The sequence below is a fragment of the Hemicordylus capensis genome, chromosome 3 (assembly GCF_027244095.1).
Source record: "Hemicordylus capensis ecotype Gifberg chromosome 3, rHemCap1.1.pri, whole genome shotgun sequence".
Classification (NCBI taxonomy): domain Eukaryota; kingdom Metazoa; phylum Chordata; class Lepidosauria; order Squamata; family Cordylidae; genus Hemicordylus; species Hemicordylus capensis.
In genome coordinates this window covers 215,917,066-215,989,154 of record NC_069659.1, presented here as the reverse complement: position 1 = coordinate 215,989,154, position 72,089 = coordinate 215,917,066, and the positions used below count along the sequence as shown (strand labels likewise).

Below are 72,089 nucleotides of genomic sequence, written 5' to 3'. Positions count from 1 at the left end.
TGCATCAGGCCTTTCTAACGAGAGGAGCTCTGTCCGGGAGCTCCTCTCATTTACTCCTGCAGCCTTAGGTAAGGATTTGGGCGGTAGTGATGTGCGGTTCGGTCCGGATCCGGATCGGTTCGTCCCGAACCGGTCCGGATCCGGCGGTTCGATCCCGGACCGAATCGGGCCCTTCTGGGACCGATCCGGACCGAATCCGAGTCGGTTCGGCTCCGAACCGGCTCGGGTTTCCCGAACCGGTTCGGGAGTTCAATTGAGTCTCTGGAGTGTCCCTTTAAAGTTTGAAGTGTGTCCTCCATTTTGTGGCTCATTCCTGAAACTTTTGCTCCTAGCATCCATTTTGTGATGCTATTTTCAGGCATTGTATTGGCTGCGCTATTGATCCTTTGATTGGCCAGAATGAGTCCTTTGGTCTGGTAGGCTGCTTGGCTGTTGCACTGTTGAGAGCTGGCACCCTGTTGGCCGTGGGGGAGTGCAAAGGTGGGGGCTCCCAAAGGAGGGAATTTCAAACCTATATAAACCCAAGCCTCTTCTCTGGAAACTTCTCTTGGCTGCAGTTGTGGGATCATCTCTGAGACCTTGCTTGCTCTTTTGCTGCTGGTGTCTGCTGTGAGTCCCTGCTGACTGTGTGTCACATTAGTGTGTGTCTGTCTCTCTGCTCTCTGTGTGTGTTGTTGTGTGCCACCTTGTCCATCTGCCCTCTGTCTGTCTCTGTCCAAACCTCTTTAATACTTTCCCCTCAACTTTTTCCAACTTTTCCTGTTGTGTGTTTTCTGTTCTCTTCACCCTTTCTCTCTCAACCCTTCTTCCAAAGTTTTGGCTTTCCCTCCTTCCCCCCCCCCCACCCCCCTCTTCTGCATTGCTTTCCTGTTTTTGTGCCTTGCCTGACTTTTGTTCCACTTTTTGAGTTGCATTCAATTATTGCTTCTGTGTAAATTTATATATTTGCTGATTTTGGTTTTTAATTAATAGCTATTGTTATTGCTGGCTGCCTGTCTGAGTTGTGTTTCTGAGGATTTAGTTTATATTATTGCTGCAATTTGATTCCTTGTGTTCTGATTTTGATTGTTAATTTGTTCCCCTCTGGCCCTGCTCCTAGCTTCCCCCCTCCCTCCCTCCCTCCCACCCAGATAAGATTGTTTCCCTCCTGTGCTGCTGCCTGTTGAGCCTTGCATTCTTTGGATTTCTTTGTGGAATTAGGTTCTGGTTTTGGTTTTGCTCCCTGTGTGTGTCACCCACTCCCCCAGTCCCTCCCCCTGGTAGTTGTAAACCCCCCCCCCCGCCCTGAGACTTTCTGGCTGCCCTTTGGTTTCCTTTTTTTTACTTTGTGTATAGATTGTTTGGATTCAAATTTGATTGTTCCCCTGTGGTCCTGCTCCTAGCTTCCCCCCTCCCTCCCCTCCAGAAACCCACTCCCCCCACTGCCACCTCCTCCTCCACTCCTGCCCTGCCTGCCCCCTCCCACCCAGACTGAGTGTTGTTCCCCATCCTCCCTGGTGCTGCTGCTGCTGCCTGTTGAGTCCTGTCTTAGTTACTTTGGTTTTTTGTGTGAAATCAATTAGCTTCTTTTGGTTCTGGTTTTGCTGTGTGTGTGTCCCATTCCTCCCTGCTGGTTGTTGTTGGTTCCTCTCCCCCCCCCCCCAGACTTTCTGCCCATTGTTCCCAGGTGTTGTTTTTTTTTTTTACCCCAGGCCCCCTGCCACAGACTAGCCCCCAACCACACACACCCTCTCTGCTCCCCCCACCCCACCTCTTTTCCTCCTTGCCCCCGACTCTCTCCACTCACCCCAGGCCCCCTGCCACACACTAGCCCCAACCACACACACCCTCTCTGCTCCCCCACCCCACCTCTTTTCCTCCTTGCCCCCGACTCTCTCCACTTACCCCAGGCCCCCTGCCACACACTAGCCCCCAACCACACACACCCTCTCTGCTCCCCCCACCCCACCTCTTTTCCTCCTTGCCCCCGACTCTCTCCACTTACCCCAGGCCCCCTGCCACACACTAGCCCCCAACCACACACACCCTCTCTGCTCCCCCCACCCCACCTCTTTTCCTCCTTGCCCCTGACTCTCTCCACTTACCCCAGGCCCCCTACCACACACTAGCCCCCAACCACACACACCCTCTCTGCTCCCCCCACCCCACCTCTTTTTCTCCTTGCCCCCGACTCTCTCCACTTACCCCAGGCCCCCTGCCACACACTAGCCCCAACCACACACACCCTCTCTGCTCCCCCCACCCCACCTCTTTTCCTCCTTGCCCCCGACTCTCTCCACTTACCCCAGGCCCCCTGCCACACACTAGCCCCAACCACACACACCCTCTCTGCTCCCCCCACCCCACCTCTTTTCCTCCTTGCCCCCGACTCTCTCCACTTACCCCAGGCCCCCTGCCACACACTAGCCCCAACCACACACACCCTCTCTGCTCCCCCCACCTCTTTGGACCGCTGCTACTGCTGTGTCCTCCCCCCACACCTGAATCCCCCCTCCCTGCTGCGCTGCGCTTCTCCTCTCTCCTCTTTCTCTCTATCATCTCTCTTTCTCCTCTCTCTCTCTTTTCTCTCTCTCTCCTCTCTTTCTCTTTGTCCCTGCCCCCCCTCTCTTTTCTCTCTCTCTTAGTCTTTTCTCTCTCTGCTCCCCTTCACTTTCCACCTCCTCTCCCACAGCTGCAGCCACACACAGTAGCCTACCCACCTGGCGGCTGCCATCGGTTTTTTTTTCTTTTTATAGTTTTTGGTTGATTTTGTCTCTGCTTGGGGGTGAGTTGAGCGACACAAACAGTGTTGTCTCCTCACTTCTGCCCCTCCATCGTTGTTGAACTACCCCGGTTGCCTGTGTGCCTCGTGCGGCCGCCCTGCTGTGTCTCAGCCCAGGGTGGCTGGCTGGCGGCGGCGAATCCATGACCAGCAGTGAGCGGCAGGAGAAGGACCGGAAGAAGAGGGGTTAGTGCGTGTGCGATTGTGCACCTTTTGTTGCCCCTTTCTCTCCCTAGCTGGCGGTTTTAAATAGGGACACCCCTATTCTGAAATGCATTTGGGTGTGGGGAGGAGGGAGGGAACCTTGGAGAGGAGATGTACTGTTGTAAAACTTGTGTCTTCATGCCCATGCCCAGTAAAGAAATTGCTGCTGTGTGTTGCGTTGCATTGCATGCGTCTTGCAGGTGGTTTTTGAACAGGTGCCTTCCAGAGTGCTTCCTTGCCTCTGGGGCAGTCTGAGTGGGGTCCAGGGTTCTGATGCGATGCTGCCACTGCTGGGCCCATGCCATGCCAGAGTGCTTCCTTGCCTCTGGGGCAGTCTGAGTGGGGTCCTGGCTGGTCTCTGATGCTGCCACTACATGCTGGGCCCATGCCATGCCAGAGTGCTTCCTTGCCTCTGGGGCAGTCTGAGTGGGGTCCTGGCTGGGCTCTGATGCTGCCACTACATGCTGGGCCAATACACACGCATGATGATGATCATGATGTTCAATCCATGAGGCTGCCATCAAGTGTTTGCTGCTGCTTGCTTGCCATGGCATTGGGCAGGCAGAGTCACAGAGTGGGTGGGTTCAACCTCTGTGTTGGTGTGACTGGGTTCTGGTTTTGGTTGTGTGCAATTTAGAGTCACTAAATAGGCTGCATTGAGTTTGAACCACCCCCCAGAACCCACACTTTGTGTTCCAGTTCACTAAATAAGGGTTTCCTCCTTTGATCTGCAGGTTCCCAAGCGTTGACTGCATCCCTCCCCCACCCCCGGTAGGTGCTGTGCCCTCCCCCCATCCACTCCCCCCCCAAAAAAAGCTAAAAACTTGCCACCCACACCACAACTACTCCACCCAACTGCCCGTGCCACCCTCCCACACCGGGGTTCCACCCTTTAACCCCCTATTTTTCTAAAAAAAAACCCTCCCAGACCCATCTCCCCAATTGGCTTGGTGGTTGACTCCCAAATTCAAAAAGGACACCCTCCCCCTCACTTCGATTGGCTTCCCCCCCCATATCAAAAAGTCTTCCTTTCCCCCCCATTGGCTTCCTTTTTTCAAAACAAACTTCCCCCCCGCCGCCTCCAAATCAGCTGCCTTTTTTTTGGCCCCTAAGCCCCTCCAAATTATTTTTTTGACCCTGTCTGGCCTTCCTCCTAAAGTCTCCCTCCTTCTGACCTAGCAGCATGTCTGAGCGCCGTGTGGCGGGCAGGGCTCGCTCAAGGCTGGCAGGCAGAGGTGGGAGAGGCCAGGTGCGGGGTGCGCCTGCGGCACGGGGAGGGAGAGGACGCGGGGAGCCTGAGGACACCCCAGTTCTCCCCATTGGAGAATTCTTTGCTCCGGCCCCATCTTTGGTGCGCAGGATTCAGTTCCCCACGCCTGCTGCCGCCAATCGCGGCAGAGGCAGAGGCACTGTTAGGGCTGTGGCGGGTCCCTCCTCGCCGGCGGCACCAGGTGCTGCTGAGCTACCGCCAGTTGTTGAGGTGGAGGAGACTGTGGAGTTGGAAGAGCAGGTAGAGGGCGGTGAGGACCGTGCGGCTGGCAGCGATGCAGCCAGGTTCTCCCTCCCTCTGGGGCCCCTTCCCCCTATCCTTTCGCCGCTCAGTGGGGCCCCCCCTCGTGAAGCCCGACACTCTGGTGGGGAGCGGTCTGGCGAGGTGGTGGAGGAGAGGCCTGCCTCTCCGATGCCAGTTCAGCCGGGCCCTTCCTCCGCTGTGGAGGGCGGAAGGGGCGGGTTGGGTGGCAGCAGTGGGCAGGCAGCGGCGGCCGCCCCCCCCCTAGGACTGCAGCCACCCTGCGAGAAACGGCCTAGGACGGCGCCCAGGGCGCAGGAGGCCAAGGGCAGTGGTGCATGGGTGCATTTTGAGGTTCCTCAAGATGACCCATTCCACGCCCGCTGTGTCCACTGCAGGATGCTTGTCAGCCGTGGAAGGGACCCTGCGCACCTGGGTACGACGCCTATGTGGAGACACCTAGAGCGTCACCACCCAGGTCTCAGGGGACAGGCTGGCAGCGCTAGTGCGCCTTGTGCATCTGCCACTAGGGCGGGCAGCGGCAGTGTGCCAGCCAGCAGGCAGGCTACACTGCCCGTCCAGCGGTGGACGCAGTCCTCGGGCAGCCAGCGTATTGTTCGCGTGGACCATCATCACCTCACCCGCCTCATAGGGGAGATGATTTCCACCGATGACCAGCCGTTTCAGGTGGTCGAGAACAACGGCTTCCGCCGTATTCTCCAATACCTGGCTCCCGAATACGTCATCCCCTCAAGGACGACGTTCAGCCGGAACGTGGTCCCCTCCCTGTACCGCCGGTGCAGGGAGCTCGTGTCGGCCGAGCTGCGTGCAGCTCCGGCCGGGACAAGCGTGCATTTCACGACTGACCTCTGGACCAGTGTCAGTGGGATGCACGCTTCTTTCCTGGCCCTCACTGCCCACTGGTGGGGACCGGAGAGTGAGGGGACCTCCGCGGGCGATGCTTCCGGGTCCGGCGCGGCTCCCGATGCACTACGGCACAGGTGGGCCGTCCTGCACGTGGAGACGATGGACACGAGGCACACCGCGGAGGAGGTGGCGGCCGTACTCGACCGCCAGATAGAGGAGTGGATTGGCGGGTGTCCACACCTCTCCCGCGGCTTCATTGTCACCGACAATGGAGCCAACGTTACCGCCGCTGTCGAGACAGTCATGGACTGTGTGAACATACGGTGTATGGCACACACGCTCCATCTGACCGTCAGGGACGCCCTTGGCCTTAAGGAGCTGAGGGCGTCCCAGGAGAAGGGGGCCCGCCCCATCCCAGCTGCTGTTGCTGCCACGGCCACGCTTGTGGATAAGTCCCGCAAGCTGGCCGCCCACTTCCACCGCAGCGAGAAGTCCAGGAGACTGCTTCGCCAGAAGCAGGATGACCTTGGCCTTCCTCGCCATCTCATCCCTACGGATGTGGAGACGCGGTGGAACTCCACCTTCCTCCTGTTCCAGCGCCTGTTGGAGCAGGAGAGAGCCCTTGTCGCCCTGGCGAGGGACGAGTCCTTGGATGTCTGCGACTTCTCGAACGCAGAGTGGAAGCAGATGTCCGAGGCGGTGTCGGCACTCGAGCCCTTCCAGCTTGCCACGAAGGGCTTGTGTGGCGACACCACTCCCTTGAGCCAGGCGCTGCCCACAGCTGTTGGTCTCGAGAAGCTGATGGGTGGACTCCATATCTCTCTGACCACGCCAGAGGGTCGTGCTCTGGCTGGGAGGCTGAGGTCTGGGGTTGACAAGCGGCTCGTTGATGTGCTGGGAGACAGGGAGGAGTATGTCCTCGCTTGTCTCTGTCACCCAGCCCTCAAGGGCAATGCCGTGAGTGCCGACGACTTGCCCAGGTGGAAGGGCATCCTGGTCGAGAAGGTTAGGGAGGAGGAGGCCGCTAGGGCCCGCAGAGACCAGGGTGTTGGTAGTGGTGCGGGGGCAGCCCTCGCGGCCCAACCCGCACCCAGCAGCAGCATGGGCGGCCAGCCGGCGTCAGCTTCCCCTTCCCCTCCCTCTTCCCAGTCCAGCAGCGCGGCATCCCAGGCGGCGCCATCGCAGCAGCCATTTGCTACCGACTCGAGATCCGCCCAGTGGTTTCAGCGGTTCTGCTATGGCGCCATGCCTGGTATGCGGGAGGCTCGACCTGCCAGGCCCCCCTCCAGTGCTGAGCAATGCGTTGCGCAGTACTTGGAGGAGCCTGTGGAGGGAGACGGCGTGGACTGCGCACAGTTCTGGGCGAGCCGCCGCCAAGTCTGGCCGGACCTGGCGGTGGTGGCTGTGCGCCTCCTCTCCTGCCCCCCAACCAGTGTCCAGAGCGAGCGGGTGTTTTCACGTGCCGGGGACGTGGTGACACCCTCTCGCTCCCGCTTGGACCCTGGTCTGGTGGAGCAGCTGGTCTTCCTTAAGGTGAACCTCCCCTTGTTGGGCTACCCCAAGCTTGAGTTTGAGACGGGCGAGTGATTACCGTGGGTTGCCCCATGGTTGGTCACCTGCCTGGCTCGACCTCTGCTTATCCCTACCCTCCCCCCTTCCACCTCTAGCTGAGCTGACGTGACAGATGCTGAGCCGTGCCAGCCAGTCGCAGCGTGTAGTGTGCCCACACAGAGATGCAGTTGTAGTAGTAGTTGTAGTGCTGCGACTGGCCAGATGTTTACAATGCCCACGCCCACCTAAAAAGAAACCCAATGCTGACCAGCACAGGCCCTTTATCTATCCACCTGTCAGCATTTGGGGACCTGGCGTGGGCACGGCACACCCCCCCAAAGTAGCACAGCCCACGGAGTACTAGACTTAGCGGCAGCGGCGGGTATACGTTCAAAAATGCAGTGTAGATATGTAAATACTGTATGTAAATAAACATGTAAATAATTTTTTCTTTAAAAACCCCATGTCAAAATCAAGCCTCAAAATTATGCAAAAGAAAGAAAAAAAGGTGACAAAGGGAGAACAAAATGATGAATGCCAAATGAATTGATTTTATTGAAAATGTCACCAGAAATCATGTGTGGGGGGCTTGGTTTACATGGAGAAAATGATTGGGTGATTTTTTGAAATGAAACGAATGAATTATTATCATCTTATGTTCATCTTGATTGTGGTCACTGTTGATGTTGGCTGATGGCAAAAAACCCAAAACCATCAGAATAGCAATGAACTGGCTGCCAACACAACATATTGATTGATAACTGTGCAGGGGGGGAATTGGGTCTGTGTGTGTGTGTGTGTGTGGTGCAGGCTCAGTCTGTCTCTTCCTGTTGTGTGTCTGTCTGTCTGTCTGTCTGTGTGAATGGATGCCTAGCACTGTCTCTGTGTGTGGATGCTTTCTGTGTGTAGTGTGGTGTGTGTCTGTCTACATGTTTTTTTCCTCCCCCCTCCAACTCCCTCCATCCTTCCCCTCTCATCCTCTCCCCTTCCTCTTCACCACCTTCCATCCTCCCTCCCTTCCAGCCCACCACCGCCTCAACTGCCCCCAACCCCGGTCTGGCAGATGATGAGAGTCTGGTCTCTCCCACCGAAGCACACACGTGAGCACGTGTGTGCACAAATATGTGGCTGACCAACTCTGAGCCGGACCCTCCCCCCTTCAATCCCCTCTACATCCCTCTCCCCCTCCCCTTTCCTCCCCCCTGCCTCCCAGCCTCCCTCCCTGCCTCCCTCCCCCCTCCTAGCTAGCAGCGCACACATACACACACAAAACACCTGTGGTGGCAAACACCACCAGCACACATGCACTCACACTGGTGCCACCACCTCTGCCTTGGGCCTCTGTGTCCTTGAGCAGATATGTGGTGGTGGACCAGAGAAGCATTTCTTTCCAGCAAGGCAAAAGGCATGCACTCACTGCACACACACACACACACACACACACGAAGAGGTGAAGACGAGAAGAGGCAACTTCTAGAACCAGCAGCAGCAGGTGAGTGTCGTGTAATTGTGTTGCTTCCCAAGGCCACTGCCCATGCTCAATGCTCAGTCTGCTGAAACTAAAGAACTAGCTACAGTCACCCTTCCTCACATGCAGCTCAGCTCAGCTCAGCTCAGCTGCACAGCACACTGACTAACTAGACACTACAGCTGGTGGTAGAAAAAACAGAAGTCTAGATTCTAGAAGATGTCCTGGTGGATTTTAAACTTTCAAATCTGTGCTAGGATTGCCTCGCCCGCCTCCTCCTCCTCCTCCTCCTCCTCCTGCCTGTAATTGTGCCCTCTCCCCTTGCAGTTGCGCCGTCGTGATGGGTTGGTGATGTGCGTGCGCCGTCTACTTGTTAGCTCTCTCCTCCTCATGTTGGCTGGGCTTGCCAGGCACTGGCTGGCAGCAGCTGTTGGCTGTGTGCTAGGCTCAGGCTGTGGCGCGCGTGACTGGACTGGGAATGTTATTGTAGCGGCAACACTGGCTGTGGTGGTAGCAGTAGTAGCTGTTGTTGTTGCTGGGCTGGTGGCTGCTGGCCTGTGCTGACTCTGCGCACTTGGTCTGGTCTGGTCTGGTCATTGGGATGCAGATGTAGGGTGTGTGTGCATCATCCATGGGGAGCATCAGAGCAGAGCAGAGCAGGTTGGCTGGCTTCTGTCTGTCGGGCCTAGTCAGTGGCAGGCACTGAGTGAGGCGGTGGTTCCTTTGGGCATCACGTCACCCATCATGCGGAGCAGCAGGTCTGCTGCTCTGCTGCTCCGCCTCCTGCTTCTTCTCTGTGTGTGCTGCTCTTGTGCTTAGTGTGCTGCTCCGCTGCTGCTGCTGTGCTGGCAGGCAGCACAGCTGTGGCCTTTTTGTTAGATCAGAGAGTGGGTGTTGTCTCTCTGAGTGTCCTCCTCTTACTTGCTTGGATAGGAGTGGTGGTAGTAGGTAGGCATTAAGATGGACTGACTAGGTGTTACGTGTTAGGGCGCCCAGAGAGAGGCGCCAAAAAGATGGGGTGGCAATTGTTGGGTTGCTCCTAGTATTATTGGTGAATTTCTGAAGAAAAATTTTTTTTCCATTGGCTAGAATGGGGGTTCGGGGCTGCCCCAGACCCGCCTCTGTGGGGTGGCAGCACCCCCAAAGTGGGTCCGGGGCCATGGCAAAAATGCCCTCAGTCCCTCCCAGCAATCCCCGTAGAGATAGGAGTGATGGTTCTGTTGTTTTTCTGAGGTGTTCTGAGTGAGTGTGGATTCTGTGATAGCAAATGAGAGTGGATTCATGGTGTCTCATTGGAAATCTCATAAGCTATCATAGAATCTACACTCAGAATACCTCAGAAAAACAACAGAACCATCACTCCTATCTCTACGGGGATTGCTGGGAGGGACTGAGGGCATTTTTGCCATGGCCCCGGACCCACTTTGGGGGTGCTGCCACCCCACAGAGGTGGGTCTGGGGCAGACCCGAACCCCCATTCTAGCCAATGGAAAAAAAATTTTTCTTCAGAAATTCACCAATAATACTAGGAGCCACCAATTGCCTTGGGATTTTTGGGGTGGAGGACACCCATGGGTGGCTACCACCCACCCCAGCTTTTTTGCCCCTAAGGGCTCCACATTGTGAGTTATGGGCAAAAATTTATTTTTTGAAAAAAATTTGTAAAAAATCAGAGGAAGGTCCAATCGACTTGAAATTTGGGTGGCAGGTAGAACACAATGTCCCCTTCAAAACCAGCCACTTTTTGTGATCCGAACCGGTTCGGTTCGGATCCGAACCGGTTCGAAACCGAACCGGACCGGGGGGGTGGTCTGGCAAAACCAAAACCGAACCACCCCGGTCCGGTCCGGACCCGGTTCGGACCCGAACCGAACCGGGAGAACCGGTTTTATGCACATCCCTATTGGGCGGGCGGGCAGCTGGGAGGGAGGGAGGGCGGGCGGGCGGGCGTCGGTGGCGGCAGGGGTATGGGCACCTTTCTATGTGGATCTGCTGGGGGGGCGGGGGCGGCGGGGGCAGCTGGTTTCCAGTGCCCCGTTATTTGGTTAAATACGGGCGCTGGAGTGGGTGAAGAGGCGGGAGGGGTAAGAAAGCCCTCCCGCCCTAAAAGAAAGGGCCCCCCTTCGGTGCCGGTCCGGACTGGTCCGGACCGTGCACATGTCTATTCCTCCAGACCTTCTTGTCTGTTATTAGGAGCTACCCAGAACACTGCTGGTTCTCCAGACTCCACACATTCACCCTTCAAGTTCCACCCCCACCCCCAAACAATCTTTCCTGTTCAGAAAACACTAACCGATCTCTCAACCTTCAACTCAAACTACCTCCTACTCCTATGCAACTAACACCAACTCTCCTCCTCCTCTCTGTCTGTCTCAACTGCCTTTTTAAAAATCCCCCCACCTGAACTTTCTGTTCCTGGTTACTAGGGTAACTCACACACTCATTCACCGGCTCCTATATACATTCCACCACAAAGCCTATGTAAGCTTCATGATAAAGATGTGTTATCTGAACTTTAACAAGGATGCTCCTTTATGAGTAATTCCTCTTGTTGGATCAGGACAAACATGTCTAGTATCAGGATGTTTAGCATATTGACTTTAATAAAACATGAAATCCTGGTCTTCATCTTAGCTGGATTGGTGATCAGCTGGCCTATGTATTTAGAAGCCAGTTACTAACAAACTAGCAGAGCAAATATTTTAAAAGGCAAATTTCAACTATGTTTACATATACATAGGTCTGTTGACCTAGTGTTAGAAAATAAGGATGGAACAAGCTAACTCCATTTGAGGGTATCCTTTTATACTGTGCTGTGTTTTGTATTACTGCTGCTTTTCAATGCCTTGGTTAGATTTATTTATTTTGCTTTTAGGTGATGTACAAGTCAAACCTGTGACAAACATGTTGCATCATATCTGAAATCTCAATCTACACTGGTGAGGAAAGGACATAATATTGCTGTGCTACCAGCCTCTTGCTGGAGATGAGGGCTTTGCCTTTAGAAAGTGCACAAGACAGTGGGATGGAGTTAGGGCTAATACTCCGTGATAGGGCAGGCTTCACCTGTCTGTTGACGTCCCTCACACTCTGCTTCTCATTCAGCATGATCTGCACATTCCTCCTCCCTCCCTGTAAACAGAATGATGTTGCTGGTTACTCTGTTCGGGGATGAGTAAGAATGGTTTGCTTGCTGATAGATTGGCCAAGTTGGAAGGGTTTATTTTTATTTTGTTGTTTGTTTTTTGCTTACTCCATTCTGGCTCATTTTTAGATCATTCCAAATACTGATTTTTAAAGTTCACCAAACTCCACAACTGTCCAGTTCCATGCAGACAGAGGATAGTATCAGGGATGACATCATCAGTGAGAACCCTTGAGCATGTTTGATAAAGTGGGGAGTGGTTAATCAATCCTGCAAGGTTTTCCAATGCAAAAGGGAAGGACTGGAATTTCTCTCTACTTCAGCAGCACCACCAACCTGAGGCTGGAATGGCTCTTCAGAAGAAGATTGGAATGAAAATCATACTAATACTACTAATAATAGCCAAAGATTGGTGGGACCATACAATTGAAAAAGTTGTAGAAAATGAAGATGTAAAAATATTATGGGACTTCCGACTACAAACAGACAAACATCTGCCACACAATACACCAGATATAACTGTAGTCGAGAAGAAAGAAAAACAAGTCAAAATAATCGACATAGCAATACCAGGGGACAGGAGAATAGGAAAAAAAGAAATAGAAAAAACCACAAAATACAAAAATCTACAAATTGAAATTGAAAGGCTGTGGCAGAAGAAGACCAAAATAATCCCAGTGGTAATTGGCACCCTAGGTGCAATTCGAAAACAACTTGAAGAGCACCTCAACACCATAGGGGCCACAGAAATCACTATCAGCCAATTACAAAAAGCAACTTTACTGGGAACAGCCTATATTCTACGATGATATCTATAATAATAACACCAATGATACCGATAATAAAATTCAGTCATCCCAGGTCCTTGGGAAGGACTCAATGTCTGGATAAAACAAACCAGTCAATAGCACCTGTCTGACTGTGATAATAATGATGATGAGGAGGAGGATGATGAGGATGAGGATGATAATAATAATTATAATAATAATTATTATCATTATCATTATCATTATTATTAATAGAGGCAGGAGTATCCACCAATATTTGGTTCCAAATACTGATTTTTAAAGTCCACCAAACTTTTCCATTCTTTGTCTGTAACAAAATTTCAATCCACTTTTTGCCACTTAATTCACAGCAGGCATTTCTGCTTGAAATGATTTATGATCTTTAACAATAGGTGCTGAGACTCCATTGAAAAAATTGGAAAAGGAAAGAGTCATTCTTCCCTTTCACCCAAATGCAGTTTGTATTCCAATAACACTGTATGACATACTTTCTCCCCCATTTGTGTTAATCTTGTGCAATGTAAGGAACTGTCGATAGGGAGTTCAGTTCATTTTAAATTTTTTGTTCAGTTTTGCAGCCAAAAAGACAATTGTCCCACCTTTTCCATTATTCTAAAGGGTAGGGGACAGATCTAGTGCCTTATTTCATGCCCCCCAGTGGAATTTTGTTCAGGACTCACAATTGAATGCTCATAACACCTGCTTTCAGGGCCTTAGTGTTTTACTCATCAGTTATGAAAAGGGTATTTCTCTAAGGATATGCAAATATAAGCCTTTCCCCTACCCTCGCCCAAGTGACTATCTCAATAAGGTACCTGAAAGGAAGGGCCTGATAATTTTTTTTAATGTTCTTTATAAAAATACAGCATTCATGTGCGAAGCAGCTCAATCAGAATTTCCTGTTCTTAACAATCTAGAGGACAGTTTCCCCTGCCAAAAAGAGAGAGACCCAAATGATATGGAGGAAGAAGCCTCATGCTCTTGGAACACAATAAGCTCTGATTATATTAAATATTCAGCCACATTTCCACAAATGTCAAAGTCTATGTTAGATCACAAAGGATAAGATGGGAGGGGGGGGAGGAAGAGTATAAGGTGAAGAGTACAGTTCTAGCCGTAAGACAGCCATTGATGTGCAATATCAGGTGACAAGGAGCTGTAAGGCTATTTCACCTGCCTGAAGGGACAAGGAGCTGTAAGGCTATTCCATCTGCCTGCAGGGACTTACCAACTGGTTCCTTTGCCTCCTGTGGAGCTTCCAGCCCAGATGGGGAGCAGCCTACTTGTCTGCTGCCAAGTTCCAGCTGGCTGATTGCCAGCCCCCAGACTGTTGAGGAGAACCACCTGCAACTTGCTCTGGGAGCTACACATGAGAGGTGTGGCTTTCAGGGCTTGTTAGCTTAAAAGCAGGGAGGCTCGCCAAAGGCATAGCCATGGGCCTCCTGTAGGCAGCCACTGGAGCTGGCTGTCAATGGGGGCTGGGCCCTTGGGGTTGGGGGGTTGGGCTGTACCAGGCCTTTTTCAAATATGTGTTTGGGCTCTCTTGAGGGGGATGGTCCTGGGAGTGCTCCCAGCATTTCTGGGGCAGCTATTACTGTTGTGTTGGGGAATAAAAGAATTGGCACTGGCAGGGCAGCTGGCCATTATAGGGGAAGGGAAATTAGTAATTTAGTAACTGTTTCCACTTCCAACTGCTCTGTCAACTCTCTGGCCTTGGGGAGCAGCCCCAACGACCCACAGAGTCTGGACTTGCTCCTCTGTAATGCCAGCTCAGTTCAGAATAAGAACAAAATTGTCCATGATTTGATCATGGATGAGGGAGCTGACCTGGCACGTATAACCGAGACCTGGTTGGGGGAAGTGAGTGATCCTGTGTGGGCTCAGCTTCTCCCACCAGGTTATTCTGTTGTGGAGCAGGCTAGAGGATGTGGGGTGTGTGTGTGGAGTGGCTGTGGTCTATAAGAATACCATTTCCCTTACCAGGGCCCCTGTGAGACAGCTGACTTATATTGAGTGCATATCTTTGTGGCTGGGAACTAGAGATAGATTGGGGATTCTGTAGGTGTACCGTCCACCCCGCTGCACAACCAACTCCTTAACTGAGCTGATGGAGCTGGTCGTGGAGTTGGAGTTGGAGTCGGAGTCTCCTAGACTTTTAGTGCTGGGGGACTTCAATGTCCACTTCGGGACTGGCTTGTCTGGTGCGGCTCAGGAGTTCATAGCGGCCATGACAACTATGGGCCTATCCCAATTAGTTTCTGAACCAACTCACATTGCTGGCCACACGCTTGATTTGGTCTTTCACTCTGATCAGGGTGGTGTTCTGTGGGTGGGGGATCCTGTCGTTTCCCCATTGTCATGGACGGACAACTACCTGGTTAAAGTTAGTCTCACAGCCACAGTCCACCCCTGCAGGGGTGGTGGACCTATTAGGATGGTCCGTCCGAAAAGGCTGCTGGACCCAGTTGGATTTTAAAAGGCCTTGGAGGATTTTGACGTTGGTGCAGCCGGTGATTCTGTCAATGCCCTGGTGGAAACCTGGAACAGGGGACTCATCAGGGCAGTAGACATGATTGCTCCTAAGCGTCCCTTCTGACCTGCTTCAAAAATGGCCCCTTGGTATAATGAGGAGTTGCGGGGGCTGAAGCAGTTGGGTAGGCAACTAGAGCACAAGTGGAGGAGAACTCGGTACAGATCTGACAGGATACAGCATGTGAACCATTTGAAGAGTTATGCGGCTGCGGTGCATGCGGCAAAATGAGCTTTTGGTCTGCTCACATTGCGACTGCAGGTTCGCGCTCAGCTCTTGTGAAGAGTTTGATTTCTGCTCCTTCTACTTCATATCAGTCCGCAGGGTCGTTCTGCTGTGATGCCTTTAATGAGTTTTTTGCAAACAAGATCTCCTTGGACTTGGACTCCACTGTTTTTGCAGGGTCTATGGAGGAGGTGTCCAGCAATCCCTCTTGCAGTATTAGATTGGATCAGTTTCAATCAGGGTGGATTTGATTTAAATCAAACTGATTTAAATCACGATTTAAATCACGATTTAAATCACTAGCAGGGTGGATAAAAATCAATGATTTTTTTAAAAAAATCAAAAAAATCCAATTTAAATTTTTTAAAAATCTGATTTTTTTGATTTTTTTTTTAAAAAAAATCATTGATTTTTATCCACCCTGCTAGTGATTTAAATTGTGATTTAAATTGTGATTTAAATCAGTTTGATTTAAATCAAATCCACCCTGGTTTCAATCTGTGACTCCTGAGGATGTGGACAAGCTGCTTAGGGTGGTGAGGTCTACCATCTGTTCTCTGGATCCTTGCCCGACTTGGCTGCTTCAATCTACCAGGGAGATAGTTGAATATGGCCTAGTTAATATCATAAATGCATCACTGAGGGAGGGTAGGGTGCCCCCTTGTTTGAAGGAGGCCTTGATTAGACCACTCCTAAAGGCGCCTTCTCTGGATCCCTTAGTGATGGACAGTTACAGGCCAATCTCCAATCTCTCTTGGTTGGGCAAGGTGATTGAGAGGGTGGTGGCCGACCAGCTCCAGGCAGTCTTGGAGGAAAGTGATTATCTAGATCCATTTCAAACTGGTTTTAGGGATGGCTATGGGGTTGAGACAGCCTTGGTCGGCCTGATAGATAGCCTTTACCGGGAAATCGACAGAGGGAGTGTGACTCTGATGGTTCTTTGGGATCTCTTGACGGGGTTCAATACCATCGACCATGGTATCCTTCTGGATCGCCTGGGGGAGTTGGGGATAGGGGGCACTGCTTTGCAGTGGTTCTGCTCCTATCTCTTGGGTAGATTCCAGATGGTGGACTTGGTGGCAGTTGCTCCTCAAAATGGAAACTGCTATATGCAGCTGCTATATCCCCCAGGGCTCCATTCTGTCACCCATGCTTTTCAATATCTACATGAAACCGCTGGGTGGGGTCATCAGGAGATTTGGTGCAGGGTGTTATCAGTATGCTGATGACACCCAAATCTACTTCTCTTTTTCATCTTCAGGAAATGGCATTCATTCTCTAAATGCCTGCCTACAGGCAGTAATGGGTTGGATGAGGGAGAACATATTGAAGCTGAATCCAAGCAAGACGGAGGTGCTCATTGTGGGGGCTCAGAATCTGAGGGATGAGTCAGATCTTCCTGTGCTGGATGGGGTTACACTCCCCCAAAAGGAGCAGGTGCACAACTTGGGAGTATTCCTGGCCCCAGGCCTCACCCTGGTATCTCAGGTGGAGGCCATGGCCAGAAGTGCTTTCTATCAGCTTCGGCTGATTCGACAGCTGCACCCATTCCTTGGAGAGGATGACCTCAAAACAGTGGTGCATCAGCTGGTAACCTCCCAGCGTGACTACTGCAATGCTCTCTACGTGGGGCTGCCTTTGTACGTTGTCTGGAAACTTCAGTTAGTTCAGAATGCAGCAGCCAGGTTGGTCTCTGGGGCAACCCGGAGAGACAATATGATGCCTGTTTTGAAACAGCTACACTGGCTGCTGATATGTTTCCGGGCAAAATACAAAGTGCTGGTTATTACCTTTAAAGCCCTGAAAGGCTTAGGTCCAAGTTATCTAAGAGAGTGCCTTCTTTTACATGATCCCCACCGCACATTAAGATCATCTGAGAAGGTCCATCTCCAGTTGCCACTGGTTTGTCTGGTGACTCAGAGGTGGGCCTTCTCTTTAGCTGCTCCTGGGCTGTGGAATGCACTCCTGGCAGAAATTCGTAATGTGAGATCCTTGCTGTCCTTCAGGAGAGCCCTTAAAACCTACCTATTTGGCCTGGCCTTCCAGGGTTTTAAATGATTAACTGTTTTTAAATTGTTTTAAATTGTTGCCCTGATTTTCAGGGCTTTTAGCTGTTTTATTGGTGTTTTAATTGTTTGATTTTAATTGTTAATTTGTTTTAATTGTTTTTATCATGCTGTGAACCACCCTGAGCCATTCTGGAAAGGCGGTATATAAATCTAATAAATAAATGAATAAATAAATATTCTTCATCTAAATCAAGACAACTAAAATTAGTTTATATTGCATTTATTCTGTTTGGTTATTTTATTCTCTCTTCTTTCATATCCCTCCTTAAAATGCAACTTTTCTTTAAAGGCTGTGACTTAGCCTTTATCCCCAACAGAGTTCCAACAACATTTTGAGAGAATTAAAAAATCACTTTAACTCTCAAATTCTGTCCATTTTTTTCAGAATTCAAAATTAGACTTTGAAATTCTACCATTATTGCTTTTTTCATCTATTCAAGGAAGGTTTGCCAATTGGTTAAATGGATAAAATTAGAACAATAGCCAGCAGGCAGCATACTATTAAGAGATCAAATAATTATACTTTTATTAGGATCAAACTAAATGACACAAATAATGAGACACAAGCTTTTCGAATTCTCCAGAACTCTTCATCAGACTAGATATTAAGCAAAGCAAAAAAGAGAATGAGGGGTAGCTGGAGCGCAGCTGTCTGCAGGTGATAAAGTAAAGTTGTGCCTTCAAGTTGGTGTCGACTCCTGGTGTCCACAGACCCATGTGGTTTTCTTTGGTTTACCAGGAGGGGTTTACCATTGCCATCTCCCTTGCAGTATGAGATGATCCCTTTCAGCATCTTCCTATAGGTGTTTCCTATAGTCTGGGAAACATTATTATTAATACATACCAGTGGGGATTCTAACTGGCATCCTCTTGCTTGCTAGGCAAGTTATTTCCCCACTGCGTCATTAGGAGGCTGTCAAAAATAAGAACATAAGATCAGCCCTGCTGGATCAGGGCCACGGCCCATCTAGTCCAGTATCCTGTTTCACATGGTGGCCTACCAGAAGCCTATGAGAAGCCCACAGGCAAGAGGTCAGGTCATGCCTTCTCTCTTGCTGTTGCTCCTCTGCAACTGGTATTTAGCAACATCATCATCATCATCATCATCATCATCATCATCAATAATTCAGTTTCTATACTGCCCTGCCCTTCTAATGGCAGTTTACACAGAGAAATAATAAATAAAGAAGATGGATCCCTGTCCTCAAAGGGCTCACAATCGAAAAAGAGACATAAGATAGACACCAGCAACAGGCACTGAATGTACTGTCCTGGGGGTGGATAGAGCATCTTGCCTCTCAGCTAGAGGTGGCCTATAGCCACCAGACTAGTAGCCATTGATAGACCTGTCCTCCATGATTCTGTCTAAACCCCTTTTAAAGCCATCCAAGCTGGTGGCCAACACCACATCCCCTGGCAAATAATTCCATTGATTAATTATGTGCTGTGTGAAAAAGTACTTCCTCTTGTCAGTCCTAAATTTCTCGACTTTCCATTTCATGGGATGATCCCTGGTTCTTGTGTTGTTTGTGTGTGAGAGAAATTTCTCTCTCTCTCCACCCTCTCCACTCCATGAATAATTTTATATAGCTCGATGGTGCCTCTCCTTAGTCGCCTCTTTTTCAAGGTTAAAAATAGACCTAGGAAGCTGCCATTTACTACTACTACTACTACTACTACTACTACTACTTATATACCACTTTCTAATAAAATTTCAAAAGTGGTTTACATAGATAAAGAATAAATAAATAACATGGTTCCCTGCCCCCAAAGGACACACAATCTAAAAAAGAAACATAAAGTAAATGCCAACAACCACTGGAGGAATGCCGTGCTGGGGCTGAATAGGGCCAGTTGCTCTCCCCCTGTTAAATATAAGAGAATCACCACTATGAGGCTGTTTTTGCAAGCAGCCAAGCCCAGAATCAAGCAGACAAGTCTGGGCTTGGCTGTCCATGAGAACTGTTGAGCTCCATGCCAGGATCCAAGTTGGGGAGGGAATGGTGGTTGGCAGGAGCCAGCTGCCAGAAAAAATGTCCAGCTCTTTAAGCAGTGTTGCAGCAGCTGCTGCTGCAGTAAAAATAAAATAAGAGTTCCACACTGCTATTGCTGCCAAAATAAAATAATAAACAATATAATAATAATAATAATAATAATAATAATAACCTAATCAGCTGTTGTAAAAAGATCGCACAGACTGACTACAAACAAAGGCATGACAAAGTAGCAGGGATGATACACTGGAACATCTGCCAAAAATACAAGCTACCTGTAGCCAAAAATTGGTGGGACCATAAAATTCAAAAAGTTGAAGAAAATGAAGATGTAAAAATATTATGGGACTTCTGACTACAAACAGACAAACATCTGCCACACAATACACCAGACATAACTGTAGTGGAGAAGAAAGAAAAACAAGTGAAAATAATCGACATAGCAATACCAGGGGATAGCAGAATAGCAGGAAAAGAAATACAAAGATCTACAAATTGAAATTGAAAGGCTGTGGCAGAAAAAGACCAAAATAATCCTAGTGGTAATTGGCGCCCTGGGTGCAGTTCCAAAAGACTTGAAGAGCACCTCAACACCATAGGGGCCACAGAAATCACCACCAGCCACTTACAAAAAGCAGCTTTACTGGGAACAGCCTATATTCTGCGACGATATCTATAACAATTGACAATAAAATTCTGGCATCCCAGGTCCTTGGGAAGGACTCAATGTCAGGATAAAACAAACCAGTCAATAACACCTGTCTGACTCTGTAAACAAATAATAATAATAATAATAATTGCAGCAAGGCCTCCATTCCCCTCATATAATTTAAATTTTGCTCTTGGCCCTGAAAACACCACTGAAAGCTATCCCCACATCTTTGCTTGTGACTAGGGTGGCAAAACTAGGGGTAATAGTTCAGATCAGCCCTAAAATTTGTACTAGTCTTGTATTGGAACCAAGAAATACAAAACACTCTGACTACAGCCAAATTATCTGGTAAATCTGGAAATAAAGAAAGGGTTTTTTATGACCCAAGAACATCCAAGCCTTACTCATCCAAGTAAACCAACTGCACAGAGGTGATTCCCATGTACCTGGAAAGAGAGAATATAATAACAGTCACTTTCCCACATGTATATCCTCAAACGCCAACTAAGAATTATGCTAGAAGAAGTCGCTCAAAGGCAGAACATTTCATTGGGATACAGCTGAGAACATTTTAATAGTCAATTTCCTGGGGACATTCCAAGGAGGATGACGAAGCAAGATGCCTTAGCCATTTGAGCTTGGGGCTTTTTAATTTAGGGGGGAAATAGATTGTGGGGAGGAAAATGATGGAAGTCTGTTGAATTTTGTGTGTAGAGAAACCCTTTTTATTCTTCCATAATTCTGGAAACATTAACTGAAAAATGACTGGCAGTACTTAGCATGTAGAAAAATGATGATGGCTTGTCGCTCTGCTGGCATGAAAGCACAGAATTGGACAAACTTGTGGGGAACAAGCCTCACAAAGACTATTAGCAATGGGGGTAAATACAACCTCCATCTTCTGAAATCTGCTGGAGCATTTGGTTAGCCACTGTCAGAGACAGAATGCTGGGTTTGAAAGACTCTTCACTTGATCCGGATTAGGCTGCACTTATGCCTCATGGTTGCACGAATGGTGAAGGGCAGAAGCTTGTATTTGTTTTGTTTGGGAGAGAGGAGCCACTGCTAATTGCACATGCTGAGTAACTTAAAAAACTATCAAGCCAACCTGATTTTTTCTCCAGTTCACATAGCAGATGACATGAGAAATTGGTCTGGGGCAGAGGAGCACCCTGGCAGCACTTGGCTTTGTCAAAATAAGTAATTTTTTTTGGTGTGAAATCTAATGCAGGAAGCTTTCAGCTACTGCAAAGCAAATCTTACAGTTGGGAGTCATTTACAAAAAAGATTTTTCCACCTATGTTTGGAGGCAATTTCAAAAATAGTAATTTTTCCTTTCAAAGAAGGAATAGGAATAAAATGAACTCAAGAACAAAAATAGTTCTGAACTTGATTTCACAGGCTCATTCAAAGTAGAGGTGGGCATCTCTCAGGACGACAGTTTATTTCATTCTCATAGTGGCTTCTTACCTTTCTCCAAGAGGCTCAGGGTAATGATAATAATACTTAGTGGCCAACACCCTCACTAAGCATGTGGAGATGCTACATGCAAAGCGCCTCCACAGCATTTAGTAATTCAGAGTCCTGCTGTGTAGAGCCAGCGTGGTGTAGTGGTTAGGGTGCTGGACTAGGACCGGAGAGACCCGAGTTCAAATCCCCATTCAGCCATGAAACTAGCTGTGAAACTAGCTGGGTGACTCTGGGCAGTCATTCCTCTCTGAGCCTAACCTACTTCACAGGGTTGTTGTAAAGGAGAAACTCAAGTATGTAGCACACCGTTCTGGGCTTCTTGGAGGAAGAGCGGGATATAAATGTAAAATATTATTAATAATAATAATAATAATAATAATAATAATAATAGGCAGGAGACAATTTCCAACTCCCTCCCCCCGGGAAACACTCATTAGCACATCAAAAGATATCCTGAGGGCTGCATGACCTTCAGAAACATACCTTTGTATGTTAAAGAGCACTCCTAGGGGGGTTGATGGAAATGCCACGGACACCCCTCTTCCTGCGCAGTGGGACTCTGGCTTACTAAACACTGTAAAGGTACTTTGCATGCAGAGCCTCCACCCAGGTAGCGGGGATGTCAGCTAGTATTTATATAGATCCTTTCAGTGTAAATGCATCAGCCTCTCTTAAATTATCTTATGTCCTTTCAATAACCCTATGCAAGAGCGTTGTGGTGTATTACAGATGGGTAGCTGATGCTGAGAGATAATTAGCATTTGTATGCTGCTTTTGAGTATTCAAAGCATTTCACATGAGTCATCTTACTATCATCATATCTACTATGTAAGATTATACTGGCATCCTCACATAGCAGATGAGGCTGAGGCTGTGGATTGCCTAAGGCCACCTAGTGACAGAGTTCATGACAGAGGTGAGATTTGGACCAGGGAATTATTGACTTGTAGTTCAGCTCATTAACTGCTACAACAGTTCTCAAAGATGAGAAGCATGGGGTTGTGTGTCTCTCGCAACCCCATCCCAAGCTGCTTTTAAGGCCCTTCTTAAGACCTACCTGTTTCACGAGGAATTTGCCCTTTAATTTTTTTAAAAAAATTTATTGGTATTGTTGTTGTCCACTGCCTAGAGTTTTTGGAGGAGGCGGTATATAAGAAAATCCTAATAAATAAATAAATAAATAAATGTAGGCAAAGCTGGGAGAAAGTGACTTGCCCAATACCTCCCAGTAAGGTATTACCTCATGACAATACCTCATGACTATGTAGGGAGCTGAACCCACATCTTCCTGGTTGCTAGTCCAGCAGTCTACATCACACTAGTGTTGAGGGCACCCCAACATTAGACCCAGAGGTACCAACCCAGAAGTATGTGGAATTCAGGCCTGTGTCTGGTTCCATTTTATCAAGAAATGAATTAATGCCTGGACTCAGGGTGAACTGGCACCCAGGTCTCATGAACTGTTCTGTGAAGGAAGAGGCGATCCAGCATTGTATTGTGAAATGGGTACTCAAAGAAGCACAAAAGCCAGGCCAGAACAATCCAAATGTTAAAATCTAACCCATTATCAGATAATGTCTGGAAGAAGTGAGAAGCTGAGCTCTCACTTCCTCCTGCAAGGTCTATGTTAATCTTTGTCAATGATTGCTCTGCTATGCCCAAAGGGGATACTCAGTTGCTGTCTATAGAAAGCCCACTCTAGGAAAACACCTGTAGATTTAATCCTTGTACTAACTCCTTTTAACACCTTCTGGGACCAGGCTGGGAAATCTGGGGACAAAAGAAGATGCCCATTTGCAGCTCAGAGATGCAGATTTGCTTTGGTCCTCCTCAAGATAGCAGCTAACAGAAGAAGAGTTTAAGATCTCCTTGGACTGGGCTAATATCCTGAATAATTAAAAGACATTATCCAGAAGGTAACAGCAAACTGTCACCTTTTGGGGCCCCAGGAAGAATGAGGATATTTTGAGTAGACTCTATGGGGATCAAAGGAAGATACAACTATAAAGAATGAGGCTTTCTGGACAGAGAGCTAGCAGTCTTTTGCCTACAAGCAATCTTGCCTAACAAGCATACTTGCTCAAGAGCCATCCCAGAGTTTGCTGCTAAGCCACGGGACAACAAGCAGGAACTCTGTCCATGGACAGGAACTGTCTGTAACTTCTACAGCGCAGTGAGAAGTCAAGACTTCCTCAGCCATGGTGCTCTCACTCTTAGCCTCGCTCTGAGCAAACTGCTGGCTTAATCACCGCTCTCAAAGCTCCTGTCTCCAGCCATAGCCTCTCTCCTTCAGCTGAAGGCCCCCACCGCTCTCAAGCCTTTGACCCTGGTAATATGCTGCTCCACAAGCCTTGGATCCCCCCATCTCCTCCCCCCCTTCTTCCCTCTACTAATTCCTGATCTCCCCGACCCATGCCAGGCCTCAACCTTCCTTACCCCCCCCCCCCCGCTTTTTCCATCTATATCTGAATTCTATTAGGCTCTAGGAAGATTTAATACACACACATATGTTAGTTAGGAACACTGGGTGAATATTGTTGCTGGCTAGGGTTGAAATATTGTTAGTATACTGATAGAATGTTCTGCTTTCTGCTCAGTTAGATTGATGTTGTTATTTTTTTATACTCAATAAAGCCCATTTAATCATTTAGGATTGCTATGATCTCCTTTCTTCCTTGCGCCCAGATCCTACATGGTCACCAATATAAAAGATCTGGTCACTTGGTGACACTGATGAAATAGGCCTAATATTGTATGCTAGCTCATAAGCAGATTTAGTATACAAATCAGGCCTGGTTCACAACACTAGCTGTAGTAGTAGTTGTTGTTATAATTATTATTACATTTTATATCCCACTCTTCCTCCAAGGAGTCCAGAGCAGTGTACTACATACTTAAGTTTCTCCTCACAACAACCCTGTGGAGAAGGTTAGGCTGAGAGAGAAGTGACTGGCCCAGAGTCACCAAGCAAGTATCATGGCTGAATGGGGATTTGAACTCGGGTCTCCCCGGTCCTAGTCCAGCACGCTAACCGCTACACCACGCTGTCTCTCTTTTCACTGTTATAACAGTGAAACCTGCACTGTCCACTGCACCACAGTGACTCTGTTCTTAATACAGAACCATGTGTTTTGTAGCTGGTTCTCCTCTTTCATTGAAACTGACAAGGCCAGGTTGATAGTAAAAGGATTATTTCCTTGTTATGTAGCATCAAATCTCAAAGCCTTATTCCATCTATGATTTGAGGAAATGGCTGAACAAAGCATGATTTCTGGGATTGTTACAATGCTAATGGATGCCAAGCAAGAGACTACGACATTGTTCTCCTGACTAAATAGATGGGGCTTTGTCCTCGGTATTTATTCAGAATCCTCGGAACATGACTGATGAAACTTGCAGGTTATTATTCTGTTGGGTGAATTACTGGAGCAGTTTGACGATAATGTCTTCTGCTTTGTAAAATGACACAAACAAACCTACCTGTTTAATGCGACCAAGTCAATGAAAACAGAATGCCAACAGACCATATAATGACAATAAGTGACATTAGTAATTTAAAAAAACCTGACCTTGGTTTTTAAATCAGAAAAAAAAGCACACACTCACTCTCTTCTGCAGATTTATTTCTACATTGTGTTACTGGAATAGATTTAATTATGTGCAAAATTTTAGTAGAAAGACTGGCTGATATCCTAACTTACTCAAGGAAGTCCTATTGAAAGGAGATGTTAGGCATGCTTAATGGAACTTGTCCTTTTAATTTCAGTGGGACTTCCTCAAGTAAATATAGTCAGGAAGGATGTCAGCTACTGCAACTAAAATCTTAGGACACCTTCAGCTGCGAACATGATGTTACAGCTCCATTGTGAGGGACAGATTATCCAGAAGAGCAATTGGTACAACTGGAGAAAATTTTATGTATGTGTTTATGGAGTAAAAGCAGCTACAGATGTGAACCACTTTAAAATCCAGTACTGACCATTGCCCAGCTGAGGGGGATGTGGTGGGGTAGAAGAGAGATGTGGAACCTTTGCCCCCAGACCCCCAGATGAAGACAGGACACACATGTATGGGATAAACTAGGGCCACACTTTATTATCTGTCATAAAGGATATGCAGCAAGCATTAGTAATTAACAAGAGTACAGGTGACTCCATCCCCTCAGGGGGCACTCAGCCTCCTATCGAGAACTGTCTGCCCCCATAACTGCCCCCATAACTGTTAGAGCAAATCAGCCAGTCCTGAACGATGCCAGCAGCAACTGCTGCATAGCTTCATCCAGCCACACAATTTACTGTGCTGGAGGTGGCAACCACCCAGGTCATGCCTCCCCGCCTTGAGCCCCCCCAAACTCTGAGTGGGTGAGCCAAGCAGCCACCTAAAAGTGGTCAATTCCCAGCCAGCAAGGGCCACAAAACCCTGAGGTGCTGTTTCATGGAGCCACCATTCACACAACACAGGTGCCCCCGGTTGAACACTAATGAATACTTACTTTACCCTGCCCACACACTTGCTCATGTGACCAACTTCCTAGCAAACAATTCCCAACACTAATTCCCTGAAATCAAGCACAGTGAAGAGTAGGCGAAAAATTCCACATCCTGTGCCAGTCTGGGTGAAGACAAAAATTCCTACTCAGCCCCAAAGCAACCAGCTAAGCTCTCACCATGTAATCGGGAGGGTGGGTGGGAGCCAGCAGCCTGGTTAAGACTAAGGGGAGGAGGGAGCCGAGCCACATATCCAAAAGTGGCTCCTGCTCCCTCATTGGCCACAGCAAGCACACAGCTCCCCCTTGCACAGGGAGAGAGTGCAGATGCTCACGTCTGTCCTGTGTCCCCAGGGTCCGGGCGCAAACTCTGCCCCACCCAACAGCCTTTTGGTGTTGGGCAGAGTAGCAAAATAGTAATTATTCTCAGATTATGTGATAGGACACACTAAGTTGTCACAAGAGCAGCTGAAGTGTGCCTTAAAAAATAAGCTGCCATATTGGTGGCATCCACCATGCTATGTTTCTTGAAGCAGAGATACTCAATTGAATTCTCCCTCTCTCTGCTGATATATAGGCAATGACATCATCCCGAGGAAGGGAAAGATACAGTGGAATCTCTGATGCAATCCATTCTGAAAATTGAGGGGGAATCCCAAAAACATTGCTATTGCTCAGAAAGCATAGTTTCATTCCTGAGCCATTACTAACCAGACAAAGAAAGGTGAGATACTGGGTGGCAATATTCATTGGGCTGTTCCACAGTTGCAAGGAGATTGTCTGCCGATTGTACTGGGAGCTGATCAATAAGAAATAAATGTATTATTTGAGTGTAACATAAAATATGCCTCTGATTTCAGACCTGGAAAAAACTGTGTCCCCAAATCAAAACAGTTGGGAACACTGATAGAAAGGTTTAGGACCCACAAACTATCATCTTGATGGGGCTATTGAGAACCCACAATGAACTACCTTTAATCAGAATGCTCTGGGTTAATAAATAAATAACAACAACAATAAATAAATAAACAAACAAACAAACAAACAAACAAATAAACTTTATTTGTTAGCCACCCCATAACAAATTGTTCTGGGTGGCAATATTCATTGGGCTGTTCCACAGTTGCAAGGAGACTGCCTTCCCATTGTACTGGGAGCTGATCAATAAGAGATATATGTATTGTTTGAGAAAACACAAGATGAGTGAGAGTTTTTTATTTTTATTTGTTTAAAATATTTATATCCCACATTTCTATTAATATTGGCATTCAAGGCAGTTTAAACAAATTATTATACCTGCCATTACAATAAAAACACAAATGCACCAAAGTCTTTTTAGCATGTAAGAGGACTGAGCATCCTTTTGTTCCCTGCCACCAGCTTGTCTCAACAAAGACTTTCACAGAACTCATTCTGGCAGACTCTTTAAACATTTAGCTTTTTAAAACCCCTCCCTCTGTAATGCTCAAAGAAGTAATGCTAAATTGAGAGAGGAAAAACAGTGTTTACCAGATTTTGGTTAGGATTCCAGAGAATTTTCATTTTCCATTTAACAAGAAGTCTGTCATGTTGCTATGGGAAGCGTAAAATTGCTAAGGAAATGGATCTTTCATGTTGTGGTGGAAAGCTATGACAACAATATGTGACGACAAAATGTGTGTGAGTTCAGAACCTCCCTTTCTTACACTTTCAAATCATATGATATATCCATTCATGTCATGATTTTGCTTCATCCCCAGATGACTGCTTGTGAGGAAGTCTTACCAACAACCCTCTACTAGGTCAGGAATTAAAATACCACTCAAACCAGAGACAATCTGAGAGCTGTTTGCAAATGCTTGCTTACTCAGCACTTGAAGACCCGTAGCAAATTGTGTGAACTGGCTACACTGAAAAGTATTGTGCTTGAGGCAATATGAAATATCTGTCAGTGGTGTAGAACATGACTCCTTCATACATGCCAGTCATTAATGAACATTACCGTGAAGTGATGAACTAGCTAAAGGAGTCACAGCTTGTGGAGTGTGACTACAAAAGCGCACATCTATCAGCATCCATGAGACAACTTACACAGTTGGAGTGTTTTATTTTAATGATATATGAAGAGATCACTCAAATCCACTGTAATGCTCTACTTGCCCAGGTTACAATGATACACTCGCTGTCAAGGCTGAACAGGCACAAAGTTGTGCATTCTCTGTTTTGCTCTCAAAAGCTTTGGTAACAACTTTCAGGATATAATCTGGGACTCTTAAATGAAGCCTTATAAAATACTTCATTGGCTATCCTGAAGGCTTAAAAAAATCAAAAGGGTAAATGTAATAAACACTAGTCAAAGAAAACTCCTCCTCTAATAGTTTTTCAACTGAGCATTATTATTAACAGACAAATTCAAGAACTGAAAACTTGACCATCATGTCAATGCAATAAATAAATGTCAAATTATGGCCAAAGATTCTCTATTATTCTAAGGTATAAGAAAAAAAGTTCTGTTAAACTTCCCTCTACTAGCATAAAAAATAAATATACTTCATTAGCTGAAACAGAGGCTAGTACTGTCCTACACCTCCTTTTATGCCCTACAGATGTCTGTGATAGGTTTAACAAGGCTCATCTGACTGTGAAATTCACATTCTTAACCCTTTTGTGTCTGGCTCGGAACACCTTCTTGGCAGATTTTTCAAACCCAGGGTTGCACTTGCCCTATAATGTGACCATAGTTGAGCAGCATAGAGCTGTTAGACCTTTAAGAGGTGAGCAGAAGAGTGCTGCTTCATGCACTGAAAAATTGACCAGGAGTGAGAAAAGCCATACCTGTTAAAATTCTGCCTTGTATACAAGTAGGCAAAATCCTGTCCTCTTTTTCATTTGGTCACCAAATCCCCGGATCATTCTCAGTGTTAGCATCTATCCACAGGTACCTCTATTGCTAAAACCACAGCTTGCTGGAAAGGTGTGCAGGTAGGTATGCATGGTTTGTGGGAAGACCAAGCTGACATCCTGATGTTTAAGGGAATGGTGTTTGATGCCGATCTCCATCACCTTGTGTAGATGAGTGTCCTAGAAAAGAGGTGGCAGAAGCAACTAAAATATTTGTATTGTTATAAAGTCGTCATGCCTAATGCTCAAGGTGCTTGATATCGAAGAATGTGGTTAACTGTATTGTGGTGCAATGAATGGTAGGACATCTGTATTTTAACATTTGTGTAGAAGAGGAAATTTTAGAAGATGCAGCTTTTCTCACCCTGCATAAAGATAAGCTGACCAGAAAATGTTGCTGTTTGGGTTTTACAAAATAGTGGTTCAGATTCCATTCTTGTTCAGGAGCACAAATGACTGGTTTCATGCTTGGTATGATTGCCATCCAGGGATAGTATCAGGGGTCAGCTACATCATGCAATGGCCAGGGGTTCACATGCATCAGAGTGCCCACCTATTTGTGCCAACCCCTGAACCCCCAGTGTATGGTGGCACTAATAGTACAAGCTTCTTAGATGACTCACACCACTGCAGTTTTGCCTGCCACCCCCAACTACAAATGGAATCATTGTTGGGCCTCTAGGAGGTGTTCCCATTGGCCAGTGGGGAGGACGGGAGAAGGAGAAGCTGCTGCTTGGGTTTCTTGGCCACAAGACTTGTGCGGTAGCTCCTCCTTCTCTTGCCCAACCCACTGGCCAATAGGCTTCCTCCCAAATACTCCTGTAATGATGCGGGGGACTTTGGGAGAAAGACTATTGGAAAAAGAAAATTTATTATTATTAATTATTATTATTATTATTATTATTATTATTAGCCAGTGAAGAGAGTGAAAAAAGGGAGAGCTGCCACTGCCAAGGGGACTGACTGTAGTGGCAGCTTGTTTTCTTCTCAACCTCCATCCCCATCAGTGTATGGGGGTGAGATACAACAGGGACTCCTCTTTCTTCTACTTCCCGAGATTGGGGGGGGGGGAGAGAACTGCCACCATAAATGCTGCAAAATCTGTCCTGCACTCGCCATTGGGGAATATGGGAGGAGTTGTTGCCCACTAGCAAACTTGGGTAGGCAACACATCATAGGGGAGCAGGCATGGCCCAACTTTCCCTGAGGGGCCTGGTGCAGGGATTTGCATTAGACCTCTCCACACTAGTGCAACACGGTTCCCTTCCTGTGAGTACAATGGAAGCGGGTGAACAGCAGCCACCGGCTCAGACTGTATTAGGCCTGGCTGAAAAGTTGTCATGAGCATACAAAAAACCAAATCTGACCTTTTGAATACTGACCTGTGAACTCTAAGACTAATTAAAGGACTATGAAACCTGCCCTTGTAGTTTTCTTTACCTGCTGGTGATGTTGCCATAGCACTGGTGATCTCAAACTTTGTACATAATAGACATAAGGAAGGAACTTTGACCAGTGAGCAATCTTGCCTCAAAGACATTTTCGTAACCTTTGCTACAAAAAGCAAATGCCATCTCTTAAGCCTAAGAATGCTGACATTATCAATGACTGAATCAGCCCCAGCTTCATCATAAAGGGGAAGGTTTTCTGTTGATACATAAATATCTCTTTAATTAGTCGTCATAGGTGAACAAGGCCAGAAACATTTGTGTCAGTTAAATGGAGAGTTTGAGGAAATATGATGTTTAAAAAATGGAACTCAGTCTGGCAAGAAGTCTTTAAGAAGGATCGCAGTATCTTTAGAAGGTGCATATCAAGCAGCTGTGGGCTTTTTATTTAATTTATTTTAACCAGCTTGGAATCTTCAAACTGATTCACAGCCATCATTTGAACATTTTGTGACAGGAGCAATACATATGTTTCTCCTGTCAGCATGCCTCATCATTAGCACAATTTGTGGTATAGGCAGAAGCAAATATTATATATGTGGACTCACACAATATTCTTTGGGCAGATGTAATTAGAGTCGATATGGAGTAACTGTAAACATTTTAAGACTGTTAGTGGCTAGTTTGGATGATTGTTCACCGGCACTCATGATAACTTTGAGGCCTCACCGAGAGAGTGCTCGCCCTGAGGTGACTGGCAGTAGTCCTAACAGGCATGCTATCAGAACATCCTTTAGTCATGTGAGAGGGGTGTTCATCTGAATACCCCTCTACACATCCTCCAAAACCCTGGATTACAATATAGGCCTGGGGACTGTTTATAGTATGAGACCTTGAGCTGAAGGAGATAGGCTAGATCAGGGTTTCTTAACCTTGGGCCCCCAGATGTTTATGGACTACAACTCCCATCATCCCCAGAAACAATAACATGGCTGGGGATGATGGGAGTTGTAGTCCATCAACATCTGGGGGCCCAAGGTTAAGAAACCCTAGGGTAAATGGAAAGAGTGTGGTATAGGTGTGCCTGTGGACTGATAGTATACCCGTTTTATTCTGGAAACTCAGTGCCTGTGCCTTTCAAGAAGACCATACACCTGAAAGGAAGTTGTTGCTGGCAGGGGTTCAAAAACCTTAAAGAGGACCTAAGAAGGAACTTCTGGCAACCTTCAGTTGAAAAAACCATTCAAAGCCTGGAGAGTCTGTTTTCAGCTGCTAAGAATCAACTTTCTCTTACAGCAGTAGAGAGGCCTGGAGGTCTTAAAGGGAAAGTTCATCCATACGATGTCCGGTGTGATTTCCACTAGAGAAGAGCAACCAGAGAAATTGGTTATAGGCACTTGAACTATCCTTCACCATTCCCATAGTAAAGCAACCCCTGCTGTAAATATGCAGCAATGCCATATTTATTTAAAACTCCTTTATGTAAGAAGTAACTGTAACACCATAGACTACATTTCAAAAAAAATCATAACTATATATTTTTTCTAACCCTTAAGTCTTTGAGTTTTGGTTTTCCCATGCTTTAAGCCTTAATCACCTACTAAATTGAGGAAGGGATGAAGATGTTTAATTGGAACAGAGACTGGTGGCATTTGGGTATGTTGGAAGTGATGGAATTAAAATAGTAGAAGAGAGAACATATCCCCTTGCTGAGTAACTCGCTTGGATTTCAAAGCAGGATTTTTCTGCCAATAGTTCATTTATGTTTTAACAAATTGAAGTAGATAGGTAATCAGACCAGCAGATAAGAGAATAATGATGGATGCATAAATTCAATGGCTTCAGTCTGGTCATCAATGAGAACTGCAAACTAGGTTGAGGAGTGAAGTGAGGAAAAGACCAGAAGTATTTCTGACTGTTTTCTCCACATCATGGGGAGGGCAGTGAGGTAGCAATTCTATATTTGGTATTTCTGAGCTTTACCTGGTGGTCATTTTTTTACCCACTTCTGGCTTTATCTGGCAGGTATTTTAGCAACACCTACCTTTTCTACTTTTAAACAGCCAAACTTTAGCTTCACCCTTAATGGTGCTTTCCAGTCCTGGGGACCTCTCCCCTAGATCTGGGCTCCTATCCTTTCATGCAATGCAGATGCACCTCTCCATTCCAGACAGATTTCCATCCCTCTCTGTCATGGCTGCAGAAAGTGTGGCTATGTGCAAGGGAACAGAACATGTAATTTTCTTACCTGATATGTCTTCTGATAGGTGTTAGAAGGTGCTACCACCCTGCCTTTGAGATGGTGGCTGAGAAGGAAGAGGTTGTGAAGAAACCCCCAAAGCAGGAGTCGAGATTCTTGGCTGAACCTGAAGGTAAGGGAATCTGGATAGTCCCATAACATGGCTCTACAACTCCCATAGTTCCTGCCTTTGGCCACTGTTATTGGGGATGATGGAAGCTGCACTCCAATGAATGAATGAACCAAAACAAAACTGAAGGGCCAAAGCTGTCTTTCATATCCTCCTGACACTCCTTTTAAGGGCAAATTGGGCTTCCTGGGATGAGCAATAAGTGAGTGACCACTGAGTCTGTATGGGGATTGGAAGTTGGGTCTCTTCATTCATAGAGCCCAAGTGCCAATTGGAGTCACAGATAGCAGAAGCAGGGATGAAAATGGAGATCTGGTCCATCTCTAACACACATCCTTACCTGGGTTTCCAACCCAGTACATCATAGTGCATTACTGCTCATCAACTGCAATTCAGTGCATCTGCTCATGAGGGGGTGTGAGGAGAAACATTAAAATCCTCACCCAGAAGAATATGCCCTGTAAGTAAAGTTTAGTCCAAGAGATTATCTAGAGACAGTAGGTTGAGTTCAAAAAACAAAGATTTATTATGAAACTAAAACATCACATACTGAGAGAGACACTAGACAACGTACCCAAATAGGCCTTCAGCAACTGAATAGTTCTGAAGTTTAACTGACCAGGACAGACCTATTAATATAGAGCCCCTGGTGGCACAGTGGTAAAACTGCTGCCCTGTAACCAGAAGGTTACAAGTTTGATCCTGACCAGGGGCTCAAGGTTGACTCAGCCTTCCATCCTTCCGAGGTCAGTAAAATGAGTACCCAGAATGTTGGGGGCAATATGCTAAATCATTGTAAACCGCTTAGAGAGTTCCGGCTATAAAGCGGTATATAAATGTAAGTGCTATTGCTATTGCTAATATCTTATGACTCTAGTGGCCGGAAGAGGTTACTGCAGTGCTAAGAGCAATAGAATTCTAATTGCTCGAGTACTGATCAATAACTTGTATAATCTCTCGCACTGCAAGAAAATGATCTCTTGGCAATGGCTTTGTGAGTAAGTCTGCTAAAACCATTTGAGCAGTATTTCAATTCCACGAGACCCTTTTTCTTGTGCATCACATGCATAATGGCATTTTGTCTTGATATGCTTTGTTCTGGATTTTGTCTTCTCCATTTGTGATTGTGAAATACAACTTTGATTTTCCTCAAATAATTCAGTTGGTTTTGGTTCATTAGCTCCTAAGTATTGCAACAATTTGTGTATCCATGCAATTTCCGGGCAAGTCTGAATGGCTTGAGCTCTACCTTTAAGGTACCTACCCTTTTAACTGCAATCCAATGATTTTTGGTGGGTGTACTAACTTTGCTACTTAAAATTCCAACAGCTGAGGTGATGTCTGGTGTGTGTGTGTGTGTGTGTGTGTGTGTGTGTGTGTGTGTGTGGACACACACACTACTGTGGGAATATATAGAGGTATTCCAATTGCTTTGCTTTCCTATATTGCCCATTTTCTGGAAGAAGTTCACTGTTTGCATCTTGCTTCAAAAAGTTAGCTTCCATTGAAGTGCTGACTCCCTTAGCAACTGTAAGACCTAGACATTCTAACAAGTGTTTTATCTTTTGTTTCAGATTAGGAAGATAACCTCCATCTTTTTTCTCATTCTGTTTGTATTCAGAGATAATCGGAACTGTTCCCCAGTTGCTTTACTTCTATTTTTTTGTTTACATTCTCTACAATTTCACCACTATCTTCTCTGTTTTGATAACAAAACAAAAAAATCACCAACATATTAGTATACAAGTCCATCTATTATTTCTAAATCTTGAATATAGACAAGAGTCAGCTTTTCCTTGAATAGACCCTTGTTTAACTAGCAATTTAACTTTGAATTCCAAGATCTTGCTGCTTGCTTTAGACCGTAAAGGCTTTTTTTGAGCTTACACATGTCCCTCCTTACCAGGTTCCTCAAACCCTGGTGGCTGCTCCATGTAAATGTCCTCAGATGTGTAAAAATGCAGTTTTGACATCTAAATGGTCTACGTACATTTTCCTTGCTGCTGCAATCCAAATGAACATTCTTATAAAAGAATGTTTTACTACTGGGGCAAAAGTTTCATCATAATCCTCATCATATTTCTGAGACTATCCTTTTGCTACTAGACTTTCTTTATAGCACTGGACATCTCCTTCTGCATCATGCTTCACTTTGAAAATCCACTTTCAACCTGTTGCAGTGTAATTACTTATCGAGGATAAGTAATTGAACAGGTAGCAACTTTAATTAAGAAACAAGAGTTTGATACTTACTACTAACTAAAACAAAGGCTAAGAAAACAATAAGCAAACTGTCTCTTATGCAGGAGTGGGGGAGAACCTCTCAGTTTGAATTCAAGGTAACAAGTAAGGAGCAGATAAACAAACCATGACTCCACCCCCAAGCCAGTACATAGAGACATTCACATAGAGAAGCATGCCTCATATAAAGAACTGAGACAATCAATGAGGGTATGCACAAGACCGGAGATGGAGAAGGTGGGTGAGTTGGGAAGGCTGTGCTAAACTTACCTTTCCCTCAGACTATCCCAGAACAGTGGTGGGGAGCACCAGAGGCACTCTTAGGCTCATGCCATGGGGCGCTGGCCCATTCCACCGCCACAGTGGGGCCTGTGAATGCTCCGCCACACGCCCTGCATCACACACGCGGGCGGCCACCAGAAAGAAAAAATGGCTGTGCTGTGCCCTGCTACCCATATGCTTTGCTGCCCAGTGGCAGCGGGTCTCCAAAATATCCCCGGCGGGCCGCACAATGGCCAGTGGGCCTCAGCATGTTGTAGGGGGGGGGATTTCCGTTGCCTTAAAAAGGCAAGACCAGCTGCACCTGTGCACACCCTCTCTCTTCTGTCTGAGCGAGGGCAGGTCAGCGCCTGCCTGCCTCGTGCACCGTGAGCAGGAGTTAGCAGGCAGGCGGGAAGCTAGGCAGCGGCAATGGTGCCCCCCCCCAAAAAAAAACTTTGAAGAAGGAGACAAGGGGTAGTGGGATTGAGAAGGGAGGGAGCTGGTTGGGGTTAGCAGCGGCCAGAAATGACAACCCACCCAACAATCAGCGACGTCAGTGAAGTACCAGTATGTCTACTAATTACTAATACTAGTCTAGTTCTTCAGAGTCCAGACTCCTCTCCTTTCTGTTATGCTGTTGTGTGGGCTGCCTGTGTGGTTTGGGGTCTTAGAAGGTGAGGGGAGGGCTGGTGGGGAGACTCCTCTCCTCTGCTGTTGTGAGGGCTTCCTGTTTAAATCTTTACATTCCTGTGAGTTCAGTTGCTGTTTGTGCCATCAGGAATTCACATGTTTAAAAATGTGTGCACCAAGGTGTGTGTGTGTGTGTGTGTATGTGTATATATATATATATATATATATATATATATATATATATATATATATATGGGACGATGATACTTAATGCAGCGGGGGGGGGGGCGCATCCAAAGGCCTTTAGGTCCAGACTCCAAAATCATCTAGGTGCGTCCCTGGAAAGCACAAACCACACTCCCACATGATTCATACTGCTGCATGCAGCACAGATCTTCAGAAATCAAGATGATGTGTTCCGACTCCACGTATCCCACAATTCAGCATGCAATGAGTGCAGTGCATTGGAGGATGCCCTGTGGAATGGGCACTCTAGGCACCCATCTCTGTATCCATTCAGGCTGCAAGCATCCCAAGCAGTCACACGACCTCGGAACCAGGGTTAAGGGTGCACTCACACCCTTAAACTCAATAAAAGGTGGGTTAGGTGCCATGGCAGTGCCGGGATCTGCCTCGATCTCGGGGCTGCACACAATCAACCTTTTCCAGGCTGGGCTGCAGGCTGCTCATGAGAACAGCCTTAATATCTGTGACAAAATCCCAACACATCCTACAGTTTTTCTTCCCATAGGCAGCTTTGTAAGTCTCCAAGTATTTTTATGTAGAGACTGGATATCTTCTTCTGCAGCTTTTCTCCAGTTTTAACATGCCAGCTGACCATACTTATTAATATCCTTCCATGCACATTTTCTTCTCTAGTAATATATGAGAACCATTTTGCTGGAGCACCTTTGTTGGTTCTTCCTGAGCACCTTATCTTGGAGATGAGGGCATGCCCCCACTTCCTGCTGTTGCTTGCCTGCAATTGGTTTGCAGAGCCATCCTGCCTTTGAGCCTAGAAGTAACCTATAGCCATCAAGGCTAGTAGCTATTGATAGGCCTGTCCTCCATGAATTTGTCTAAGCCCTGCTTAAAGCCATCCAAGCTGGTGGCCATCACATGCTCCATGGCAGAGAATTCCATAAATTATGTGCTGTGTGAAAAAATACTTCTTTTTGTCATTCCTAAATTTCTTGACAATCAGTTTCGTGGGATGACTCCTGGTTCTAGTACTGTGTGAGAGAAAACTGTCCCTATGCACTCTCTCCACATCTTCTTTATATATATATTTATCCTAGGCATACCCATCGCTAACCCCATGTGTGGCAGCTCTCGCGAGAATTCAAGCAGCTGCCGGATAGCGACAGGGATGGGTGGGAGGGAAGAAAATGGTGGTGGCAGGCAGCCAACTGGCCGGGAAACAAAACGGCAGCTGGTGGTGGTGGCGGCTGGCTGGCTGGCCAGTGGGTGGGCAGGTGGGGGAAGAGAGCAGCTGGCCAGTCGGCCAGGAAGAAAGTGGCAGCAGCAAGCGGGTGGGGGGGGGAAGTAGTGGTTGGCCAGTCAATGGGCAGGGGAAGCTCTAGGTTGGGGGTGGGAATGATGGCAGATGGAGGATGGTTGGCACATGGCAGTGGTGGCGAACTAGAGGTGCAGATGCTCTGCATCCAGTTCAGCTAGTAATTTTATAAACCTCTAACATCTCCCCACTTAGTTACCTTTTTTCTAAAACTAAAAAGCCCCAGATGCTGTAGTCTTTTCTCATAAGAAAGGTGTGCCAGACCCCCGATCATCTTGGTTGTCCTCTTCTGCATCTTTTCCAGTTCTATAACATCCTTTTTGAGATACAGTGACCCAAACTGTACACAGTACTCCAAATGTGGCTGCACCATAGATTTGTTCAAGGGTATTATAACATTAGATGTTTTATGCTTAATCCCCTTCCTAATGACCCCGAGCATGGAATTTGCCATTTTCACAGCTGCTGCACACTGAGTCAACACTTTCAATGGGTTGCCCACCACCCATTGTTCAGTCTCCTGATCAGTCCCCAACAGTTCAGACCACAACAGTGTTTATATGAATCTGGGTTTTTTTGCCCCAGTGTGCATCACTTTGCACTTACATTGAATCATATTTGCCATTTTGTTGCCCGCTCCTCCAGTTAGGAGAGATCCTTTTGGAGCTCCTCACAATCTGTTTTGGATTTCCCCACCCTAAATAGTTTTGTGTTGTTTTCAAATTTGTCCACCTTGCTGCTTACCCCAACTTTTAAATCATTTATGAATAAATTGCAAAGCACTACTCCCCATGAAAATCCACTCCCTCTGCAAAGTAGAAAATCCAACCCGTGGAAGGGTGCCATGGTTCTGCCCAGCTAATGCACATTGTGTCTTACTTCTATTATTTCTTCCTTTACAGAGCCCAGATGCCAGTTGAGGCCGCAGGTAGTGTAAACAGGGACGCAAACAGAGTCCTCATCCACCTCTGAGACTCCTCTATATATGAGTTTCCAGTGCTGTATGTTGTAGTGCATTACTGCTCATGAATTAATGCAACTGCTCATGATGAATGAACTGTCCCAACACAAAGCCTCAGGAGTCTCTTTTTATCCTCTGATGGTGCACCCTTTTGTGGGAGTGGGACTGGAGACAACCGATTTCCCTTCTTCTGCTCTCTGTGCACTCAGGAGCACAGACAGAGCAGTATCCCATCTCTGGTCTGGCCCCTTACACTCCACCATAAACCCAGAGGTGGTAGGGCAGTTTGTTTAGATCCTGATGGGGACCCTTCCCAGTATTTCACAGTGTTTCTCCCTGCTTCTTGGAGCATGGATGATGGTGGGAAACTCTGACAGGACAGCTGAGAATTCCCTTTCCTCAGTTGCTTGCTTCTGTCTTTTTCTTCTCCTGCAGGTGAGGAGCTGGAGAAGATGGTTCATACGGTGATATAGCACAATACGGTGATGTCTGCCCAAGAGAAGGCCTTCTCAAACAAGTTTGCTATGCTAGAAGAGGATGTTGCCTGCACAATTTCTCTCTGGTCTGTGGCAACAAAGATGCGTCTACAGGCACTGGAGAATGATGTGAAGTTCATGAAGTGGATTAGTGGAATGTAAACAATGGGGTGAGCAACATTTAAAGGATCAAGATTGTAGTACAACATCTATAGGAGGACCAAAGTTGTGCATCCCTTGTTTTCCAGTATAGTTGGAAAAATTTTAAATATTAGAAATTTCAAAAAATTGAATTTTTGAAATTTTCTTTATATACAGCAGGGAAGAATTGTTAGGAGAACATGAGGCTTTTCACACAACTGAAAACTGGGTAGGGCAGTGCTGTCTTACCCAGCTTTTCCTCCTACCTTGATTCCACACAATCACTTCTCCCTCTTCCTACCTCCCCCCACCCCACAAAAACACAAGTGAAAATTGGGAGCACACACAGTTCCCAAACCTGGGTAGGGCATTGGCCTACCCACTTTTCGGTTGTGTGAATAAACTCCATATCTCACAGTAATTCTCATCTGTTGAATTTTGACAGTCAGAAGAACCTCAAATTTGTATTCTCTTAAGGCACAAAGCTGTTTCTGTGCTGTACCTATGCAAGCATCATTTCAAATCTAAAAGGTTATCTTCGCCTGCAACACAATTTGCAAATCAATAGAAAGTTGATTAGCAGCTATTAGCACCAGCGGATGGCTTGTGCAGATTTAACTCCCTACACCTTATTCCTCCCTCACTCCTATGCATGTTGAAAGGTTGTCACTACCAGGACACAGCAGCTGCCCTCCAACTCTGGTCCTGTGGTGTGCTCTGATTTGTCAAGCAGAGGGTGTTATGGGGCCCAGGTGAGTTGGTGGCGGTGGCGCAACTGCTGTGACAGGAGGGAAAAGTTGATCTTCCACAGCTAAATATGAGGCATCACTTCATAGGAGAATCTACAGATAGCTCTTGGCCTGCGGCCCGCAACAGCTAAAGGCAGTCTTTACTATATAGATGTATTTCTTATGAAATATATATCCTTCCCTTCCTCCCAGGAGCTCGGGACAGTGTATGTGCTTCTCTTTCTCCACTTTTATCCTCACAATAATTCTGTGAGGTAGGTTAGACTGAAGAGAATAACCGGCCTAAAGTCACCCAGTGAATTTCATGGCTACCGTTGGACTCCCCTGCTCTGACACTAATACATGTGTGTTACGTGAAGATGGGGATTTAATTAAGACTGGTAATTAATAGTTAGCTACTGGAAAGATTCACCAGCACAACTGCACAATTTCAGTCCTCCAGCTGATTTTGGACTACAACTGCCATCTCCAGCTATAGTGACCAACAGTCAGGTATGATGGGAGGAGTTAAAGGTTATCACCTTTTGAAGTCCTTAATGGTTTGGGTCCTGGATATCTGAAGGACCACCTATTCCCAAAGGTTTCTGCCTGCCCAGAAAGCTCATTGGAGGGGGCTCAGCTCCACATGCTGATATTGAGGGAGGCTTGGTTATCATGCACGTGAGACATCTTCTCTGTTGTTGCCCACAGACTTTGACATTTTTTAAAATTTATTTATGTAAAATATTTCTATACCACCCCAAACTTGCATCTCTGGCGGTTTACCATTTTTGTAAGAGAAATGCTCTCTCCATGGGAGGTACATTATCTGACATCTGTGGCTGCTTCTTAAAAGACAACTAAATACTTTATTTGCTCAGGCTTTTACCCTTTAGGGGTTGCTGGTCTCTCTACCCTCCTGCTTTTGGTTATTTTATGGATGCTGCTTTTTGTGGTTCTCTTGTTTTTAATCAATTTTAATATTTTTTTAGGGATTTTATTGTATTAACTTTTGTAAACCACTTTGGGATGAGTGTTAATGAAAGGTGGTATAGAAATTGAACTATAAATGTCAGGCTTACACCATATTGGAGAAGCACGAGGAGGACCAGCAAGGTGGCATATTTACTACATGTGCTTGGTTTTAATCAAATGAAAAACTGGTTTGATAACCCTGTAATAGGAGTGGAAAGATATTATACTATCTCTCTGATATTGTCCTTTTCAACAAAAAATCCTCAAAATGATTTACATGGCACAACGTATGGGGAAATCACTCCCTGTCTCCAGAAGGGCTCACAATCTAAACACACACATGTGCGTGTGTGCACACATGTGCATACAATAACAGCCACTGGAGATATGCTATGCTGAACTGAAGAGGTACTGTTGCTCTCTCCTGCTAAATATAAGTTCCCTCAGTTTAAAAGGTATCCCCCACTCCGAGTTATTAGAGATGTTCAGAACTGGTTCGAATCGAACTGACCCAGTTCAAACTCAAACTGAACCAGCCTCCAAAAAAAGGCATCTGGTCCGAGTTCAAAATGGGCTTGGTCTGTTTACAGACTGGTTTGAGGAGCTATGCTTGTAAATGGGACTCAAGTGAGGATTCCCCTTTACAAGCAAAGAGGAATCCTGCCTTTAAAAGGCTTCTAAGGAGGTGGGGGTGGGGGGGAGAGGGCACCTTACCAGCACTGGCTCCTCTAAACCTCAGTGCTACCCCCAGCAGTGCAGTCTGTGCTACTGGGAGGGAGCCCTGGGAGTCAGAGGAGCCACTGGTAAGGTGCCCCCTTGGCCCTCCCCCTGGCCACCCTTAGAAGCAAGATTTTCCCTTTGCTTGTAAAGGGAAATCCTCACCAGAGTCCCCTTTACAATCATAGCCCTTCAAACCGGATCAAACCGATCTGACCTGGTTCGATTGAACAGACCGAATCACCGATGGGTTTGACTGAACTGGTTTACAGAATGACAATTTTGTTTGAATTTGGTTCAAATGGACCACAAAAAATGGGCCCATACACACCCCTACCAGTTAGTAGGGGTTATATGTACTTCTAATACATATAAAATGGCTGTGGGGTAGGTTAGGTTGCGATAGGAACTTGTCCCAAGGCTACCTGGTGAGCTTCACCATAATATTTGAATCTGGGTCTCTGCAGTCCAAGCTCAACATTGATTCATCTATGAAGACATCAGGTGGGACAGCAAAATACTGGTTGAGGGACCAGAAGTGTATCTAGAAAATGACAGTCCTCAACAATGGCTATCTTTGTGCTAAATTATTGGCTTAAAGAATTTGTGGGTGAGGGGAGGCTAAATCCCTTTTGTTGTTGTTGTTGTTTGAAGTTGGAACGCATGGAGAATCAGTAGAGGCTGAGACAGAGAAGAAGGGATGATGGCAGGGAAGGTTGTGGCTTTTTGAGCATGTGTTTGAGCATATATTTTTGAGCATATGTTGCAGGTGGCAGCCTTTGGAACATTGTCCTTTCTCCTCCCAGTGCTCAAGATTATGAACATCAAAGCTATGGTTCCATTTGTACTGATGGCGATGTTCCCTTATTGTGCCTATGCAATTGCATTAGAACAAGAAGGCAGCATGCAGAGGATTAATTCCTTGAGGCACTGGGATGAACCTGTAGGAGAGGTCATTTGATTTGGCAGAGAAATGGAGCACATCTCCAGAGCCTGGAGTAAGGAACAGAATTCCCACAAGGTGCAGTCGAATGAGGCTCTGCTTACAACTGAGCCAGCAAGAAAAGTGCCCAGCAGCACTTGCACTTTTGTCTTCCTCACAAGCTTAAAAACATGGCAGAGGGACCATTACTCTGACAGATTATTCATATTAATACAAAGCATTGCCAAATTATTTATATGCCAAAAACTCAAGTCTAGAGAAGGCAGACAGTGGAAACCAAAGAGCAGAATCAGTGGAAATAAAGAGTATACATTCAAGCTCCACAACAGAGCCACGGTTCATATAATTTCCCAAACTGTCTGTGTTTGAAAAGATCAAGTCTTAGTTTGGCCCTTGGTCCCCAAGGATCTACATTTTAAATCAAGCTGGTTTTAGGGCTATTGGTCTTGGATTTTACTTGCTGAATAGTAGTAACAGGCGATGGCATCAACAGAAGTCTCCCTCTTGGGGCAAAGAGCAGTGGAGAGGGCTGATCTAGACTGGGACCGCTTGCCTGCCAATAGGTCCCTATTTTCCAATTCAGGTAAAAGGGGACATGTTGGTAGATATAGGACCATGGTGAGGAGAAAGGGGTAATGTCCACTGCCCCATACAGCGGTCTCAATTCAGATCAGGCCTTCCTGAAACTGTTGTTTGCTGAGTAAAAGATAAGTTCATCAGCCTTAATAATGAGCTCAACAAAACCTGTAGTAGGGGGTGTGTAGGGAACTGGTTTGGCTAGTTTGGTTTGAATCCAGACTGCATTCGAATCGGCCCGGCCTGCTTCCAGCCGAACCTGGCTGAACCAGTTTATGGGCCAGTTCAGGGATATACTTACAAAAGGGCATTTCCTATCCTAAGGCCCAGGGGGAGGCGGGTGAGAGAAAGGGTACTTTGTACCTTATCTGAGGTGGCAACAGCAGGGCTTCTTCCAAGCCCCCTTCCAGCCTACTGAAGGACAGTCAGGGCTGGCTGTGGCCTGGTTTGGGCCTCCACACAGGCGTGGAAGCCATTTTGTGACCTCTGCGCATGAGCAGAGGCCATTTGCATCACCATGCAGATCATGTAGTGATGCAAATGACCTCTGCGCATGTGCAGAGGTCTGAACCATGCCACAACCCACCTGGCCTATCCTTCAGGAGGCCGGCAGGGGGCTGGGAGGATCCGCTGCAGGTCCAGTTTAAACTTGGTCCAGCTGAACCAAGTTCTGGCTCGCACATCTCTAATGTGTAATTTGACTTAGAGGGACTTCTACATCACTTTTGAATCTCAGCCTAAGATGGGAAACTGCATGTATATTTCCCTGCATTGGGAGAAAGTATATGTCTCCACAGGGGGACCCTGCTACCTTGTCAAAGAGGCACCTTTAAAGTGCTGGCTCTCATATTTAGCAGGGGGTAAGCCGCTGTCCCTATTCAATCCCAGCACAGTGTTGTTCCAGTGGCTGTTGCTGGTGTATCCTTTTGGATTTTCAGCCCCTTACATAAAGGGAACCATTTTTTGCTATATAAACTTCTTTGAGAATATTTTTGGTTGAAAAGTGGAATATAAATATTAATTAAACATAGATACATCTGTTCCTCTCTTTGTCGACAAAGCATAAATGTGGTAAGGGGAAGGACAACTCCGACAGGTTTCCTTCCTTTGAGAGTGTCTGAAGAAGCTCTGGGCTGTTCTAACATTAGACCTGGTAGTAAAGCAAGTTTCAGGACTCTCCCAGATATCACGGGTCCAATAAAACCTGGAGCTGGGCCAGACCTTGAATCCCTTTTAAATTAAGGAAGTTTAGCCACAGCCCATATCAAGTAATTGTGTGCACAAAGCATCTGAGTGTGCACAAAACATCATCTATCACTGCGTAATTACAAGTAATCAGCCTTTTATACCCACGGAGAAGATAGATGAGAAGAGGACACTGACTCTGTACTGTGCGTTTGAGGGACTTGTAGCCAGGTTTATATTTTTAAATGAATACGTGTACAATCATTCAAAAGCGTACATGTGTAGAGACACCTGGAGGTGTGTAGAACATAATGTATACATAGACAGAAGTTCCTGGACCTTGTGCAGGGATTAGATTCTAAAGTCTTGCCTAGGACACAAATAGTTTGTGACCACACCAGTGAAAATGGAAGATTTAGATTGGAGGAAAGGGTCACAACTGTATTCAATTAACAGCCAAATCAAAACAACCACAAAAGGATTGGCTCTCCATGCTCCTACAGGACAGGAAATAATGCCACCTTCAGTGCAATGTTGGTTAGGGACTTGCCACCTTCAGTGCGAGTCCCTAACGAACATCGCATTGGGGAATTACACTTCAGTTCAGAGCAGCATCTTATCTGTCTGTCTATTTTTACATTTATATCCTGCTGTTCCTCCAAAGAGTCCAGAGCAGGGTACATGGTTATGTTTACCCTCACAACATCAATCATGGCCTGGTGCCAAAGGGGTCAGGCCTCTGCAGGAAGCATCCTTCCACCCCAAGTCCCTAAATGGAATCTGGACATTTAGGGAAGGAAAACACAGAGAAGGGATTGGGACTAGTATCTGTGAGTGGGCAGTGCCTCTCCTCCCCTGCTTCCCAGTGAGCCTGAGCTTGGGAAGCTCCATTTTAGTCATCAAGCACAGCTTTTCCCCAGTCTCGTTGTCTCCAATTATATTTATATAGGCCAGTGAGGCGAGGATCCATGCACAATATTAGGAGCCTTGTACACAAACAGCTTAATTTCAGCACAATTCCAGCGCTACATCTTGGTGTACATCAACTTGGCTTGTACAGGAGTTGTTATTTGCTAGCAATTCTCCAGCCGGCAAGAATATAGCTTGTCATTCAGGTCCCAGTTGAGACTGGCAGGCCAGGCACTTATGAAATATATCTCTTTCCTTGTAAAACGAAAGAAGTCGTTGAGATATAATAAATATGGATCTTCATATTACCATTTCCACAACACCACTCTCCAGAGCAGGTCTGTAATTTGCACGTCATTTTGAAGCTTGTATCGGAGGCAGCTTTGCTGCATATTTCTGACTTTTTGAATCTTAAAGAATGTGCCATTTAAAGTGCTCACCCAGTGACTTGTGATTCAGGCTGTTATAAGCCTCTGGAGAGGTAGATTATGCTTCCCACTGATCAGTAGTGTCTAGTTAAATCCGATACAGCCTAACAAAGGCATGAGGCTCTTTCCTGTTTTAGTTTTCTTTTTTTAAAAAAAATCTAGATCACAAATGGTCAGCTTGCAGCCTATGGACTGAATGGAGCTCTGAAATTATGTTTTTCTAGCTCCCAGTGATCCTAAATTTTAATCAAGGTGCAGTAAATGTTTTCTCAGTTTCACTTGTAAGGGAAACAAGCACCCAATATCTTTATACATTTCAAATATATGCATAAATATATACTGTAGTGTCTATCTCATACACTTACGAGAAAGAAAAATGAAAATTGCCAAGCTTCCTCCTAGGCAAATCTTAGTACCATAGCATTTTAGAGTTGGAAGGGACCTTGGCGGTCTACATCATTTCTCACTTTTCCTCCTGCCTCATATCAACAACTCTGCACTGTCTGAATACATATGTTCCATATTTATGAAGACTTTACTATTTATCAAGTGGTAACTTGGAACCCCTTTGCATGCACTTGTGAACCACCTACATGATTGCTTTCTGCCAATCTGGATGCGGTTGAAATGATAACACATGTAGTTTGTTGATTGTATATGCTGAATGAATTTATGAATTATTATTATTTTTATTTATTTTACACAGTCAGACAGGTGTTATTGACTGGTTTGTTTTATCCAGACATCGAGTCCTTCCCAAGGACCTGGGATGCCAGAATTTTATTGTCAATGTTGTTGCTGTTATAGATATTGTCGCATAATATAGGCGGTTCCCAGTAAAGTTCCTTTTGTAATTGGCTGGTGGTGATTTCTGTGGCCCCTATGGTGTTGAGATGCTCTTCAAGGTCTTTTGGAACTGCACCCAGGGCACCAATTACCACTGGGATTATTTTGGTCTTTTTCTGCCACAGCCTTTCAATTTCAATTTGTAGATCTTTGTATTTGGTGATTTTTTTTCTATTTCTTTTCCTGCTATTCTGCTATCCCTTGGTATTGCTATGTCGATTATTTTGACTTGTTTTTCTTTCTTCACGACTACAGTTATATCTGGTGTATTGTGTGGCAGATGTTTGTCTGTTTGTAGTCGGAAGTCCCATAATATTTTTGCATCTTCATTTTCTTCAACTTTTTCAATTTTATGGTCCCACCAATTTTTGGTTACAGGTAGCTTGTATTTTTTGCAGATGTTCCAGTGTATCATCCCTGCTACCTTGTCATGCCTTTGTTTGTAGTCAGTCTGTGCCATCTTTTTACAACAGCTGGTTAGATTATCCACTGTTTCATCTGCTTCTTTACAAAGGCGGCACTTGCTGTTTGTGGTGGATTTTTCAACTTTTGCTCTTATTGCATTTGTTCTTAGTGCCTGTTCTTTTGCAGCCAGTATTAAACCCTCTGTTTCTTTCTTCAAGTTACCATTCATAAGCCATTGCCAGGTCTTGGTGATGTCTGATTTTCCAGTTATATTGTGCAAATATTGACCATGCAGTGGCTTATTTTTCCATTTTTCTGCTGGGTTCTTGACTTGTTCTTTCTTGTAGGCCTGCTTTGTTTCATTGGTGTTGAATAGTTTCGCATTATTGACCATTTGAAGTGCATCTTCTTCACTGTCCTTTATATATTCTTCAAGGCCTCTTTTCTCCTCATCTCCTGTTTGATGGACTTGCAGCATTCCTCTTCCACCTGAGCTGCGAGGGAGGTAGAGCCTATCTACATCACTGCGGGGGTGCAGAGCATGATTGATGGTCATTATTTTCCTGGTCTTACGATCCAGCGTCTCTAGCTCTGCCTGGGTCCAGTCTATTATTCCTGCAGTGTATCTGATAACAGGTATAGCCCAGGTGTTTATGGCTTGTATGGTGTTCCCGCCATTGAGTTTGGACTTGAGGATTTTTCTAATTCTCCTGATGTATTCACTTCCAATTTTTCTATTAACTTCAATGTGTGCGATGTTATCAGCCTGGAGAATGCCCAAGTATTTGTAATGTTCTTCCTCTTCAAGGTTGTTGATCTTGCTTCCATTGGGCAGTTCTCTTCCTTCTGTTTTTGTTATTTTTCCTCTGTTCTTTATAAATGCAGCACACTTGTCTAGTCCAAACTCCATTGCTATATCGCTACTGAATATACGGACAGTGTTTAGCAGTGATTCAATTTCTGATTGGGACCTTCCATACAACTTCAGATCGTCCATGTACAGCAGATGGTTGATTTTACTGGATGTTTTAGATGTTTGGTATCCGAGGCCTGTTTTGTTAAGTATTTCTGAAAGTGGGGTCATGGCGATTACAAACAACAGAGGGGATAGTGAGTCCCCTTGGAAAATGCCTCTTCTAATGCTAACCTGTCCAAGTGTCTCGCCATTGATTGTTAACTGTGTACTCCACATGGTCATTGCTTTTTTTTAAAAAATATCTGGATGTTTTTGCTGACACCAGTTGCTTCTAAACATTTTAGTATCCATGTGTGAGGCAATGAATCGAAGGCTTTCTTGTAGTCAATGCATGCAACACTTAGATTGGTTTTTCTTCTCTTGCAATTTTCTAAAATCATTTTATCAATCAGCAGCTGGTCTTTTGTGCCTCTGGTGTTCGGACAGTTTCCTTTCTGTTCAACTGGAAGCTGTTTGTTAGTTAATAAGTGTTGCATCACTTCATCTGCTATTATTCCAGTTAATAATTTGAACATGGTTGGCAGGCAGGTTATCGGTCTATAATGACTTGGAACTGCACCTTTTGCTGAGTCTTTCATTATGATATGAGTTTTTCCAGTTGTTAGCCATTGTTCAATATCACCTCCTTGCAAAATGTGATTGAACTGTTTTGATAGTTCTTTATGAACGCTTGTTAGGTGTTTAAGCCAAAAGCCATGCAGTTCATCGTTGCCTGGAGCTGTTCAATTTTTAATTTTCTTTTCTCTTTCACTTATTAATTCTTGTGTTATGATTAGATCTTGCATTTGTTGGTTACAGTTTTTGACCACTTTCATCCAGCCTGCTTTTTTATTAAAATATATTCGATTGTCCCATAATTCCCCCAGAATTGCACTGTTTCTTCTTTATTTTCTGTTTCTTCTTTATTATTTCTCTTTATTTGGTGTTTCTTTGTTTCTTGCAGTTTCTCCTTCTATGCTTTGGTAGAAACATCTCTGATTCGACTGGAATTGGAGATTCTGCCTGTGTTGTGTGATTCTGGCTTCATATCTGCTAATCTTCTTTGACACTGCTGTTATTTGCTGCTTTATTATTTCCAGGACTTCTCTAATTTTCCTTGAATCTAGGTGGTATTTTTGGATCAGATACTGTTTGGTGTTTTCATTCTTCAGCTTCTTGTCTTTCATATCTTTCAATTTACTAGCATCTGATCTAAGCCTGGAGATTTTATTTTCTAATTGAATCTTCCATTTAGGTGATGTATTGCTTTCTTTTTTTACAGGTCCATTGATCTTATATCCGAGCTCTTGTGTTGTTATTGTTGCTGCACTGTACATTAGTTGGTTTGTTTCTTGCAAATTATTGGTTGTTATTTCTGCAAGTGCAGCATTGACATCTTTTAATGCCTTTGCAAGTTGTTTTTTGGCAAGTGTTTTTAGAGCTGAAAGTCGAACCCTGGTGGTTATTTGGTTCATGTGCTCAGTTGTTTTTTGCTTCAGTTCTTGTTGCTTTTCTGTCAAATGGCATTTTGGTTTTTGAGGTGAAGGCAAAGGGGAGGGTGCCCCCAATAATAATAATAATAATAATAATAATAATAATTATTATTATTATTATTATTATTATTATGTTTTATATCCCACTCTTCCTCCAAGGAGCCCAGAGTGGTGTACTACATACTTAGGTTTCTCCTCACAACAATCATGTGAAGTAGGTTAGGCTGAGAGAGAAGTGACTGGCCCAGAGTCACCCAGCAATCACCATGGCTGAATGGGGATTTGAACTCGGGTCTCCCTGATCCTAGTCCAGCACTCTAACCACTACACCACGCTGGCTCTATTAACCAGTTATGAGACTGAATATATGTGTTTATGCCCCCCAATGGTTATGTAAATAAGCTGTTATGATGAATGATGTTCTCATGCATTTGATATGTCTGTTTGTAGCTGGACAATAGCTGATGGGTGGACCCTACATGTAAAGTTCCTTGACAATGGGGTCAGGCCTTGCAGAATGAGCAGGCAGGACATCTGACGAGAGACACAACTTGTAGTATAGTCAGTAGTAGTTTAAAAGGAGGTTATCAAATTCAAAAATATCTAGCTGATGGACAGAGACATTGCACCTTGACGCATGATCATTTGAGGCTAGGCAGAAGCCTAACCTAATGCTCTGGCTGGTCACACGAGCAGAGCCTCATTCAGGCTCTGCAACCCACTCACCCACCGCCACACACACTATGATGTCAGGAGCCAGCGGGACACATGGAAGTCCACTCGGGAATTGGGGGGAGTTTCTCACTATGTCCCAGGCTGCCAGGAGAATGCATACAGCTCAGCATGTTATACCTATGATGTGATTGGTCATGCAGGAGCAGGAGGCAGGGCAAGCCCCATTCATAACAGTACAAGCCACCGACCACAGAGAGGGCTGTGCAGAGTGGCACATTCCCTGCTCCTGGCCCTGGTAGATGCTGTCCTCTCTGAAAAATATTGTGGGCAGCTGCCAAAACTTTGATCCCCAACCCCAGGCTCTGGTAACTTTGCTGTGCACTATCCTGGGTTAAGACCCAGGTTTATTTTCAGGGTTAGTGGCCTAAGGCCTTTGGCTAGCTGGGGTTTGGGAGCTTGTCCCACATCTACGTGACCAGATAACCCAGGCTAGTCATGTTTTGGGGCTCATTGGCAACTGTGGGTTTTTCCTCTAAAGCAAACTTGTTCTTAGTGACAGTTAAGCTCAGTTTCAGGAGCTGTCAACTAATGATTTAAATATATCTGCTAGATTCAAAGACCTTGTGCAATTCCCTACTCATTTTAATTCTAGTCCAGCCTGCGAAAACAAATATTGAGATTTTACTGGCAAATGTAGACATCATAGAAAAGGTAGCCTCTCTTGAGTTGGAAACTGAAAGATCTGTTGGAGCTCGGACCCTGGCAGTGTCAGCTCTCCACAGCAATGTCTCATAGTGACCATGGATGGGTGGGGGGGGGGGGGTGGCTAGGTTCATGGATAAAAGTGCTGGACTCTTCCCCTCTTTGCTTTTCCAGCTCTTCCATTTTGTCTTCTCCAGAGACGGCTGTTTGTTCAGTCTCTCTCCCATTTCACCCTTAAGCTCAGCTTTCCTATCCTTTTGTAACTTCGAAATAAATCCTTGTTCTTCATACTTAAAGAACTGTCTCCAGACCTCTTGCTTGGCTGAATTTTCACCAAACTGGCTTTGCTCTGCTAATGGGAGTTAAATTGCCATTCTTCCTCTACAAAGAGTTATTGGCCCAGAAGCCAGAAAATAAAAGAGAAAACCCTAGAGAGTTAAACAGAAAGCAAAGCAAAGAGAAAAGCTTTGAAAATGTAGACAGCACAAGGATTCCAGATGATTGCAAAGTTGCAGGGTCCCGAGTACAAGCTCTGGTCTTTCAAGATGGAGATGCTCCTCAAGCATTGGCAGTGTTTTGCACACCCAGCATCCTGCAGATGTTGGGAAGGAGCAGAAAGAATGGGACAAAGCAGATGAAAAGGCTTCAGGAATGATTTGCTTAGTGGTGAGTGATCTAATCTTAGTGCATCTAAGAAACAAAGAAAATGCAAATGATATGTGGGAAACTCTGAATGGATTATATAAAAAGAAGTCTGTATTTTCCAAAGTCCATCTAGTAAGAAAATTGAGCAATAAAAGACTTAGAGAAGGAGAAAGTCTTTTCAAGCACATAGATGAAATGCTGGAGATATCTAAGCAACTGCAAGCTCAAAGAGTGGTCATGCCTGATGCAGTTTTGATAGGATTGCTGTCGAATAGTTTTCCGCATTACTTTGCTAGTGTGATAGTGCCTTAGAAGTCATGGAAGATGCAGATTTACAATCTTGATAGATAATTCACTAAGGCATACCCTTGGCTAATCCCATGTGTGGCAGCTCTTGTGAGAGTTCAGAGAGTCACCAGATAGCAATGGTGGCAGCCATCCAGCTGGTGGGCTGGGAAATAATGGCACTAGCAGGTGTGAGGAGAAGGATAGGACATATATATTTGGCAGATGGAAAAGTGATGTACGCAGAAGGGAAAGGATCTGCACAGTTGATCTGCAAACTGGAGATAGGAGAAACGACTGGATTAACAATTAAAGAAGCTTTGTACGTGCCTACTCTAGAAACAAGTCTGATGTCTGTAAAATCTGCTACAGAAAGGGGTTACAAGTAAAATTTAAAGGAAGGCACTGTTTCATTATGCATAAACAGGAATTGCTTATGAAAGCAGTTTTACAAGAGAATGGGGCTATTCTCATGATCAACAAAAATCGGGCTAGGAGAGCCTAGCCCGATTTTTGTTGACTGTGTAAACCACCAGGCTCACCTGCGGGTCACCTGCTTACAAGCGGGTCACCTGCTTTGGTAGCCCTCCCAAAAGCCCGGGTTTGCGGAGCGAGTGCTACACAAACCCAGGCTTTCTGATCGTGAGTTGCTACAGCACAGATCTGTGCCGCAGCTACTCATGAGGAGGCCCCCGGAGTGGAGGCAAAAAGCCACCTCCTGGCTCCGGGGGTCTCGCCAGCATGCCCTGCGCACTTGCGCAGGGCCTGCTGGAGCTTGCGGGGGCCAATCATCCCCCGCTCCCCCCAGCTCCCGCTGGCTCCTTCACGGAGCTGGCAATCATGTGGGCGGCCGATCCGGCCACCCAGGGCTCCCTCCCCACTCACTGCCCCAAACCGGGTCTCAATGATCGTGAGACCCGGCTCAATGGGTTGTTTGAAGTAGAATGTGTGACTGAAAAGTCCAAAACTGTGAAGGAATGCACACACAAAGGATGACTTGATTTGCGGCACAGAAGGTTAGGTCATAGAGATGCCAAAATCAGGCTGAAAAGTTGGATTTGGTAAAGAGTCTAAAAATAGGCCCCTGCAGCACGGAATCAAAGTGTACATTCTGCGTAAGAGCAAAGGCAACACGGCCTGCTTTTCTTCCACGCAAAGAAAGAGAAACACAACATCCTTTGGATCTGATTTATAGTGATGTCTGTGGACCTATGCAAGTTAATACATAAGGAGGGAATAAATATGTTCTTACTTTCATTGATGACTATTCTAGATACACACATACATACCTGTTAAGTGAAAATGGACAAGTACTAAAAGACTAAAATAATTTGTTGCAAGAGTGAGCAACAAGTTTGGGACAAAGCCACAGATCCTCTGCACTGACAATGGTTGTGAGTACACTGGGAATGATGTCATAAGATTCCTAAAGGAGGAGGGCATTTAACACCAAAAGACTGTTCCTTAGACTCCAGAGCAAATGGCCTGGCATGACCTAAGCCACACAGAGGACTATTGCGCGGGCATGGCGGCCTCCTAAATGGCCACCTCACTGAGGGAGAAAGGCTGAAAAGCAGCCAAAGAATGGCCGATTTCTGAAGTAAGGGAGGCTGGTGGGGGAAGGGGGAGCCTTCGCAGACACAGACACCCCTCGCTGCCACAGACAACTCGAGGGGGTAGGTTTTAAAAAAAACTTCCTGAACCCCTGGCAGGGCGTTGGTCCAGGGTCAGACCAAACGGGGTGGTTCAGTTCAACCCCAAACAGTCAAACCGAACCGGTTCACTATAAAAAATGTTTGACGTCAAACCTGTTTGCACATTCCTAATCAGGACAGCATTTATGAACACTCATGTGGCTATTTTAAGGATATCTGACCTTTTACATTATTTGACATTCATTTTGTTTACCAGTTGGTCTTCAGTTAGTCCCTGCATGTCTGTTTCATTGCAATTGTACATTTGGTTTTTTACAATCTCAGTTACATTATGGTCAAGACAATATAGCTATTGTTTACAAATCTGTGTTCTCTGGAATAAATCCATATGGGCACAATCCATCTCCATGCTTGGTGATGGGTCAGAAAAAGGTTCAATGGAGCCTTATTCACTTTCTTCCTTACTGATCTTGGTATGCCCATACACCATAGCATTTTGACCACTGCACATGTCTACAGGTGCATGTACAATTGCTTATACTCATCCAGCTGTTACTCTTTTCTTCAAGGCCCCAGTTTGCAAGCTACTTAACCTCCTTCCTAAATATTGGAACACAGTTTTGAACTTAGTGCCATACACAGTCAGTCCATATGCTTTTATATTTCCAGAGAGAAAAGGACATTGGTGCAACTTTGGAATACTTAATGTAACTGAGATCTTGAGGCTATTCACATGATGGAGGAAAACTGGGCTAACAGAGTCCAGCCCAGTTTTCCTCCATCGTGAGAACCACCAGGCTCGGAGGTAAGCCTGGTGGTTCAACGGCAGCTGTATCCTGCCAAAGTAGCCCTCCGCTTAAATGAGGTTAGCGGACAGAGCGCTCTAACATCATTTTTTAAAATTGTCTGTTGCCACAGTGCAGCTCCGCACCATGGTGACTCACGAGGAGACCCCTAACCAGGAGGCTACAACAAGCCTCCCGGTGTCGAGGGAATTTCCCCATGCACTTGCAAGGGGCATTCTGGGACTTCCAAGAGCCGAGCAGCCCCCAATCCCCACCACCCCAATTGGCTCCATGGGGTGGCAGGAATTGGATGGTAATCATGTGGACAAATGATCCAGCTGCCCAGGGATGGCTTGGCAATGATTTGTGGGGGGGAGGGGTAAGTTAGTTAACCCACTCTCCCTGCAGACCCACCTGAAGCTCTTCTAACAGTTTGTGTAAGAGCTTCCTTCTCTACAGTATGTACTGCTGTAGATTAGAACTGTTCAAGGAAATGCTTTAGTGGTAAGGTGATGTATAGAGCTGAAATAATCTTTAGTCAAAAACTCAGTGGCCCCAATTCAGAAGCAGTAATGGAGATGTGGTCTCATGTAACAGCTGGTAGACTTATATACAGGTCCATATCCCTGTGCACTTAAAAGACATGTTCACTGGGGCTCATATCAGTTTCATGATGTGCATTCAGATGTGTATTCAGAACTGTACCCTCATTTGTGTCAGAAATGTCTGTGTATTGATTGATTGATTGATTGATTTAACATGTTTTTATAACACTCAAAACTTATGTCTCTGGGCGGTGCACAACCAGATAAAAACAAAGCTGCTTATTCTTATGGAACGAGCCAAGTAAGTTTTGTGCGTTTGTGCATGTTTGTATTGGAGACATATGGAAATTGTTTTTCAAAAGGAACTTACTTTGTGCTAAAACTCAGATTTTGACAACAGATTTTGTCATTGGAAACTGATCATTGCTAAATCCACTACACCAAAAGCAGAAAATCAACTCACAACTTTCACACAAAGAAAAAGAAAACATAGAATTATTTGATTTAAAGCTTTGAATTCAGGTTGAGATTTTTCAAATGTCCGTGGCATTCTATTATATGTTTCCCTGCAATTTGTGAGCCAAATGGGATACATGAAAACATTTGATTACAGACTATCTATATCCTTGTGAAGAGGGTAATCTATGAGGCGATTCTAAGGGAGCCTAGCCCACTTTTTGGTGATTGTGTGCTGCCACGAGAGCCGCTGAGGGCATCCTGGAACTTCTGGAGGCTGTGCAGCCCCCGATCCCCGCAGCCCCCACTGGCTCCATTATGGAGCTTGCAGTTGTGTGGACTGCAGGCTTGCTCATCTGCGGGGAGAGCGGGCTCAGCCCGCTCTCTCCGCCTAACTCCTTTTGGCGAGTCTCACTGATCATGAGACTCGCCTCTTTATGTTTTCCCTATCTGCTAGTCAGGTCTTCAGAAGCCAATGGAAATATTACTATTGCCTTCAGTGGGCCAGATTTTCACTCTGTCTCCAACTGATCAACCTCTTTCTTCTTCTTCCTGGAAATATTTAAGCAATTAAATCAAACCAAGATCAGCATTTGTTATGTTCCTGCTATGCTTTTTTTTTTTTTTTTTACAACAGCTACGCTAGCAACCATATTCAGCCAACCATAAAAGTGTTTATGATGTTGCTTCATTTAGTGGATAGATTTACTATATGATGCTAAGATAGCTAAAATGTAGATGATAACATTTTTTAAAAAGATATATTTGAAAGGGGACAAAATCAAATGTATTTGTGTTTTGCAACAACCTGTGGTATTAGGAGCTAAAAACATCCCCAACTCCAGATCTGTACTGGGATCAGTACTTTTAAAGGAATTCATAAATGATCTAGAAGTTGGGGTAAGTAGCAAGGTGGCCAAATTTGCAGATGACACCAAACTATTTAGGGTAGTGAAATCCAAAACAGATTGTGAGGCACTCCAAAAGGATCTCTCCAGATTGGGGGAGTAGACAACATAATGGCAGATACAGTTCAACGTAAGCAAGTCTAAAGTGATGCAAACTGGGGCAAAAAAACCATATACACTGATGGGGTCTGAGCTGCCAGTGACTGACCAGGAGGACTGAGATCTTGGGGTCATGGTGGAGAGCTCCTTGAAAGTGTTGACACAATGTGCGGCAGCTATGAAAAAGGCCAATTCCTTGCTTGGAATCATTAGGAAAGAGATTGAAAATAAAACTGCTAATATCATATTCCCCTTATACAAATCTATGGTGAAGTCTATGGAGTACTGTGTACAGTTCTGGTCACCATACTTCAAAAAGGACATTATACAACTGGAGAAGGTGCAGAAGAAGGCAATTAAGATTATCAGGGGCCTAGATCAACTTTCTTTTGAGGTAAGGCTACAACATCTGGGGCTTTTTAGTTTAGAAAAAATATAACTGAGGGGTGACATGACAGAGGTCCATAAATATATGCATGGTATGGAGGGAGTGGATAGAGAGAAATTTTTCTCCCTTTTGCATAACTCTAGAACCAGGGGTCACCCCATGAAATGGATTGCCAAGAAATTTAGGACCGAAAAAGGAGGGTTTTCCCCACACACAATGAATACTTAACCTATGGAATTCTCTGCCACAAGATGTGGTGACAGCCACCAGCCTGGATGGCTTTAAGATGGGCTTAGATAAATTCCTGGAGGACATCAATCAATGGCCACTAGTCTGAGGGTTATAGGCCACCTCCAACCTAAGAGGCAAGATGCCTCTAAATACCAGTTTCAGAGGAGCAAAAGCAGGTGAGAGGGCATGCCCTCAGTTCTTGCCTGTGGACTTCCCAGAGGCATCTAGTGGGCTGTTGTTTCAAACAGTATGCTGGACTAGATAGGCCTTGGACCTGATCCAACAGGGCTGTTCTAACATTACACCAATATTGTTTGGTAGTCAGGAGACTTTCACATATCCCAGAGTCATAGGAACTTAGGAAGCTGCCTTATACCAAGTCCATCTGGCTCAGTATTGTCTACACTGACTGACAGCAGTTCTCCAAGGTTTCAGGCAGGAGCTTTTCCCAGCCCTTCCTGGAGATGCCAGGGACTGAAACTCAGACCTTCTGCATGTGAGGCAGATGCTCTGCCACTGAGCAACAGTGCCATCCCCAAAGAACACTTAGACTAGTTCATTTCCTATGGAACAATTCTATCATTAACTTTTTCAGTGGGCATTGCCAAGAGGCAGCTTAACTGAAATTGCCTTTGTTGAGAAATGGGCCGTGTTATAATATAAATGAATGACCAATATCACAATCGCAACACTGAACATTGTCATGTTAATATTTGTGTTTTGGAGGGGCCATCTCTTAAAGAGAGAGATGGCCAGTGATGAATTATCTCCTCTGTGCTCAGCTAGCCAACTGGGCTTCTTCTGGACCCTAAGCCTTTGCTTTTCAAATTATGAGAACTGCCACAGAATTTCACCTAACTAAAACTGAAAGGCAACTTGAAGGTTCCTGCTTGAAGAAGCATCTGAGAAAGTTCTTAAGGGAAGCTGGGGGGTGGGTGGGGGGGAGGAAGAATAGAAGAGTATCAGGATCTGCACATCCCAAAGTTGCTGCTAAGTTTTGCTTGTGAAATTCTAAGGGTAACAAAAAAGTTTTTATAATACTGGTGAAATTTCTTCAGGAGGTTCCTCAGCTCCTTTAAAATGGCTGGGTAATGGGAGGGAATTTTAAATATGTATGATACAGACTAAACATGCCATGTATGAAGCACACACGCACACCAGTATGTGAATTTAATTCACCAAAATGTCTACCCTTGCTAGTACTGTGGTCTCCTCAGCCAGTGGAACTGAGCTATAATTAATAATCCAATAAATTGTTTCTTCGGTGAAAGGCAGGCAGGCAGGCATTTACACTCCTGTAAAAAATGGGACTGTGGTATCGTTCTTAGCAGTGGTTAATGAACTCTCCCTGGTTATTATTTCCCAATCTAGTGATTAGTGTCTATGAAAAACATGCAAAGAGTATGGCTCTGCAGGCTTTCAAGCACAGAAGAGCAGGTGTCACCATGGAACCTGCCTCCTATGTGGCAACTTCAATATTAATAAAGGAATCATTTGGAAACATTTAATTTTGATTGGTAATAATTACGACTTAGAACTAAAATCATTTCCAGGTTTCAAAGATACTCCATTCAAAGTTAATTATGGCACATTGATTTTCCATTACAGTTGCTGCTGATTATGCTTTAACTAGTAGGTATAGCTTGTTTTACTTTGAATGCCACGGAAGACAAATAGCAAATGGTCTAAAAACACTAATATATTTGGGTCTCTTTGTAAGTTGCTGAATGTAGCACAGTGAGGCCTCTTGTCTTCCTGCATAACTTAGGTAAAACAACATGAAAATCAAGAAGAGAAGAAAGCATTTGTTTCCATAATGAAGAAATGTGATTCTAATCTATTAAACAATTTCCTTGGTGATTTCTCTGAAGGGAGCCAGCTATCATTTGCCTCTTGCACATTTTAGTTAGATTATGCCTGCATTGCAGCTTGATCCTGGAAACCTTGCTGTTTTTAAAGCTGGATGATTGTGGCATAAGAAGGAGAGGAACTATTATCTCTGGTCCACCTGAAATGAGGGGTAGACTGTTCTATCCGGGGCAGACAAAGCTATTTCTGTTGTCTAGGATGTCAGGTCAGTCATCAAACATTCACAGGGTGCAGAGGAAGAGAAGGAAACTTTAAAATGTTAGTGGAGAGGTAATGGCCTGTAAAGCCTAAGTGAGTTGAGGAATAGATGCAAAAATAAAATAGGGGCCTGTTTGGGACACTGGAGCCAACCCATCAGCCTGCCATATGTCTTGACTCATAGCAAATTCAGTGGTGGTGCACTGGGACAAGATTCTAACATCTACTATAAATATTAATAATAGTCATGTGGTACAATTCCACAGAACTTGCAGCCCCCCAAGTTCAACAGAACTTGCAGCCTCCCCACTGTGGTACGGGCTGGTTAGATTCTATCCAGTTATCTTTTGTATTTAGTTGTTTGGATGTTTGTCCCAGTGGGGAACCTGTTGAGAGTGTGGGAGAGGAGTCAGGGAGGAAAAGGGATGGAATGGAGAAGGAGAAAATGGAGTTGTTGCTGAATAAACCTTTAGTTAAATCTACACAAGATTTCTTTGTGTGTATGAGGGAAGCAGTTTTTCTTTTTTTAAAAGTATCAAAATCATGATAAGGGCTATTGTAAGTACTGGGAGTTTTCAATGTGGGGAAATATTCAAAACAGTCAAATATGTGGTCTCCCACCTGCAGTCTGACGTGGCACAGTTGTAACAGTGCTGTCACAGTGGTCCATTGTTGTTTGATCCCCTTGCAAGGTGCCATGTCAGTCTCTGAATTTTGAGCATTTATATCTGGTGATGGGCTTTGAGATGGGACTAGAATTCTGTTAGCGTACTGCTCACTTATCTGCCCAACAGCCTCCCTTCCATCCTGAGCTGACAGAGGTGGTCTCTAGGCTGATTGTTCTGGGTGATTTCAGTGTCCACACCAAGACCTCTTCAAATGGAGCAGCTCAGGATTTTAGGTGCTGTGTGGCAACCATGAGTCTGTTTCAGTGAATAACTGGTTATACACTCACATTGGAAGGCACATACTGGATTTGGTGTTTTCTGCTGTGTAGGATAGGGGTGATCTGGAAATGGAGGAGTTTAAGATAATTCCCTTGTATTGCTCAGATCACTACCTCATTGGGTTTAGATTCACTGAAGTCTCTAATCTCTGCAGGGGTGGAGGATATCTTAAGACAATCTACTTTGAGAGGCTGATGGATCCAGATGGATTCTTTGATAGTTTTGAAGGATTTTCTGATTGCAAGGTCAGGTTGTTCTGTCACAATCCTGCTTAGTCTCTAGAATAAGGAAAAGACCAGAGCAGTTGACACAATCACAAAATTACTAGGATGGATGTCCAAATGGGTAGAAGAGATGGTGAGTGCATCCCTTTGAGAAAGGCACTGTTCATTGTTTCCCACAGATGTTCTGTCCCCCATACTGTTCAACATCTACATTAAATCACTGGTGGAGGCCAGCAAGAGGAGGTTTGGGCTGAGGTGTCAGTAGTATGAGGACTTTGGACATGTTAATTTTAGCTGGATGCATGAAATGGATCTAAAGACACTCCCCTGCCCTCACCAAATAAGCACAAATACTTTCACTTTTACCCACGTTTGCCAGCAACTCTAGGGTGAAGCAGTAGCTAAAACAACAAGACTTACATTTAAGACTCCTGTGCCAGGCAGTTTTGACAGGCCTAGTCATAATCCTATCCTCCATGTGGACCTTATGATGAGGTGTTTGTAAAAATTACCTTGTGGAAGAACAAACGCTTTGGGGTGCATTGACGTTCTGTCTTTGCTTTTAACAGCTCTATGGAACAAATAGCCTTAATGAGTTCTAATTGAAATGTCATTGCAAGCTGATGGAATGTTATTTACTCAGATGAGATTCAGACTGGAATATAGGTTGATTTCTAATCACTTACATTCCAATCATTTACACTGCAATAATAGTAAAATACAGCTCAGTGTCTTTCCCTTGGCTAATCATAAGGGGGGTCATTATGTAACCCCTATTCTCTGTATCCAGAAATAATCAGTGTAAAAATGACTGGAAATTTAGCTGCAAATAGTTATCCAATGAAGAGTTCCAGTCTGCTATTCTAAATTTAATTAAGTGTGTATTAAATGAGGGTTGATATTTTTCATGATTAAGTTTAAGTTCTCATTTCAAATTGGGAATGGTTTAAGTAGATCCTACTATGTGGGGCGGTGGGAGTGGGGGAGATTTAGTTTTGAATCAGAAACTGGGCACTCTGATGTAAACAATCAGGAATAAACAAACTGAAACAATAGAAGTAAGATGGAAGTACTGTTGGTGAGGGGATCAGCTTATCTGGTGCTACATATTCAGCTTGTTTTAGACTGGTCTTCAGTACCTCTTAAAAAGCTGGTTCATTGCTTGTGGTTACTTCTGGAGGCAGCACTGCTCTTAAATGGCTAGGTGGAAAAAGCAGACCTGGTAATGGTAATTCATGCCATCAAGTCGATTTCGACTTCTGGCGCCCACAGAGCCCTGTGGTTATCTTTGGCAGAATACAGGAGGGGTTTACCATTGCCTCCTCCCGCACAGTCTGAGATGATGCATTTCAGCATCTTCCTATATTGGTGCTGCCTGATATAGTACCAGCGGGGATTCGAACTGGCAAACTTCTGCTTGTTAGTCAAGCATTTCCCCACTGTGCCACTTAAGTTTAGGCCCAACATAAACACACAGCATTCTCACACAGCTGCTAAGGCCCCGTTGCCTTGTCAGGGCCCACTGCTGAAACCTACTATGGGAACAAATAAAAAATAAACAAACACTTCTTTTGGTGCTTAGTGGCTGTCAATGCCATCTTGGATTACCATAATTCCCTAGACAAATTGCATCATCTGAAGGAACTGTGAGAAAATGTGGGAAATATAAGGGGAAGCACCAGAAAAAATGGCTGTCGCCACTGGCAGCAACATTGCCCCCACAATGCCACCAAGGTTATCATAGCTGGTCGTGAAAAAGACACAGCATTGATGAGAAAAGGTAAGCCCCTCAGGGCCCCCATGAACCTTAGGGAAACCAACAGACATAGGAGGGTGGCCACTGGACTGCTCTTTGCCCGCTCAACACTGGAGCTGGCCCAGTTTAGTAACATCTAGATTGGACCACCGTAATGCAATTCTCCCTGAAGAGTGTTTGGAAATTTCATTTAGTTCAAAATGCAGCTACCAGAACATTGACTAGAGCCGGTCTATCAAAGCATATCATTTCAGTACACTATTTTAGCATCTTCACTGGCTGCTAGTTTGCTTCCAAGCCTCGTTCAAAGTGCTGGTTATTACCTTTGAAAATTTAGGTGGGCTGGGACCAGAAGAAATGCTAAGGATCACTTCCTCTCATATGTGTCTACCTGATGTTAGAGCCAGATCATCATGAGAGGCCCTGCTTCATAATCCCCTGTCATCTGAACTGCAATGAATGGGGATGTGAGGGAATGCCTTCTCAGTAGTTGAGCCCCAGACATGGAATGCCCTTTCTAAGAAAACCTGGCTGGCCCTCTTATGGCCTTCTGGCAAACAGTCACACCGCAGCGCTTTAGGACGGCCATTTTGGGACAGTGTGCATTGCGTATCATGTTGGGCTATATTCCTACCAAGTTGTTAGTTTCTGTTGCTGTCATTTTAACCATGCTGGCCATTTTAAATTCTTGATTCATTGTTCTGGTGATTGTTTGATGGTGGTTTATTTTAGCTGCAATGGGTATTCTCTAGTATAGAAAGGCAAAGTAAAAAAATATTTTTTCAAACTAGCCTTACATAAACACGAGAAACAACAGAAAAGAAGAAAGCAGCGATGTCACCACTTTTCCCCAAGTAGAAGTTCATCTTAAGTAAGCTGAGAGTAGAGAAGAGTATATATCCTGGAACAGTAAGCATTAAGACTATTACTACTACTCTACCACTACTACTAAGAGGGTAAAAATGAATAAGCACACATAAAATGTTCACAGATGCTGCTTGTACATCACATCTGAAACAAGAGTACTACAAGGAGATAGAGCAATTGAAAACTAGACGAGGCAGTTTTCATTGTACTGTGGACGCAGTCTCCTTTAATTTGAAGCTCTCTGTTCCTGACATGAAAGAATATAATTTCTGAGTGTTCAAAGTGCTTCACATAAAGTATTTCCATAATCTACTATCCCGCTCCCCACATGCATATTTCAGGTGAAGGGCTGAGAGGAGAGACAGTGTCTTGTCTTAAGGCCACTTAGTAGTTAATGTGAGATATGAAGCAAGGACCTCCTGGCTCACACTGTTAGCCACATCACTACTCCATCTCTAAAACAACCTGAACAGTTAAAATTGTGGGTCCCTGTCATTTCTCTACATGTGAGGCATGCCAAGGGCTGTGAGATAATTTGTTGCAACCATCTCTGTTGATATAGGAATAACGGTGCCTTAGACTGAAGGCAGACAGAGTAATAACTACTGGTAAATATCTGTGAATTGGCAATAGATTGTAAGGATTATGCACAAATCAATTTTTTTGATTCAATTTGTGCCCAAAACAAATCACCCCTGATTTGTTTTGTGTCCAAATCTATTCCCCCAAATCACCCCAGATTTGATTTGTATTTGCTTTGCTTTGATTTTGATTTGTTCCATTCAGATCACTTAACAAGGTCCTAGGGGCACCAAATTTGGGTGGTAGGTAGGCCCCCATGGGACGCTTGGTTGATTTTTAATGAATTATTTTAGTTTTTACTGATTTTGAACATTTCTGCCATAGGACATAATGGGGATTTGACACTGCCATATCCCAACCCTAACACGGATCTCCAGCTTTCATTTTTTAAAAAAACAGCTAAGCTCTAGCCCTTGCAGAAGTGGAGTTATGGAGCAAAATATGCGGTCATTATTTTTCAAGCGTTCCGATCCTTTGGTGTATAATAACTTTTCCTCATAATGAATCCCTGTGAGGATTCATTGCACACCTTCATTTCTTCTGTTCGTTTTGACTGTCACTGGACAGTGCAAACAGTCAACTGCCATGTGTCAACTACACCCCACTCTCACCTGTAAGGCAGTGGGGTACTCATTTTAATTCTTAGGAATATTGAAATGTTTAGATTCTTTGGTTTCTAATAACTTTTCCTCATAATGAATCCCTATGAGGATTCATTATACGCTTCCATTTCTTCTGGTCATTTTGACTATCACTGGACAGTGCCAACTGTCAACTGCCATGTGTCAACTACACACACACCCCCACACACACTTGGGTACTCAATTTATTTTTTAAGGTATTTTTGAAGTGTTTAAATTATTTTGTGTCTTCATTACACACCTTCATTTCTTCTGTTCATTTTGACCCCACTGCTTTGCTGGTGGGGGTGGGGAATTACTGGCATCCCATGTTCCAACTATCCCCCAATCTACAAGCTGCTGCGTACTCAGTTTATATTTTAGGGATTTTTGAGGTGCTTAGACTCTTCGGTGTGTAATGACTCCTCATAGGGATTCACTATGAAGAAAGGTTATTAGACACCAAAGAGCGTACACACTTGGGGGGGGGAATCCTAGAACATAAACTGAGTAGTATCCCACTGCCTTGTGGGTTGGAGGGGGTGTAGTTGGCACTTGAGTTGACAGTTGGCACTCTCATGGGAGGAGAGCTGGTCTTGTGGTAGCAAGCATGACTTGACCCCTTAGCTAAGTAGGGTCCACCCTGGTTACAAGTGAATGGGAGACTAGAAATGTGAGCACTGTAAGATATTCCTCTCAGGGGATGGGGCCACTCTGGGAAGCGCATCAGAAGGTTCCAAGTTCCCTCCCTGGCATCTCCAAGATAGGGCTGAGAGATATTCCTGCCTGCAGACTTGGAGAAGCCGCTGCCAGTCTGTGAAGACAATACTGAGCCAGTTAGACAAAGGTCTGACCCAGTATATGGCAGCTTCCTATGTCCCACTATCCAAAAGGCGGTCAAAATGAATAGAAGAAATGAAGGTGTGTAATGAATCCTCATAGGGATTCATCGAGGGAAAGTTATTATACACCAAAGAATCCAAACACTTGAAAAATAGTGACCACACATTTTGCTCCATAACTCCACTTCTACAAGGGCTAGAGCTTAGCTTTTAAAAAAAAATGAAACCTGGGAATCTTGGGAAATTAATAGGAGGGAGCCAAATCTTGAATAGATTTGAATCGAATCAGGCACGATTCGATTTTGATCCGAATCTAGCCAATGGACCACAGGGCTGAAGTGTTTTGTCTCCAAATCACCCAAATCAGCTAGATTCAGGTACAAATCAATTTGTACCTGAATCACTTTGCACATCCCTAATAGATTGGCAAGGGATGCTGATTCTCTCTCTCCTTTTAAAATAGAATTTTTGATTTTTTAGTAATAGAAATAAAACTGGTTACATCTCTGAGATTGACATAATCATACATGAATTAGAGCAATGACTCATCCACAACAAGGAAAGCAAGAGGAAAAAAATTTGTGCAGAGTAATAATATTTAAGTATACTTGAATGAGTTAAGATAATCTGTAAGAAATGGGAGGTACATCTAAAAAACTAAATCTAATCTGAGAAAAAAAATGAACCTCAAACCTCCCATAGAACTCTCCCCTTGGCCTCAAAAGAACAATTTAAAACATAAAAATTCAATGGAGAAGAAAATGTAAGCATTAAAACACAAATTCTGCCATAAGGAAAAGGTACATATATTGTAAATATGGAGCCACATATCCACCATTATTTTATAATCAAAATTCCCATCTTGTCCCCAGGTATGCAAGTGGCAGTAATCAGTTAAACCTTCAGCAGTCCTATTCTTCATTTAGCAAACAAAAAACCAGAGAGATAAATGGAAAGATATTCTTTCATGAAGAGATAGACGACTAACTTCTGCCAAAACTGGTCTCTATAACGCACCACTGGGAGAATAGGCTATCAAGCTATGACACTGAGATCTCTCCTCATACATACATGTAATCCTTCTCAGTTTCCTTCTGATTGTTTGCATCATAAGCAGTTCATTCAACAGTTACCATTATACAGTTTTCATAATAACCAGTAAAAGCCCATAGGAGGAAATGAAAGTGAAAAAAGATACTGAAAATAAAAAAAATTAGAAATGATAAAGGTATATATATATTTTTTTTAAAGTTGAAATTTGGTTTCAATTAGAAGCTAAGGCTAACTGATTAATTGTTCAAACCAAGACTTAAGAGTACCAAAAAGTCAGACATTGAGCTTTCCAAATAAAATATCTCGATACGTAGTCTTTTTAAAGCCATAATATCATATAATAAAATAGTGCCAATAATCTTATGCCTTAAATTTAAAATTCCAGAATTCTTAATATATCTCATTTCTTCTATAAGAGGGAAAAGAGAATCGTAAAGAAACAAAGGACAAAAATCTGTGGCAATTCCTTAAGTCATTAAAACTATTGGGTTTATCATACAACATCCCATTTCCTTATTAGGTTATCTGTTTTAAACCATTATATAGAGCCCCCTAATTGAAAGGCCGATTAATGAAGTATAATATTGAATTATACTCAAAGTTAAAACCTATATATGAAACCCCAACTTAGTTACATTAATTATCGTTTCTTTCATAAAGGTATATAGCACTTCCTTAAATCATTGGAACATTTGGGTTTATCATTAAAAAAATCTCAGTTTCTGAGTAGGTTATTTCAATGCCAAACCCCTATATAGAGTTCCCTAAATCTTAATGGTTGGGATGCTGATTCTCATCAGTTTAATAAAAGCAGGAGGGGGTGTTTTAAAAACCTAAATTAGCTGCTGAAACAAAGAAAGCTTGAGAGAAAACCAAAAGTAGATTTTAATATGAAAGGACTCTGAGCCCAGGCCTGGTACTGATAACAAGTTTCTGGGGCACACATATGCTCCTTTATCAATGGTGGAAAAGCTTTTGATCACATAGAATGAAAAATTTTAAAAGAGGCTCTAGGACCTTTTGATATCAGAGATGTATTCCAAAGCTGAAAGACATGTTGTATACTTTCATTTCAGTACAACCTAATCATAAATGGTTCTTTCTATGAACAGAACAGAGTTACATGTTGAATTATGCCAGGGATCTCCTTTATCTCCTTTGCCGAGTAATCTTTGTATCACTAATATTACTAGTCCAAATGGAAATAGATAGGAACTATATACAGAAAGGAAATTATACTTTCAGATGACTTCCTTTTAGTTCAGAATCATTTCCTGCCAGTACTAGCTAAAGTTGAAACAGATAGGGGGGCGGGGGAGGACGACAACTCAATTATCCTGGTTTGGAAGAGTGGTAACTGTTAAGATTACTACAAAAGTGGTACTGGGAACAGGTTGTGGGGTGTGGGGTTTTTTGTGTGTGTTTTTTTGTTCTTGGTCTAGCATAAACTATTAAATAGAATTCAGGCTTGTATAAACATATGCAAGTGGAATCCTAAGAAACTCCGTATTTCGACTAAATTACTAACAACATTTGTCTAAAGGGGAAAATTCATGTTCCTCTGTTACAAAATACTATTATGTATGTAGCAAGATTGATAGCCCTTCTTCAGTGGTTCAGAAACTCCCTGCCAACTTCATTTTGGGATGCAGAGCAATTTGGTTATAATAAGCCTCTTTCATCATTAGTATGCTTTAATGCTGATCAAAACAACAGGTTAATCTATACCCCTAATATTATCTGTACTGCTCTTCTGAAAATTTGGGACAAATACAAGGTCCATCTCACACATGATATATCCCTGTTAACCACTAAATTATATAATCCTGATTTTGAAAGAGGAAGACATTTGAGCAATTTTCATTGTTAAAAGAATATTAAATAATTTATTCATTTTAAAGAGACGCAAGTTTGGGGCGGTATAGAAATATTTTAAATAAATAAAATAAAAAATAAATTTTATACAAGAAACAAAACCAAGTCAAAAATATGCTTTGGGTCACTTGCATTTTTTTTCAGTATCTTCAGTGAAGTTCACACAGTCCCTTCTCATGAATGCAGGGGCATGACAAAGCTCTTTTGGTAAATAAGAAAAACATTGCAGTAAGATGGTCTGGTGCTCTGTTTTGCAGGCTTCCGGTGACAGAGATCCCATTTCCCTTTGGAACAATGCCCCTTTGCTGTATTTCCCCCAATGATTGAGAAGCTTATGTTTAGAATGTGTTTTATGATAAAAGTGGTAATAACATGGTTCAGCATGCTAAAATCTCCTAGGTCTCCAGTAACTGAAACAGAGGTGAGAATTTTTTATTTATTTATTACACAGTCAAAATCAAGTACAGGCCTTGACCCTGAGCTGATCCCTGCTGAGTTGCTTAGATCAAACATTGATTGGTGTGCTCCATATCTGACAGATTTGTTTGCAGCCATAGATAAAGCCAGGCATATGCCATCAGAATGGAGTACAATGATTGTAGTGCCAGTTTTTAATAAAAGGCCCAGAAATGATCGCGCTAACAATAGACCTATATGCTCATTAAGTATAACTAGCAAACTGCACACCAAGCATTTACTGTTTATGATAAACTAAATGAATGAACTGAATAGAAGATGAACATATCCTATGTCAGGTCAGGAACATGCTGATTTCAGACACCACCCTTTACATAATCTGCTATAGGTAGCTGTTTCCTTATTATCCCATTTTGTTGAAAAATGTCCTAGAGATTCCAAGGTCAACTGTTTGCATTTATGCTGTTTTGATACAATCCCATGCAATAAGCAAGCGGCTCGCCACCACATCGGTGGTGCGGCTTATTTGTCCCAGTCCCCTTCCCCCTGGAGCAGGTGGGGCAGGGAGCTGGCTCCCACTGGCCCCAGCCACTTCCGGGGGCGGGGCCGGAAGAGCCAAGCCTGCAGTGCACCTGCAGAGGCTTATCCAGTCCACCTCTTGGCTTTGAAGAGGTCAGACGTGCCGGGCAGGAGGCACATGGCCTGGCCTGAGAAGCGGCCCGGTGGAGGACAGCAGCGGAGAGTTCAGGCTCTGAAGCCCACCCTCTTTTTTTTTTTAAAACTCGCCAGGCACTCCCTGAGCTCTCAGGTGGTTGGGGCCCGGCGCGGAAAGCGCCGCATGCCATCTTGGCCGCTTGCATGTGGCCGGCAGGGCAGTGAGGCAGCGGCGGCCGGCCTGGTCAGCCCTCCACTGTCTTGCCTCTGGGGGTGAGGGAGCAGCAGTGGAGAGTTCGGGCTCGAACACCCGCCTGCTTTTCATTCACCCACCTGGCTGGGGACTGTAGCGAGGGCCCGGGCTCTTAAGCCCCCCTTCCTTCTTCACAGCTCGCTCACCTTGGGGCCGTAGGGAGGGCTGGGTTTTTAAGCCCCTAAGAAGGAGCACAGATTGGCGGAACCGGAGCAGTGCAGCAGGCTGGGTTTGACCCGGCCCAGGTTTAGGGGACTCGGCGTGGGGGTGGTGGCAGGCCGGGATAAGGCCTGGGGGGTGGTCAGGGGACTGGCCAGGCCATAGGCCCTACTGATAGCAGTGGCTATTCACAGCACTTCACGTAACCCCCCCTTCCCCGCAACCCCTCAAATCATTATCAGTCTGGGAGGCGGGTGAAGGGGGGAAAAGGGGGAAAGCACCCTGTGGCCTTCGTGGCGGCCTCCAATGCAGCAGGTGCACAGGGAGCTTGTGCTTTGCACATGTCCTGCACCTGCACCCCCCTTCCTCCGCACATTAGCTTAGGGAATGCCTGCGGCCATGGCCCCCCAAAAGGCACTGTCGGGGAAGAGGAAGAGACCCACCACAACACCTGGGAGGCCAGAAGTTTTTTCTGAGGTGTGAATTCTCATTCTCTCATAGCAAATGAGATTTTTTTCAATTAAACAACTCTCATGACCCCACTTTCACTTTTTCACACTCTCTAGTACTATGAATATGAGGAAGTAATCAATTTAGCACACTTCACCTTATGAAGACAAACCTCAGAAATTCACCAAAATTCACCCCTCTGCCCAATCACTCTGAAATTGGGGACGGGTGGTAGCCTCCACCCATTAGGCACTATCTACCAGCCCACCCCACTCCTTTGGGGCAGATCCACTTTCTGCCCCCAATCTGCCCCAAGACACCAAAATTTCAAATATTCCCAAAAAATCAGCCCTTTGCCCAATCCCCCTGAAATTGGGGCGGTAGCCTCCACCCATTAGGCACTACCACCCCACCCCACTCCTTTTGCCCAGATCCCATTCTATGCCCCCGAACTGCCCCAAAGTCACAAAAACTTCAAAAATTCCCCAAAAATCAGCCCTTTGCCCAATCCCCCTGAAATTGGGGTGGTAGACTCCACCCATTGGGCACTACCACCCCACCCCAAAATTTTGCCCCTGGGCACCTTCCCCCCGAATAGATTCAGATTCGGATTCGGATTTAATCCGAATCCGAACCGAATCAAGGGTGATTCGGGTGGCCCATATTCGGGCACAAAACAGAACAGGGGTGATTCAGTACGGGTCCCAAACTGAATCACCGAATACCCGAATTGCACACCCCTAATTCTGAGCTGTGGCTCAGGGTCATGACACTATCCAGGCCCTTGACCGGGGAGCGCGCTGAAAGTGGACACTTAATTTCTAGAACTCCAGTGGCATCAGCAGCCTCAACCGCGGGCGCCCAGGGGGTTCAAAGTCCCCTGGTGTGCTGGGAGTTCAACAGGAGGAGGAAGTGCGCCCGCTCTCCCTGCAAATTCAGGTACAAATGTGGCTTTTGCAGGGGCCAGCACCCCGGCCTTAACTGCCCCCGGACAAAAGGATTTAGATTGGGGGGTGGTCCGGGAAAAGGGCTCCACCCTAGTTAAGATCCTGGTGTTGGAGAAACTGCTGCGTGATTACCTAGATCAGGAGCGCGCACAGTATTTGGAAGCGGGTTTTTCTAAAGGCTTTAGGATTCCATGCCAGCTTCCACGTAAATATAGTTTTGCTAACAACCTAAAATCAGTGAGGGGGACGGAGCATGTGGTAGCGAGGAAAATAAACAAGGAAGTGGCTTTAGGCCACATATTAGGCCCTTTTACCAAGCTTCCCCTGCAGACACTGAGAATATTCCCTCTGGGGGTGGTACCAAAGAAAGCCCCTGGGGAGTATAAGCTAATACACCACCTGTCATACCCCAGGGGCAGCTAGGTCAATGACAGCATACCGGCCGAGCTGTGCTAAGTATGTTACACTTCCTTTGATGAGGTGATGGTGATGGTCCAGGCCTGTGGGCCTGGGGCACTGCTGGCTAAGTGTGACATCAAGTTGGCCTTCCGGCTCTTACCAGTCCACCCTGATGACTTTGACTTGTTGGGGTTCACATTTGAAGGGAAGTACTACATTGACAGGGCATTGCCCATGGGCTGCTCCATGTTGTGTGTGGCCTTTGAGGCCTTCAGCATGATGCTGGAGTAGGCACTACGCTGAAAAGCACAGCTCAAATCCTCGGCTCACTTTCTTGATGACTACATTTTTGGAGGTAGGGTGGGCTCCAATCAATGCACCATGCTGCTACACATGTTCATTGCATTTTGCCAGGAGCTTGGGGTGCCCCTGGCAAAGGACAAGACCGAAGGGCCCTCCACCAGGCTTACATTTTTGGGCATAGAGCTGGACACTGAGGGGCAGTTGCCACGGCTACCCACATATAAGCTGGAGGCCTTGAAGGTCCTCCTGAGGGCCTGCGAGCAGGCCAAAAAGGTGACCCTATGTCAGCTGCAGTCCCTGATCAGTCACCTCAACTTTGCCTCTCGGGTGGTGGCCCCCAGTCTCCCCTTTGTGCAGCGTCTCTGCGATGCAGCGGCAGGCTGCAGCCTGCTGCACTTTCGAATTAGGGTGACCGCAGCCATGAGGGAGGACATGAGGCTCTGGTTGAGCTTCCTGGACTCCTTTAATGGGGTTTCCTTTTGGCGCTCCTCGCAGCTTTTGGAAGCAAACTTCCAAGTGCAGTTGGACATGGCAGGCGGCCTTGGCTTTGGCCTGTATCTAAGGGGGAGGTGGTGTGCGGAGTGATGGCCACGTGACTGGACAGATCGGAGAGTCATGAGAGACTTCACTTTTCTTGACTTATTCCCCATAGTGGTTGCCATGCACATTTGGGCAGAGCATTTTAGCAACTCAGTCGTGCCCTTCTGGTGCGATAACCTGGTGACAGTGCAGGTCATCAACCGCCAGACCTCCAGGTCCCCCAGAGTCATGGGCTTGGTGCTGGTATTAGTGCTAGCATGCCTGTGCAATAACATACTGTTTACAGCACAGCACGTACTGGGAGTGCAGGACGATCTGGCAGATGCCCTGTCTCATTGTCAGATGCAGTGTTTCCTCAGCTGGCCCCCAAAGCTTCCCCTTGGCCCAAGAAGATGCCTGAGGGGCTGTAGAGCCTTGGAGTGTAGAGGCGCTCAGGGCAATTGAGGCCTCAATAGCACCTTGGACATGGGTAGCCTATGACAGGAGAGTTCGGGCCTTCCAACACTTTAGGTCACAGGTGAAGATCGACCAGGGGTGGCCGGCCCCACCTGAGCACCTGATGTGGTACCTGGTGTGCCTCCGGGCAGGTGGGCTTGCGGTGAGCACCATGGTCGGACACTTGGCGGCACTAGCCTTCTACGGGAAAGCCAGGGGGTGCCTGACCACTCCGGTGACTTTAGAGTCTGGCACATGCTGGAGGGCTGGGCCAGGGAAATGCCTGCCCAGCCGGACCAGCGCCAGCCCATTACACTTGAAGTGCTGCAGCGTGCCGTGCAGTGCCTTGGGGAAGTATGCTCCTCCCCGTACAAGGAGGTATTGTTCCGTGCGGCGGTGCTGGTGGCTTTCTATGGGGCTTTCAGGATTGGGGAGTTGTTTCCCAGGGGAGCACGCAGCTTGGCAAGACATTTCCTGCAGAAACATGACCTAACTGTGGGTTCAGCATCGGTAATGCTGCGGCTCTGCTTCTCTAAGATGGACCAGCAGGGCAAGGGGCAGCTGGTCACCCTCCACAGGGCA

The 72,089-nt window shown here is 45.3% G+C and overlaps 1 long non-coding RNA gene across 2 annotated transcripts; it reads left to right on the top strand.

The window, feature by feature from the left end:
* Positions 1-28,400: 28,400 nt before the first annotated feature.
* LOC128352428 (uncharacterized) lies at positions 28,401-38,711 on the top strand. 2 transcript variants are annotated; one of them, XR_008320404.1, is made up of 4 exons: positions 28,401-28,681; positions 32,256-32,360; positions 37,908-37,933; positions 38,402-38,711. It is a non-coding gene; the product is annotated as an uncharacterized LOC128352428 (long non-coding RNA). The 2 variants fall into 2 exon arrangements; XR_008320405.1 differs by lacking the exon at positions 28,401-28,681 and adding an exon at positions 31,669-31,936.
* The last annotated feature ends 33,378 nt before the right edge of the window (positions 38,712-72,089 follow it).